The sequence below is a fragment of the Ambystoma mexicanum genome, chromosome 5p, assembly GCF_040938575.1.
Source record: "Ambystoma mexicanum isolate Mex_15411 chromosome 5p, UKY_AmexF1_1, whole genome shotgun sequence".
Taxonomy (NCBI): Eukaryota; Metazoa; Chordata; class Amphibia; order Caudata; family Ambystomatidae; genus Ambystoma; species Ambystoma mexicanum.
Window position 1 is genome coordinate 41451932 of NC_090930.1, and position 72089 is coordinate 41524020.

Consider the following 72089-nt stretch of genomic DNA (forward strand, 5'->3'; position numbering starts at 1 on the left):
GTCTTTTGAAGTTCTCATGTTTTCCCTGTGCCTCTATTGAAGTACTCATACTTTCCTTCTTTGGTCTATTGAAGTACTCACAGCTTCCATACTGAATCTATCGAAGTACTCAAACATTTCTTTTGAAGTCTTTTGAAGTTCTCATGTTTTCCCTGTGTCTTTATTGAAGTACTCAAGACTTCCTTATTGAGTATATGGAATTAGAGAACATAACTGGCTTCATGATGCTCAAGCAGACTTTCATCCCACTAATAATACAGAATCAGTAGTGGCACCAGGTTGCGATGACTTAAAAAGATGGATTGACTCCGGTGGTTCCGGAATATTGATCCTATTGGGTCTGTCCTTGGCATTTGACACCGTCGACCATGACATTCTTTTGGGGCGTCTATATAATATGGGATTCTGTGTTGAGCCCTAGGTATGAACCCTTCCTTGCTTAGCTCTGATCTTTGTTATGGTGTCCTTTTTTTTAGTGCAAGATCACAGGATTTGCTTGTTGAGGTGAAGCCCACACCGCCTTTGTGGTAAGAACCGTGAATACCCTGAGTACCTCGCTATTGGTTAATTTTGTGCAATGGATTTTCCACACCGTTTGTTGTTTAGTGATTATTGATTTTATTGATCATATTGCCTGGACTCCTGGTCCCAGTAGTGGTCAGCCGACACATGTTTCGACCATTTGGTCTTTATCAAGGATATTAGGGATGGAGGAATGCCTCAATTGGGATCCTGGTATGGGAGCGAATGATCAGTTGTGTCTCATTGACATCTGGGCTCTGCATACAGCCCTGGTAATCGGGAATGGCGGTGGCAGTGCTTCCTCACGGGTCACTAATAGCCTTGATAAAGACCCAAGGGTCGAAACGTGTGCCGGCTGACCACTACTGGGACCAAGAGCCCACGCAATATGATCAATAAAATCAATTATCACTAAACAACAAACGGTGTGGAAAATCCATTGTCCAAAATTAACCAATAGCGAGGTATCCAGGGTATTCACGGTTCTTTCTATATGATATGGGCCTGAGGGGACTTCCTTAGAAGTGGGTGAAATCCTTCTTGACCAAGACAAATCATTTGATTTCGCTGTCCCCCTTTTAATATCCTCCAAAATCCACCTCTTTTGGTGGTACGGAGGGCCCATCCTTAAGCCTGCTTCTTTTCAATCTTTATGATAAGGTATGGTGTGGCATTTATAACATGCTGTACACAAGTTTATCTAGGCGCGACAAGACAAGGAGGTGGAATCAAGGGAGGAAAAAATATGAAACCTTTAGCGGACCTTAGCTCCTCCGACAGGCTGCATATTTTATTTGTATGCTGAAGTTACTCAACTTTTTCTCCGTCCATACAGTATCAAACCAGACCCGATGGAAGCTATTAAAGCCTGTATTGAACAAATTGGATCCTGGGTGCCACTAAGCACACTGTTACCTAACTGACACAAAACTTAGGTCCTACTTTATAAACACAATCCTCCACGGTCCTGGGGAGCATCTACCCACTTAACCGTGTGAGAACTGGATAGACTTAACTTTTGGCCTGCATCATTTGTCACCTGGCCTATCCCAGCTTCATCTGTTCAGAACCTTGGAATCTGATTCGACTATCACCTTTCGTTTTCATCCCAGAATTAACAAAGTCACCAGCAACTGCTTTTTCAGTTAAAATCCGTTCAACGGAGCCTCGATTATTTTAGCGATTCCACATCGTTTCATCTCAATTCGTCTTGACTACTGTAACCCTGTATCTCTGGTTCTTCTCGCACACCATGCGTGGTTTGAGGTTATTCCGTGCTGTGGTTATTTTAAAATTTGACGGAGAAGGGGATGCCCCGTCCCCAAAAATTATAGTTATATCTCCTTGTTATATTGCAGGATCATGGTTTTCAGAAATGACATGACTGCCCTCTTGTCTTTCTCTCGTTGCGAGGTTATGGGAAAATGAAACACAGTAAAAAGCTATTTGCAGGTCACAAAACATACAAATGGTAGAGGTGGGGGGATGGCTAGAAAGCAGTGAGTGGAATTTGGGAGTTGGAGGGGTCCAGGGAACGAGTTTGCAACACAAAGCTTTCTGTAGCCTTGGCTACAGCCGCCAACTGAAAGAAAACTGTGTCACAGAAGCAGTGTGTGCTCCAGGGTGAAAGGGAGAGGGTAGGGGAGGCGAGGAGGCTGTCTGAGGAGTGGGGCACTTGGTGATGGCCTGGGGGGCAGGGAACATTTATTTTTTTGATATTCACTGCTATATCCAAGGTTACATTCTTTTAAATATATATATTTTAAAGATATTATAACTAGAGACACTGGCTGTGGCCATGAACATTGACTCAATTGCCATCCAGGTCTCCCATTCATGCAGTAACCAGGACACACTCTGCTTAAGCTTTAAAGTAAGGATGGGGTCAGCCTCCTCAGGCCATGTTTGCTGATAAATGAGTTATATTTACAAGACCATTTAGAGGAATGGGCACGCCTTTTTCTTGCTTTGAAGCTAAGCAGGGTCAGACCTGCTTTGAAGCAGGAGGGTTAGTCCCGGTTACCTACGCTTGACCCAGCTAACCCGTCTAATTACAGACCAATAACGACGGTACCTTTCCTATTAAAAATACTGGACAGAGCAGCCTACCTACAAATACAGGCTTATCTCGAAGCCAACAATCTCCTAGGGCTCAGGCAATCAGGCTTCCGACCAAGACACGGTACGGAAACTGCACTTATTGACCTTACCACTCAGATCCAAACCTTGAAAGACCATGGCAAACTTGCACTCCTTTTATTGCTTGACCTGTCAGCAGCGTTTGATTTGGTTAACCATCAAACACTTTGCCAACACCTGAAATCTGCAGCCCACTTTTCAGATGCAGCCACGGCATGGATCAGCTCCTTCCTGGTGAACAGAACTATGAGGGTCTCCTCTCCCACAGATTCCGCCGAGCCGGCCCAAGTACCTTGTGGTGTCCCGCAAGGCTCATGCGTGTCCCCGACACTTTATAATATATTCACGAAACCCCTTTTCGATATCCTAGACTATCTGGGTGTCACGTATACCAACTACGCGGACGACACCCAGATACTCTTTCCTATCACGGGTGACTACGAAATAGACAGCACGACCCTCAATGAAATCTACTCCGTTATACAAGCATGGATGGCACACCATGGCTTGTGTCTTAATGACGATAAAACCGAGCTGATTATCTTGGGCACTCATGCCAAACTTAAAAACCTCAATCCTTCATTCAAAGCATTTACCATAGATGGCAATCTCATCTCAGTCTCTAATAACACTAAAACTCTTGGTATTTACATCGATGCTACCTTATCCCTCTCTAAACAAACTAACGCAGTAGCGTCATCAGCTGCCTACACCTGCAAGCTTATCACTGCATGCAGACCATTCATCTCCGCACCTAACTGTATCACTCTAGCGAGAGCTCTAGTCCTCTCCAAAATAGACTACTGCAACGCCCTTTACTTGGGCACCAGCCATAAAAATATGAATAAACTACAAGTAGTCCAAAACAATGCAATCAGAGCTGCCCTGAACATCCCCAAAAAAGCACACATATCTGAGACCAGACGTAACCTACGCTGGCTCCCTGTCAAGCACAGAATATCACTGAAAACGCTTGCCCTCACACACAAAGTCAGGGCTAACCTTGCTCCAGCATACCTCACTAACCACTTCACACCACACTCCACCCCGAGACCTCTTAGAGCAGCCCAAACTAACACCTTGACCATACCAAGATTTAAACTCCTCAACTCAGGTGGAGCTAGCTTCCCAGTACAAGCTTCCAAACTATGGAACACCATCCCCCCACATCTACGCGCAGAACCTTCATTCAACCGGTTCAAACATAGCACGAAGTGTTGGCTCCATAACACGGACTCCTGACAGCTTAACTTCTGCACATGCACTTGCTTATTATGCCAGTTCCTACCTGTAACCATTTTGGAACCTGGCCGACCGTACTGTTTTGATTGCACACTTATGTAACTGTAACCTTCCTGTAACTGTAACGTAACTCTGTTTAACTGCTCCCCTGTAACCAGCTCTACCTTACGCGCCCATATGCCCCAGGGCCTGGCTGCGCTTTATAAATAAACTAAATACAAATACAAATACAAATACTGCATGGATGGCCGACAAAATGGACTTCTCAATTATTTACTTTTTAAAAACCGTGCTACTGTCAGTCCTTGTAGGGTTTGCACTCAGATAAATGTGTTTGCCTTTTGCTGAATTGCATATCCCTGCAGTAACTGAGACGATCCCTGCTTAGCTTGAAAGTGAGGAAGGGGTCAGCCCACAAAGGCCATGTTGCTTAAAATAGGGGAACTCCCTTATAAGAACACTTAGACAAACATGTCCTAAGGGGCCTGGATCCTTCTTCTCTTTGAAACTAAGCAGGGTTGGTCCCAGTTACTGCATGGATGGCAGACAGTCCATGGTCCTGAATGCTGTGTGTTTTCTTAGTTTTTTCTCATAACACACAGCATTGACATTTTTATAAAAGAAAAACAATGTAATTAAAAAAACACATTTATGCTGAACACTGCTATCAGAGAATCTAAGTGCCAGGCTATTATGCAAGTCTATGCAAAAAGGATGAGCATACTCGTCTTTGGAACTTAAGGGGTTAAGGAGCTCGAGATGCAGCACTTAACCATTATGCTACATTGATGTTATTGTTTGGATTTTCACATGTTTCATATCTAGCCTTTTATCATTGAACATATTAAATAAATTATCGGCTAAGTTTGAAATGTATGCCTTGTGAAGCACCCAGCCATTGTAACCTATTGGTTAAATGCTGAGTCTCAAACTCTGGCAGAACAGAATTCAAGGCTGTGCATTTTTTATTTAGTTAACAAATTTAATTTAATTAAAAGAAAAGCATTGCAAGTGGGAGCTGGCGAGGTTTGTTGCAGTGCAGCCCTGTGATCTTATTTAGTAGCATAAGGGCATTTCGACGTGGCTGCACTGTCAGCCACGTCGAAACATCCCTTGCACCAAAATAACGTGCCCGAATGCCTTTTGCGCCGAAATGGGCGCTGCAGCGGAATGCCCATGCCAAATTAGCCCGTGGCAAAATGATGATGCCATAAGGGCTGTACCACTTGGAGAACGCTGCTTAACCAAAGTGTGTGCTCCATGACAAATCATTTAATCCCACTGCACATTGCCTAAAAACGTTTTGAGTTCTCAAAGTTTTAAATATCTCATAACCAACGGCATCTGCATTATTTCTTTTTAAACCCTGCTACTGTCAGTCTATGAAGGTTTTGCACTCTGAGATAATTTTTTTGCCTTTTGCTGAATTGCATTCTGTTACTTGTAGTCTCACAGTCAAGATGGGGGTAATAATGCCAAAATTGCACACTTTTTCCCTACATAATTCTATAAGGATGTATATGTTTGAGTGACACTATGGTATGTGTACTTTTAAAGTTAGCTTTATAAAGCAGAGTATTGTTGAAAGCCAGACATGGTGGTGAGGAGGGGAAATGCTGCGAGGGCAAATAAGTCATGAGTATTTGCCTGCCCGCTCCCTCAGGCCACGGTGCCTCATAAATGAAGCAATGTTACAAGAACACTTAGCACAACATGGCGTGAGGGGGCCGGCCCCTTCCTAACTTTTAAGCTAAGCAGTACTGTGCGTATGCTCCTGGGTGCCAGCTTGTGAGGTTCCCTATGGGTGCAGAAAGTTCCTGGGCAATTGGTATTCTTGCAGCCGGTCATTTTTTCTCCATTTCTGTGCTGCTTAAATGTGATTAGTTGGGGTTGTGCCATGTATCACAACAGTCACCAAGAGACTAGCTATACAACAAGGGGCTTGGAGCACGGGACAGGACATTTTGGCATGGCCAGTTAGGTGAAAGCTGTTATAGCGTGACAGTTTTGCTGCAGGTTCTGTTTGGGCACACCCAGTTAGACGCAACTAATTAGATTCAGCCCGTTGGGGCAAGGACCTTTCGGCACAAGGATGTTTTGGTGTGAGAGGTCTCAATTGTTGTGGCATGAACCGGCAGGCACTTTGCATTTTGTACCTCTCGGCGCAAGGATGTTTTGGCACGACAGAGCTCAATGGCCATGAGCAAGCAGGCACTTTGCATTTTGTAATTTGGATTAAATGTGAAAACGATTTATTTACTCCAACACTATAAAACAGGATGGGGCATGCATTACACCGTCTTTGCAGAATTGAACACGTATGAAACATGAAACACATGTATTTGCTGCAACATTATAAACTGCATGTAACTATCCCACACAAACAACTTCACACCATGTACACACACACACATGTTCACATCAAACACGCACACATTGCATGTACACCCTCTCAGATGACATGCACACCCTTACATTGCACAGTCCCCCTTATACTGCCCATATATTCAAAACAAGGACTATACCGTCTCTGGCCTACATTATAAAACAGAAAAAATGAAATTTAAAAAATTAGATTTATGCTGAATGCTGCTACCAGCGAACCCTGGCCGCCTTAATGGGTTCAAGACTGTGCACTTAACTATTATGCTATAATGAAGTTATTGTTTGGATTTTCACAAGTTTCATACCTAGCCTTTTATTATTGAACATATTAAATTATAGGTTAAGCTTGAAATGTATGCCTCATGAAGCACCTAGCCATTGTGGCCTAGTGGTTAACTGCTGGGCCTCTGACACACCAGGCTACAAAGCTGTATGTTTTCTTTTATTTAGCTAATTTAATTTAAGTAAAAGAAAAGCAAAGCAAGTGGGAGGTGGTGAGGTTTATTGCAGTGCAGTCCTGTGATCTTATTTAGCACAAGGGTATTGCAATGTCGAAGGATGCAGACATAATTTCGCACATGCCAGTTATCCCCGCCCCAGTCGTTGCTGTGCATAGGCGTGCATGTATCTTTAGTAGACGCGGCTATAAACATTTTTTTAAAATATATAACTATATCTACATATATATGGGCAAAAGTCTGGGAAATATTTATTTTAAAATAAATGGGCAGTTACTGTAAGATTTTAATAACTATTCATGAAGAGCACATATACATGTAAATACTTTAACAACGCATTTTTTGTAACAACATGTTTATTTGGGGGGCTGTGGTTGTCTAGTTTCTTTTATTTTACTTTCTAGACATAATACAGTGTTATGATTAGCTGAATTGTCTGTATTATTAATGTGAATTATGCATGCAATAACAAAACCCTTGACATTCATGGAAAAAACATTAGTTGCAGGGATGTTAAGGTGTGAACTTAATGCAACAAAACCCCTTAAATTCAGCTAAAGCTACCTTAACTTTGCACCCCCTGTGTGCAGCCTGTCACCACAATGATGACATCACAGATCACATCACTGATGACATCACTAATTACATGTTGTAGGAGAACAGTAATGACATTTCAAATCACATCACTGATGCCATCACTGGTGACAACACTAATTAACAATAACTGGCCATAGGCATGGCCTGTAACCATGGTCAGTGTGCATGGGCAAATATATTTTAACACATGAATGGGTACCAGCCATGGCCTTCAGTTATGGACAGTGGTGACATGTGCACTGTATATTTTAAAACACTAACTGCCCACCAACCATAGATTTTGGCCTTTACCAGTGGTACTGCTTTCAACCGTGTCCACTGTACACTGGTCAGGCACTAGCCATCGACATTAGCACAATACAGGCCAGTGGCCACTATCTTTGGCTGAGAAAGACAGCAGATTACATCATACTTGTGGAATACTCCCGTCCCCTGCACACCTGTGTGTATTGTGATACAATCATAATTTTAGGTTTATATACCTTGTGAATTTTATGAGAGGCATTCAATTATCTATTTTCAAAAAAGGTGTTTGTATATATATATATATATATATATATATATATATATATATATATATATATATATATATATATAAGTATATACAATTAGTTCATGTAATAAGTTAAAATCTTTCTGTGGTTGTACAAGTTCAACATGTATTCATAATTCGTCTAGCACACAGAATATCACCAATGATCTTAATATGGAACCAAATTATTGATACATATAACAAGAAAATGAGTGTTTTTTCACGGTTGCTTTTGCTCTACGCGTTTCGGGGACAAAGCTTTGCTTCATCAGGAGCCATTTATTCAACTTCACTTCACTCACTAACATCTTTCTGTTAATTCCATCTATAGAAAATAGAAAATATTTCTGAATATACATATGCAGCCGGATCTCGCAATCCGACCAGCATTATCACCAAATAACCCTTAAATAAAAAAAAACATTCCAAAGGTAAACAGAAAAACAAAGAAAGCGCTTTCCACACTATAATTAGGCGTGGGGCTCGCATTCGCACACAGTACATCACCCCACGAGCGCTATTCTGGCTCAGCCCCTTATCTGACAGACCCTTAGCGAGACTGGGGGCTCCCCTCTCTAACGACATTTGCTATGTGCAGTCTTTACAGCTTGTTGATTTTTTCACTATATTTACCAAAAATCATGGTCCCCCACCGACTTTGTGCTCAAAAATGCGGTTAGCAAGAAATCTAGCTTTTTTTTCTATTGTTGTGGAAAGTTACACATGTTTCCATTGGTTAAGAGAATCGCACCATTTACACAACTTTCCAAACAAATAGAAGGAAGTGTAATTCTCAAAAACAATGCAAATACTATAACGTTGAACCCCGGTGCAGTGAGCCTCTGTTGCTGAGTATGAAAGGCTTCTACAAATGTTGTTAATAGGATGTAAGCAACTATAGAATGTGCACAATGTAAATCAGCAAATTTAGTGACAAGAAAGCAAACAGTAGCGGACTACAAAGGCACGGGAAGCGCTGTCAATGGGCATACATGTAGGCACATGGACTTTAGCCGTGCGTTCCTTCCATCAATGTTAGCATGTTGCATGGCTGGGCCGTGTCGCTCTTGCAGCTTGGTAGACTTTACCACAGTAAGTACATTTTACCAGAGTTGGTCTATGTTGGTAACTCTACTTCCATTCGTTCCCCTGCCCATATCTGCATATTGCATTTTGTACACGGTCATACAAATGATGCGTTCGGTAAGTTCCAGTAATATATCAATTTGTTTTGATGCTACACTGATATCGGCACTGGCCCTTTGGCAATCACCCATCATACACATGGACAGTTATGCAAACTAGGCAATGACGTTATTCAGCTACTTTTAGAACAGCCAATAGGAACTTTCCTTACTAACCAGTTTGCTACACTGCCTCCCTGCGACCGCACAGTGCACAGCGTACTCACACAGACCACATGTAATGTTATGTTATGTTATGTTATGTTATCTGCACTTGTAAAATGCACAGTCGCGTGACGGCATCATGGCGCTGGAGAGGGAGGGTTGACCAGTCAACAGAGACACATAAAGTAAAGTGCTAGAAAAGAGTGGTCTTAAGCGCTCTTCTAAAGGCGAGATGATTGGGAATTTTCCTCATTGTGGAGGGAAGACTATTCCAGAGGGTGGCCGTGGCACATTACATCACTAAGACGAGCATCCAGGTTCACAGAGAGTTAAAATAACGCTGTGATTCACCAAAAAGCAGAATGCATTTCGAAAACACAATTATCACCGAGCCACCACCTTTCCGGGCTCACTCAAACTTGCTTTTCAGAAATAAATGGCTGTATTTGTATGTTTGCATATGTAACTACATTTTCACAAGGACGCTGCGTGTTTGAACAGTACAGAAACCATAGCAACAAAAGCTTACTATGATTTGTGTATTTTTGCACCAATTAAACAAAGTTGCCATTTTCAAAGTATTATTTTTAACATTTCCTTTCATCGAAGTTCAACTGGCACTTCCGCTCCTTCTGAACTATGCCTCGTCTGACCTCGGGGCCCCTCCTCCAAACCCCACCCCCGCACCGGCCCTTGTGGAATCCCACTCCACATTTCTTCCATTTCCACCACTTCCTAAACCTACTTCACAGTGCTCACCTTTTACGCAACACATGCTCTGAAATACTCCACCATGTTTTCATGCATGTGTTCAATGACTGTGGTTTGTATTTATAATTACGTTTCATCCAATTATCAGTTATACAATAACTTGCTGGCTGCACTACCACTTTTCTGCCTTTATTATTTGTTTTATTTATTTATTATTTATTTATTGTTATTGTTTTGCATAGCACTTTCCACTGCTTCCTACCCCATGCACTTTCACCCTTTTCCTCTCCCATGCACTTCCACGTTCTCAATGGCACTAGGCCTAGTAAAGTCATTGTTTAGTTCTCCCCTACTCCCTTCCCTTCCATTGTCACACTCTAAAACACTTCTGTACGAGGGCAATACAAATAAAATATCAATATCAATTGTTATATTCCAGTACAAAACACTTACTAATATGTACTTTTATTGTCTTATCTCGACAGATATCTTCTACCATACTGCATGTGCCACAGTTTCCAGCTACCATACAACGGACTATTTAACCAACATTAGAAACTCACTATCCGCAGAATTTTCTCCATCACCGTGATATGGGAAAACCGGAATGAGCCAATCTGTCCTTTTGCGGTACCAATAACAAGAAGAAACCTATCAGCATTCCAAATGTAGCAACGTACAGAAGGAAAGACATTCTGCGTCAAATTGCCAAAAAAGAACTCCTTCTCCCACAAAAACCACCATGTGCGTCACTCCAATCATTGACTGCTGCAACATGAAAACACTGAATAAATGTCATTCTTCGTAATCAGTATATCATGCAGACATTGAAAATCAGAATGGATTCACGCGATGTTCCTTAGCTGTCATTTCCATGGGAAAAAGAATATTGTTAATTCTGTGGATTTAATAATATCTTGCAAATGTTCTTTGTTAAATAAAAGCATTTGTAACATTGAAAACTGTTACTGTTTCCTTAAAAAATTCTATATTTCAATACCATTTTTAACAAGAAAACGTACCCTGTGTATAACGATATCTGTGTTTGTATTCCTGGTTCTGCATTAAGTAAGGTTTTGGCGTAAATGCTAACGAGGCACGTTTGGGTATGATGCCCACATACGTAATAAAAACAGGTAGAGCAGATCGGTGGGACTCAGTATATCACCTTCGGGAGCGGCCCATCGCTATTATTACCACAAGGGAATTTGAATTTAGGGCAACACAAAAACTGTTAACATTAGCACAACATCCCTGCACACAATACGTTGTTTTCGCATGTACGAAAGTGAGTAAAAGTAAGGTAAAATGCACAGAAAAACTTATATAATTGATCACAGTATGCTTAACAGGAGATGCTGAGGATCAGGACAATAACATTTTTTAATGCACTTCCCCTTTCTTTTCACACAAAATGCTCCACCGTGGTGTACTTCACAATCATATAAAAACAACACTACGGGACTGTCTCTGTTTCCTACAGCCCCTTCTCCCGGCACTTACCTTGCACTTGCCACCAGCTGACCCTATTATTTATCTTGTATTCTACTAACCATGTACTGTACTTTCCCCTCTCCCCTTGCCCTTGCACTTTTCCCATTCCCCTCTACCCTTGCACTTGCGCGATCTGAATGACACCAAAATCACAGAACACAGAAATCACACACAACCCTTAAAAATAAGTGCAAAAAACGATTCCTGGAAGCACTCATTGACAGTGTAACTCTCCTCAAAAGGAAATTGTTTATATTAATTTTAACCAGAATAAAACCACTAACATAATTAAGCAGTAAACTACAAAAAGTAGTTAAAAACATGCCAATGTCAACAAAGATATCATGCAAACTTCTCTGCAGATGGCCGCATTCACACAACCAACACAGAACCATATTTCAATGAAAATGCATACACACAAGAGCATAGAAACCCAACTGCCATACATAGCAGTGGTCGAGGATATTACATCTACAGACAAAACCATTTTGTCACAAGAAACCCACATTCACAAAAATGTGCCCAACTAACTTACCATCAAATCTCCAATGCACCAAACCAATCTTTTCACTCTACAAATGCCCCTTCCCCTCAATGTGTAATATACCAAAAAGGTACCAGTTCCACTTCAATGGTATTGTCTCACTGTGTTCCAAAATATGAACACTGCCTATACCGTATGTATAATCACTATACACATATTATTGCAATACTTCTTTCCAATAGCCAAATGCCACTACTGTACACATATCATTACAATGCTTATAGCCAGTGGCCAGAATCTTGGGTGCATGGGCGTATGATGCTGTGGTGGTTGTGGCCAGTCCCTTGACTCTTGGGTGCATGGCCTACGGCCTCCGGCCATGCACCCAAGAGTCTAGGGACTGACCACAACCACCACAGCATAATATAGCCATGCACCCAAGAATCTAACCAGTGGCCACAGCCCACACACATAACCCAGGCGCCTGCATATAGTATTGCTGGTTTGGCCACATGACTCTGCAGTAGTTGTGCTACTGCCTACATTCTTCTATGCAGAGCCTATGTGTAACCTACGCAAACATCCTCATATCACCTACATTCCACTCACCTACACTAATGAAGCCTCCCTGCATTCACCAGACAATCCGCCCAGTAGTCCTGTCTGCGGACTACCGCTGTGTCTAAGTACTGCTGCGCCCCTAATGGTCTTCTTCCACCTAAACAAATACATCATAATAACCATCTTTCACTCCCCCACCCTTCCCACCCCTCCTTCAAACACCAAATACTCCAAACCACGTTTCCCAGCCCTGTCCCCCACTGCGATATCCGCGTATATCCGCTAATACAACATGGCAGCGTTTTGGGAAAATTTGATGCACATCACGCTTTCCTCCAGCCAATCAGCGGGCATGTTGTCTGTCCGCGAACATCACGCAGCCCTCTGGGCCAATTAGAGCCTGTTCGCAGAGCGAGCAGGGAAGTGGCTCCAAGGACCAGAGCCAGATATCACTAATTTTTTGGCACCCACATTTTGCCTGTTTTAAAAACAAACGACTGGATGCATTTCCACCAAATTTACAAAAGCACGCTTTTGGGCCCAAGCAGCCACTCCTGCCGCAAATATGATGAAAATACATCCAGCGGTTTGGGCTGTAGGAGTGAGCAATGTTTTTTTCCATTATATCTACAGAAAAAAAGGAATTTGGGACCCCACTATAACTTTGACCCCCCTTCACGAAACCTCACCAAACTTGCCAAAAGAATTCAGAGTGGGCCATATGCTTTATTTGCAAAGATTGGTGAGCAATCGTCCAGGGGGAGCGAAGTTACATGCCGCACAAAAAGTGCTCTTCCTATGGATTTTTGCAACTTAACCATAACTACACAGCCACTACCGCAGGCCGTGTAATATATATTTTATTTTTGTAAGCTACAGCTCATTCAGAATGTGGATGAACGCCTTCTTTTCCATCTAAATAAATGGTTCCATATCTCTTCAGTCGCCAGAGATCTACATTGGCTACCTGTGACAAGTAGCATTGATTTTAAGACATTATGTATGGTCCATAAAGCCCTCCATCATATTGGACCAGCTTTTTCCCACAATCGTTTAGCACGCTATTCAGACAGCTTTGATCGTCTAAGGCTAATTTGCTGGTATTGTCAAAGATCATATATCAATTATGGGGCAGTGCATATTTCGGCTTTCTTGCTCCTAATCTATGGAACATCCTCTCCCCTACCTGCGGGTGATGCCAAACTGCATTGAGTTTTGACACAAACTGAAGACCTTGATATTCCCTAGAAAGGAAGCCTGATCACTGGCTTGGCTGGGGTTCGCCAGCTGGTGTTGTTGTTAGCACCTCAATGCCTACTCCGAGGCAATGAGTTGCGCTTTACACATTTTCCACCATAACATACCATACCATATCCAGTATTCAAGCTTTTCTTACAGAGTCTATTGAAGTTCTCAAGGCTTCATCATTGTGTCTATTGAAGGAGAAAATAATTACTTTTTGAATCTACTGAATTACGCATGCTTTGCTTATTGTGCCTTTTAAGGTAGTAAAGCTTCAATTATTAGTTCTTTTGAAGTACTCCTGCTTTTCTTATTGAGTCAACTGAAATTCACAAGTCTTCCTTATCGGGTCTATTCAAAGACACAGCCTTTCCATATTGTGTATCTTGAAGTATTGATGCGTACCTTATTGAGTTTATCGAAGTGCTCCTTCTTTCCATATTATGTCTATTGAAGTAGTCATGCGTACCTTATTGAGTTTATTGAAGTACTCCTTCTTTCCATATTGAGTCTATTGAAGTTTGAAAGTCTTCCATATTGATTTTAATGAAATACTCATGCTTTCCTTATATGGTCTCTTGAAGTACTCGAACTTTCCTTAGTGAGTGTACTGAAGGACTCAAGCTTTCCTAGTAGCATCTATGGAAGTGTTCAAGCATTCCTTGTTGAGTCTATTGAAGTATGCAAGCCTTACCTATAGTGTTTATTAAAGTACTTAAGCTTTCCTTATAGCATTTATTGAAATACTCAAGCTTTCCTCATAGAGTACACCTATTTGCTCATGCCCTCCTTATTGAGTCTACTGAATGACACCCACTTTCCGTATTGGGTCAATTTAAGTATGCCTGCTTTCCTTATCGAGTCCACTGAGGTTTTCAAGCCTTTCTTATTGAGTTTATTGAGGGGCACATGCTTTCGTTCTTGAGTCTATTGAAGTACTCTGTCTTTCCATATTGTGTCATCTAAAGTTTCCAAGCCTTCGTATTGATCCTATTAAAGTAATAAAGAGTTCCTTATTGTGCCCCATAACCAACCGAGATACTGAATTTTGAACCACATGCAGACGGTGTATAAGAGTTTTGGGTTGTGCAAATAGGTGGCATCAGAGTAATCAAAAATTCCCATTACTGAGGTAGAAACCACGTTCCTCCGAAGAGCGGTCGGGACAAAAGGAATGATTTCCTTAAGCAGTTTCGATTGAAAAGGATCAGCGCTATGAATACTATTGATCTGGGGCTCAGCCAAAAGCAAAGAGGCAATTTTTAAGCCAAGATTTTTCACAGTGCTGTCTGGGACATAGAGAGGGCCCAAAGAAGGAGGCCAAAACTCCATGGACCAAGGGGTTGATTTAGACGGATCCACACCCAGGACCATGACCTCCGTTTTGTCAGCATTGAGTCTGAGGCAGTTCTCCTGCATCCAATCACCATTGTCAAACAATTTGTAAGGTGAGTGGCTGTCAATTCCGGATCATGATCGATATGCAAGATAAGCTACGTATCATCTTTGTAACAGTAAAAACGACAGCCATGCACGTGAATAAGTTTAGCAAGAGGCAGCATATGCATATTAAATAAAAGGAGAGAAATAGCTAAACCATGTGGAACCCCACAGGTGAGGGCAGAAGAAGCAGAGAAAAAAAGGGGGGAGGGGGAGCGTAAGAGATTGCATACAGTCAGAAAGTAAAGACCGAAAATATCCCAAAGCAGTAGCACCAATTCCAATCTCCTCAAGCTGTTGACACAGATTTACATGATCAATAGTGTCAAGTGCTGCAGAGAGGTCCAGCAGAATGAGCACACTCACCCCACCATGATCCAAACTCAAAGTGAGATCATTGATGACAGAAACCAAGACCGTTTCTGTACCCATTGAAGGACAAAAGCCAGATTGAAATGAGTCAAGAATAGTGTGGGATTGAAGAAAGAGCCTAAATTGAGGTGTAACTTTGGCTTCAAGGGTCATCATCAAGAACGTTAACCAGGAGATAGGACGAAGATTTGCTGTAATGTCTGCGTCAAGAGAGACCTTATTCAGCAAAGGAGAAACCACAGACTGTTTTAAAGGTGCAGGAACGACACAAGCCTTGAAAGAATAGTTGATTGCTCTCGTTAGGCCTGGAGTCAATTTGGGTCTGGTAGTTTTTAGCACCCGAAGAGTAATGAGATCCAACAGAGAAGCGTATCTAAGTGTATGAAAGATCTGGAGAACTTGGTCTTCCACTGCCGGAGAAAAACAGCAAAAAGAGTTTTCAGGGTTAGATAAAGGAAGAGGGAGCGGGCAGAGCCGTGTCGGAGTCCAAGATATGCCTGCAAATATTTGTTATCTTTTGAGTGAAGAAGACTGTAAGAGAATCGCAGAATGCCTGTGAGGCAGGCACCTGAATAGAGGCAGATGCGGGCCAGACAACCCCCGAACCACTGCAAAAAGTTCCTTGGGCTGACTTGGTGCAGCGAGAATACAACTAGAAAAATAGGACCTTTTCGCAGCCCTAATGGCCTGATGATCACATTGAGCTGTGATAGCAATATTTGTCTGTTATAATCGGAGTATGCCGAGCGCCATTGGTGCTCAGCATGCTTATATAAATGTTTAACAGAGCGCAAATGCTCAGTGAACCAAGGGGCAGACAGCCTTTGATGTTTGTGACGCGGTGTCATAGGGGTTAGTTCATCAGCTGAAGGCTAAATGCCGAGTACTTTGTATACATGTATGTAGATGTTTTTTGTACAGCGCATCAAGACGCTAGAGAAGATCAGATTGTAAATTTGTAACACCATTTTCATAGTTACCAATGATGAAATAGCTGGGTCAACTTGCCCTCAAGAAAGTAAAAGGGATAATATAGTTATCAGACCAGATAACTGGATGTGCTGAGTGAGTAGCCACAAAGTTTGTGTCAGAAAAGAGGAGATCTAAAGTGTGGTCACGTGAATGGATAGGGCCTGATACCAACTGTGAAAATTGCAAATCAGAAAGACAGGCAAACAAATGTGCAGCATGTAAGTCCATAGGGTCATCGGGCCAGAAATTCAACTCACCCAAAAGAGTCAGCCGAGGGTACTGCAATTGTATATCAGAAACAAAATCAGCAAATTCAATGGGATAAGACGGATCATAGGTCGGGCGATACATGTTTAAAGACTAAGCAGTAGAAGTAGGTGCAAAGGACAACCAATTCAAGATATGCTCCATTTTCAGCTCATGGGGGGTAGTAACAAGCAAGCATGTCAACTGTTCTTTAAGTATGATTGCCAATGCACCTGCAGGGTGAGCTGACCTACGGTCAACATGCAAAACGGGGCATGAATCTGGAATGGCATGATTTAAATCAGTGGAATGGCATGATTTAAATCCGTGGAATGGAATGATTTAAATCCGTGGAATGGCATGGTTTAAATCCGTGGAATTTCATGATTGAAATCAGTGGAATGGCGTGATTTAAATCCGTGGAATGGCATGATTTACATCCGTGGAATGGTGTGATTTAAATCTGTGGAATAGCATGATTTAAATCCATGGAATGGCATGATTTATATCCGTGGAATGGTGTGATTTAAATCCGTGGAATGGCATGATTTATATCCGTGGAATGGTGTGATTTATATCCGTGGAATGGTGTGATTTAAATCTGTGGAATAGCAAGATTTAAATCCGTGGAATGGCATGATTTATATCCGTGGAATGGTGTGATTTAAATCCGTGGAATGGCATGATATAAATTGTGCTAGTCAAGCCGTTTCTATTGAGTCTACTGAAGTATTCAAGCTTAGCTTATTGAGTCTTTCAACTTTTGTTTAATTTTAATTGTATTACGGCTAAGACATGTTCAACCTTAACAATATCATACATAAAACAATATAAAAATGCCAAAAGACAGCAATAAGGAAAACAGATAATAAATGTATTGTACATTCGAATTAAACAATTCCTTCCATACACCCCAAAGGACCAGAGTAAGAAAGAAAAAAAAACACCACTCAATTCCTAAGAACAATAAAAGAGAAAGGGGAAAAAACGGTAATAACAAAAAAGAAACATATATTTGTTCACGCACATGCTAAACAAGTTGCCTAATAGATGTCTCAAGGAGGCACTTTGTCAAAAAAGAATGCCCCAAATTTAGACTGGTAAGAAAACCAGTGACAGCTAAGACCATAGGGGGGGTTCCAGGTGTTTTTTTTTTACAAAAAATATTTTATTCAAGGCATTTTTACTGAAACATTTTTACCAAAGAAACACTGATTTTTTATTGATTTTTTTTATTTTGTGGGGCTCACCCCCCAAATACCCAATTTCCCCATGTTTTTAGCCCTCCCTGCCCCCTCCCCACCTGTTTTAATCCCTTAGACCACCACACATATAAAGAACAATAAATTCGGTATTTTTTCAGTAAAAATATTTTGATAAAAAATGCTTTGAATACAAAATCCTCTGTAAAATCACGGGATATCCCATGGGGGGGTTGCCTCTCCTGCAAGACACATCACCCAAATTTGCTCCGGATTCAAAATACAAGACAAGTTATTGCAAGCGCGTCGAAAGAATGACGTGTGCGACCCTGGAAGGGCAGTAGATGATCAGAAGCTTCGAAGTCTTGTAAGAGTTGGTATTCTCACAGAAGCTTCATACACTACGCTCCTTTGACATCATCTTTCTACCCATAAGAATTCAAATTCCATCTGAACCCCATGAAATCATACATTACTGTAGGTCAAGGCCTCAACTGAAGGTGGGGTGCATGGACTTAAAGCTGTGGAATTTATCAACAGTGCAACAGCAATAGTTTGTTCACTTTACATGGGTCACATATCAAGTCTTCCACCTTGATGTCTGCTGCCAACATTATTTGATGGCAGCAGCTGGGGAGGGCCCTCACAGAAATCAACCCCAATTTAAAGCAGATGGCTAAGGTGGGCACTGCATTAGGAATGCGTAGAACATATCACTATAAGAGCCTTTGCAACTGGTCCAAGAAATATAGTAGCCATAACTGCAGTTTCCAGAGCATAGGTCAGTTTAGGTAGGACTTTGCCCCATAGTATTTTATGAGGGGGAATAATAGAGTGCTTGCAGTATTTCTGGATGGTCAGAGCCCTGGGTTTACCAAGTAGTTGATCCCGAATTCTTTTATACAGTTATGCAATCAACGGGCACCGCAGGTACATCATATCATCCACCACCTCCAGTTTTTCCTGCCCCAGTTTCCAAGCATCGGGAGACTGTACATCGGATTTCCGGATGTGGAGAACCTTTGTCTTAGAGTGGTTAATGATTACCGAGTTCCCTTCTGCATATGAAGTCTTGTGGCTGCAGCATGCATAATAGAAGTACAACATTTTTAATCTGGTCATTTTGGATAATAAAATTATGAATGGTACTTTATCAGAGTTTTGAGTAATGTTAAACTTGGAACCAATAGCTAATAATTCAAGACTTACTACATACTTGTGTTAGTACAAACAATACATATGAAGGCCCACAATACATACTAATCAGAGGCACCTACAAGGAAACTAAAGTAAGGAAGAAAGAAACAACATCACCAGAAAATGTCAATAACATTAAAGTTCATTATCACGTATACAACTGAATTGTGTGTTTGAGGCCTGCTTATTGCCCCATATATGTTCACCATGAGCGGAGACCAAACCCTAAGTAAAGTACCTTTACAACATAGGACAAGGTTAACATCTAGATACATACCACCTTTTGAATTTTAATATTCTGACTGTCAGTGAACAAAACCGCCTGGCCTAGATATGTCAGTGTACAAAATCAAATGGCCCAGATATGTGATGTCATCAATGACACTTGTGATGTCAGTTTTTATGTCCTGGGTGTTAGTCTTGGCAGTGCACGGTGGTGGTGTGAGTTATGTTTGCTTAGCTACCATAAATGGGGAATTTCTAGGGGTTTTCACTTTTACTAGTAACCATAACGTCCCTTTAACAAAGTTTTTTCATTGAATTTCATAGGTTTTATTAGTGCAACTTAGCCATAACGTCCCTATAACAACGCTTTTTCAGTGGATTATATAGGTTTTTATGAATAGAACTTAACCATTACGTTCCTTTAACAACATGTTTTCAGTGAATTTCATGGGTTTTTATCAGTGCATGCTAATTTTCTACGACTTACTAATAGCATACTTACCCCAATATAGCCACATTTTTCTCCAATTTACAAAGTTTCACTTTAAAACTCTGCAATTTCCCACCTTCTAGCATCATTTTGAACACTTCTACACACTTTTTGCAACTTTTTTCACTATTCTGTGTCCGTCAAAGTTTGCGAACGACTGACGTCATTGCAGACTTTCTGGACAATGTCACATGACCACACGCTCGCACGCGGCATGATGATGCATTTGTGAACATGTCCGCTCTTCATTATCAGGTCCGTGCTTTGTGGACAGTTCAGAACTGTATTTCCTGCTGATTGTGGAAAACTGATATTTATCTTAGAAATGGCATCAGCTATTGCCATCCCTCTTCCCCAAGAGCCACCGCACCCACCAGCTGGACGACATACACAATAAAAAACACACGTACTTATACAGACAATGAAGAGGACCACGAAAATGAGGTAGAGGAAGTGCCTGCCTCTAGCACCAAGAAAGAATCATGGGTGTGGCAGTTCTTTACCACTGTTGGGAATCTACCAAAGGCTTAAGCTACCAAAGTGAAATGCACTGAGTGCAACGTTGTACTCAATCGGGGACTACCTGGACAGTACTCCTACGGGACCACCTCCATGCACCGCCACAGCCAATCCAACCACCTCAATGCTCTCAGGAAGGCTGTTCCTTTCTTAGCAAGTAACAGGCTGTCTTCTTCCTCCTCATCTTCCTCAACCAGTTCTATAACCACACACCCTAATTCTGTGGGACACAAAATCCCACCAGGTACATTGCAAGTGATAAAAGAGGCTGTTGATCCATATCTTTTGAAGGAAACGGTCCTCTGTATACACTGCAATACACCACTCTACAGAGGGGAGCAATTTTGAAGTGCTTTTGAAGCTGTAATCAAGGAGCATGAGAAACACTGCCCCCTACCTTGATTTTACAGATGAGCAACATCTTCCACTGTCTACCTGCCGCTCCACATTTGTGGTCGATGCCTCTTCTCTCATTTTGCTCCCCACCTAACTTCATAAACTCGCCTGCAAAAATAAAAATAAATGAAAAAACAACAAGAAAAGGTTCAGTTAGGAGCCACCTTTCACAGTTTCAAGATTGCACTAAAAAAGTAATCTTATAAACTCCATCTACTTAACATTTCTCAATAAACTAGATAGACTCAATAAGATTCTATCACATTAACTTCAAAAGCCCTCGCGGCACTGATTAGGTTATCCCGCCGATAACGCTAACACCACTAGCGTTCAAAATGATCTCCACCTATTTCAATGACGATAGTGGGAAGCATAGCCAAACGTACCATGACATCACCAATGTTATATGTTATCTAATGCAAAACGAGGAACTTATGCACACACAGCTACAACAAATGCAAAACGTATCTTTCTTCTTACAGAAATGATAGAAACATTTTATTTTGAAGAAAACAACAATAGTCGGGACCGCAACAATTACTTTTCCTTTTGGCAAAACGAGAAAAAAAAAACATTCAATTATATCCACAAAACTTGTTTAACTTTTTCCAATATAGTTCATAGCAACTGAACTTTGTATCATTCTAATTTTCAGTTAAACTGTTCCCGGTGTTCTTGTAATGCCAAATCTGATCTTTGATCCCTTAATGCACGTCTTTACATTCTTCACTAAAAATGATCTTCCATGACCAACAAATAATATACACACATACCGCTCCACTACAGAGGAGAAATTAATGCTTTAAAATTGAAATAAAAGCAACACATTCACATCTGCACATTTCTACAACCTATACAATCCCATGTTACACTCACAACCAGCAAAATCATTACCCGCCAAAGAAGGAGACGGTGTCCTCCTACACAATTACTGTAGGAAGTGGAACACGCCCTGATTCACAGGGCTGCACGCTGTCGAAGCGGTCGCGGACAGAGCAGTGAAACTCAAGGGAAAAAGCGTTTTGCATCATACACACAACGTCAAGCCCGACATAACTTCAACATCTCCTCAGCTCACTATCGACAGGGCCAATGCTACAGTAATGACAGATACACAGGATAGCAACAGTGCCCCATTAGCGATAACACAAAATACAGACAGCCCTATGAACCCAAATGAACAAGAACATGTACATCACCCGATGACAAGACGCTCAGAAGCACTTGATCCCTTTAATTGAATAAATAAACTGAATATCTTTTATTAAACAGTACAGAACTGCACAAGAACTACCCACCGGAAGATGTATGATGCGTAGACACGCCAATACAACAGGCATACACCGACTAGGAATACACTGTGTTAACACTGTCTTAGCATAGTCTCTATTTTCCGCACATGCGGGGTCTGCTTTTATGTAAAATGTGTATGTATAAATGTTAGAAGTAGTTTGAAAATTGATTTCGATGTTACGCCCCATTGAAAACCCTGAAGTACTGTCTAGCCAATATATTCATGCGATACAAAGGCCCACACACTTTAGACCAAGACCACCATGTGTCTACTATACTACCTTTATAGAGTACATAGCCCAAACGTACCCACAGCTTCACGACACCCTACCCATACTTAGAAATAGATCAATATGGAAAATCTGGGAAGAGTTATTTGCATGGGCCCTCAATAACTGTTTAGTAAATCGGGTTTGAAGTACTTATAAATATTAACCTAAATAACGCTGTTTTACTGCAATTTTCAGACAGGCAACAATATCATCCCATCAACCCCTGGACTAGGGTGTAAGTAAAGGTAATGCCTACTGTACTAAAATTTGTAGTACAGACAATGTGGATTATGCTGTCTGCCGACTTGGTAGCTGCTATTGTGTGGCAAGTGTACGCAGCTTTGCATGTGTCTGCAACGCCCCATACTAACGTCCCCCCCTACCCAAGCTGCAAGAAGCACTGTCTCAGATGGTACGACCAGCACGGACTGGAATGTAAGGAGAGGTAAGCGTAGTTTTGCTACTGGTGTTAATGGGGTTGACACATATCTCACTGGTACAGCACACATCACAAACAACATGTGGTACAAGCACATGTCAAAAATTGGTAAGGACACAACACGGGACAGCTGCTACGTTTGCTTATTGATCCCATATGCCATGAGCACTTCCAGAACCTTCGTAGCTACGGAAGTATCAGCAACAATGGCACAATGCCTCCTATACCTCGCACTGTTCCAGACGTGAGAGAGATTCCAGAGTAGAAAAGCTACCCTCCGGTGGAGATCAAACGCAAGATACCCGTACGAGGATGGCTTCATCAAGACATTACCTATGTTCCACAACTACTAGCAACATACTCAAGTGCTACGGTATATAACTGATGGACCAGAGAAAGGAGAAACAATGGAAGTGAAGCTGAACTATCTGCCGTGCAAATGGAGCGCCAGAGAGATAGGTGGAGAACCCGGGTGCTAGGAGCGCCCCCAGATGTTGGTGTTTGGAAAATTGTATACCAAAGAAGGATGGGTGGATGGAGTGGTGGGAAGCAAGCCATTAACATTAACAAAGGCTGCAGTGAACAAGGTCCAGGAAGAAAACAACAAATGTTTCAAAGAATGGGCTAAGAGTGCAAGTTTGCTGACATGGCTGGATAAGGAAGATAGACCCCTAACAATCATTCCTCTTACAACACCAACCCTATGTTAACAGCATGATGGGGATATTGAAGTGGGGACAAACGAGGGATGTAGGAGGATAGAGAAGACAGGAGACATGGGATCAGGCACAGCAGTACTGATGGACCATTATTGGGCATGTGGGACAAAAGCATATGATAAACTACCACCTATCTGGGGAGGGATCTGCTCCCTGGCACATGTCAACGTACCCTTGCTAGTAGAGCCTCAAACACATGTCAAAATGGATGACTTCCTGAAATCAGAAACTGCACTTGACGAACTACCACCACCACATCGGCTGTTCAACAGGCCTGCCATTCTCTTCTCTACAATAATACACCCAGAGTTCCAGACATACGAAAATGCAAAATGGCTCCAGATAACACGATGGGAGCTAATGCTGACAATAAACTCAACAGTCAACGGATTCAACGCAATCAAAGAAGAGCTCCAAGCTATACGATTAGTGGCCCTACAGAACAGGTACGTTCTTGACCTGCTCACAGCTATGGAAGGAGGAGTATGCACAAAAATAGGAAGCTCCTGCTGCACGTTCATACCAGCAAACAATGAAGATAATGGGACATTATCAGAAGCAGTGTCACAGTTGGCAAAAATGCACGCTAAAATGGAAGAAGAATCAAAAGGCACGAAGAAAGACAGAAGCTGGTTCTCATACCTCTGGTCATGGATGCCGTCCTGGCTAGCAGATGGTCTAAAAATACTAGCAGGAGGCCTGATCCTGGGGTTGGCCTCTCTACTCGGGATAAAAGCATGCATGGCAAAATCCAAGACATCTGCAGAAGAAATTATCGGGATCAAGCTACTTCTACCTGCAGAGGACGACCAACACGAAGGCATAATATGTATGAAAAGAGAGAGACTACAACAACAACTAATGGAATCAGACATGTAATCACCATCAATGAAACTAGAAAACTCAAGGACTCCCAAAATGTATGTTGGAAAATGGGTCTACTGCAAGACCGGAGGGGGATACATGTATATGTACTAGTTGTTCGAAGATCATGTGAACCACTACAGACATCTAGCAGGAATTACAAAGGTATGGCGCCTGAGAGATGACAAGAGAAGCAATAATTTTGTGGTCGACAAATGAACCAGAGGGGGGACTGAAGAGGGAAAATCCAAATGTCCCTTCCTGGGGGATAGAGGTCACGAAAGGAAGTCACTGTTCTTTTGTTTCCCCACCCACTCCTCAGGTTACTGAGGCCGTGCCATATTTCTATGTTTATAAAAGATTGCTTGAAAAGTAGACAATACAAGCCATCTTTTATAAAGCTTTGCCCCAGGACAAAGATGACTCAGACTTTGTCCGTCATCAAAGCTTTATAAAAGATTAATTGACTTGTGTACTTCTCAAGCCATCTTTTATAAAAACAGAAATACTTCAATGTTTAAAAAAGATTGCTTGGAAAGTACGCAAACCATAAGGTACGCACAAACATATGTAAGCTATATATATGTGTGCGTACATTACTATGGTTTTTGTACTTTTCAATTCATCTTGAAGTACACATACCATAGTAAGGCACACAAAACAATATATAAATAGAAGTATTCATATATTTATGTGTGTAAATATGTAAGATATTTCTATGTATATAAAAGATGGCTTGCATAGTACACAAACCATATTAAGGTACACATACAAATATATAAAAACGTACATATATTTATATATTTGCGTATCTTACTATAATTTGTGTACTTTTCAGGCCACGCCCCTCCTGCAAGCAACGCCCCAATTGAGGGCCCCCCTCAATTTCTTTCCCCACTTAAAGCCCTGACTATACACATATTACTACTGTGGTGGTTGTGCCCAGTGCACATATTCTGTGGGCCATGGCCTGCTACCATGGCCCCCTGAATCTGGCCACTGACCACAGCACAATTAACTTTATAACAAGTACGTACCATACACTGTCAACTAATAAAACTCACCCCCACTCCCATGCAATTGAAATAATGTCCATGGACACCGAAATTGACTGCGGACCTGGCAGCATTTTTAAACCCTTTTTTCACCCATAAAAACTGCTCCACATTACCTTTATTCCACTTCCCTATCATTTAATAAAATATGATATGATATTTTAATTATAGCGAGCCAATACACAAGTGTTTCAAAGAGCAACGAGACAAGGGAGGGGAACAATGGGGGGATAAGACAATGAACCTTCTACACCCTCTTCTAGCCATCAAATAACTCCAAATAAATCCAAATGTATCTGCAAACTATTGCGGTGTTCACGAACAGCCATGGCACCTGCCCTGTCTTTTTCAACCTACAAAAATACCAGTATATTATCTTTTCTCCACTCCCACACCCTTGCCAGCCCCTCTTTTTACCACCAAATGACCCACAATGTATTTTCCATACTTTTTCTCCACTGCGCTATCTGCGGACAGCTGTGACCGTCCGTGGATCCAAAATGGCAGGCGTTTCCAGAAATCGGACTCACCTCACGTTTTGTTTTGACCAATTAGTGGGTGTCAGCACACATGGGGGAGTTCTTTTGCTATCAACCAATGATGTCCCGCGCTTGGTGAGGGTTGTCGACTGTCGGGCAGAGGATTGGAGAGAAACCCCCTTCTCCAAGTGAATATGAGAAGAGATTCGGGTGGTTGGAACCCAACTCCACCTAAGGACAGCGGCAAGTTTAAAGAATGCTCCACACAAAGGAATGGTGAAAAGTTCAAAGTGTAATTGAAGTGCCCTATTCGAGACACGTGTTTCGGCGATAACTCCGCCTTTTTCAATCAGGGCTATATACATTAGATTATACATCACAGTAGCACACAGATTTGCATGTCATAATTGTAACAAAAACAGAAACAGGTAATCAAAAGAAAACATAAAAGCATACCGTATATTGTAACACAGACAAAAAGGGAGGGGGTAAGGGGAGGATTGTTTGCGGTGCGCAGGTAGAATAAAAATAGGGAGGGGAAAAAAAGAGAAGAAAAATGAGAATGAGATCTATTGTCTATTGATGTATTGGTACTAGGCTAGGTATTAGTGTCAAGAGACATACAATACTAGCCTAACAAATGAGAATAAGGGTCTTACCTAATGGATGTCACTTTCACAATTAATCTCATTGGAGATTGTTGGTTGCCCGGGTCATGGGTTAAATCCCACCTGTGGAAGACAACATTCTTTTAGGCTAATGGCGTGCCTAGTTCACAGGAACACTTTTCATTCAGTGGTAATGTGCATTTGGGGGTTCACAGCCTACTAATTCAGAGCTGCACACGCGCATTACGTTCAGGATTAGCCTGCTTTGTACTTATAGTGGGTATTGCTCAAGATTGGTTGTGGTTTGTATTCAGAGAAAGCGTGAGTTACTAATGTTTCATTTTGGTTTACTGCACAAAAACCCAGACTTATTTAAAGTGGAAAAGGTTGCTTTAATGTGACAGGTCAAAGCTTACAAATAACCGCTTACCTGGCTCCCTGGCCTTACAAACTAACAAACTATTTTAACAAACCAATTAATAATTAACACTTTTCATTTCCCCCAACAATTAAATAAATAAATACATCCACTTCCTCCCTGACTAACTCTTGGTCCCTAACGTCTCCTTCCCACTTCTCAAGGCATCCTGTTTTCCCCCTGGGGCCATGCCCCTTCAGGTTCAATACCTGTTCCCCCGAGGTAGCCCATTTGTGCAAACAGCACCACCCCCACCCTTTCCCGCGCCATTCCGCCTTGTGCTTCCCTCCCCCCACATCTAAAGGGGCCATGCCCCCGGCAACCAACAACTTCCCAGACCCATACCTATGACCTGCAGCCAGTCTGACCTGCTATATCAGCAACAGAAATTCTACATCAGCAATTCTCAAACTAGTGCCCCAACCTGTCACACAAAACTACCGAGACAGCACGACCGTAACGAATCATAAAAAACCCTGGGGAAAAACAAGTGAAAAGAAAATAATAATCTCGCCAAACCCAATTAAAGGGGTCCCCCCTCCCCCATGATAACTAAAACCAGATACTTCGCAGAACCCAAAAAGGGGGTGGGAGGGCAGGTCAATCTCAAGCCCAACCATCACCTGATTTCCGAACCTTCCCTGACCCTTAAATACCCCCCGGGGGGCGCACTGCACGCAGGCCAACTCGCTGGCCTGTGCAGCTCCAAAATAACCCTGGGGGAAACGCTTTGCGTACCCCCTGCGGCCCCCCTTAGAATGAAAAGGCACGTATGGCAATGCACTCCCGATATTGTGGATTACCTCCAATAGGTTAACGGCTGTTAACAAAGTGCAAGGTATATACTCTAGAATGCATGCTATGCATTAATAGTTAGTTTCCTAGAAATGCTGCGCTTCATCCAGCAAGTTATGTGTGGTTTAAGAAATCGAAAGTAAAAGTGAAGCGGATGGCACGTTGATGTTACAGATACAAGTAGTTCGTTACGGCTGAAACTATGTGATAATAGATAAATCCCCTCGCGCAATGCTTTAACCACAGTCCTTCTTCACTTCCTATGAATACAGATGCAGCAAGTTGAACGCCATGTTTTGGGAAACATGGTGCTGCGTGTCAGGTCTACATACTTGAAAGTGCCCAATGTTAAATCGTTAGTGTGAAAGGATAGAATTAATCAATGTCCTAATTGTGCTATTAAGAATTGTGAGGCTGTCCTGTGATGATATACTGGCGCGGTGGCCATTCCTGAGGAAATGATTATTACAAATGTTACGAGGTTCGGTCACATGAAGATAAGCTTTTCGAAAAATGTTTTTTTGTAAAAGCACAAAATTAGAATTGCAAAGTCACCATGGTCAAAAAATGTAAATTACCTGAGAATGGTATATGAAAAAGAAGCATACAAAGGTCAAAACGTAAGTATGTTTGAAGTATCTCATGTATGAGGAGTAAATACTGGCACTAGTTGGCTATCGGACGATACAGGGACATGCGCCCCATCGCGCTGAATATGCAATCTGACGCCTCTCGGTGATGCATATGTCACAAGATTCATAAATTACACCAAACATACATGGATGTCAGTATAGTACAAGTGGTCATATTGACTGGAAAGCCTAGTATATTATTAGTCACAGAAAAGCTCCCATCTCGTTATCAGAGTTCAGGCCCACTACGGTGGCTCTGAAGTGGCGGATAGCTTGTGCTTCTTGTAGCCTAAGGCGCAGTTCCGAATCCCCTCCACGTCTGCCACGGCGTATTTTTCTCATCCCAATGAACTTGATGTTGCATTTATCACCCATTTGGTGATGTGTTTGCCAGAGCACCGCCCGCGGCATTGCTGAGTCTTGGCTGCCTATGGAGGAAAGATGTTCTCGTATCCGTATCCTAAGTTCACGAATGGTACTGCCAATGTAAATCTTACCACATAGGCAGATGATTGCATATACCACGAATTTGGATTTACTGTTGATATTGTCTTGAATCCTTGTTTTAATGCCAAAGTTATCTGTGAATTCCGTGATCGGGTCATGTGCGTACTTGCACATTGTACATATCCCACATTTTCTGAAACCCGATACTGTAGTGTACAACCATGTTCTCACTTTGGGTTTGTCTTCTTCCGGCAGCATGGATGGGCTTATATTAGATTTCAGGGTCCGTGCCCGCCGATAGGTGATTGAAGGGTGAACATCAATGTATTTGCCAATGTGTTCATCTAGTTGAAGTAGATACCAGTTCTTCCGTAGAATTTCACGCAAAATTCCATTGTTACTACAGAAGGTAGTGATGAATTTTACTGTGTCACATTTAGCATCAACACTCGGTTTCCTCGGTGTCGGCGTGGATTCTCTGGTTATGTTGTGCGCTTTTGCAGATGCGGCTTTAATGTGCTTGGCCTTGTAACCTCGTGTTCTAAATCTTCTGTAAAGTATTTTGCATTTATTTTCAAAGGTGTCAATCTCAGTGCAGTTTTGGTGAGCCCTGATAAACTCTCCTTTCGGAATGTTGTTCTTCACTGGGCCAAAGTGGCAACTAGTTGCAAAAAGTGTCGAATTGACCTCTGTGTGTTTTCGAAAGGTTCTTGTAAGAAGCTGATTGTCTTGCACATACATTGTTAGGTACAGAAAGCTGACGTGCGTTTTGCTGTTGTCTCCCGTGAAGATGATTCATATTTGCTCTCAACAGAGAGTGGTTCAATTCCTCCGTTGTTCCTTTCCATATTAATAGGACATCATCTACGTAACAAGCCCACATGACAACATTTTCTTTGAATGATGTGTCCGTATAAATGTGTGTATCTTCATACATTCCCATAAAGAGGTTAGCAATGGCCGGGGCATATTTAACTCCCATTGCTACCCCTATTTTTTGTCTGAAGTACTGGTCATTAAACAAAAAAATGTTATTTGTCAGAGTTAGTGATAACATTTCTTTAAGTATTTCCACAAAGTGGTAGTGGGAAGCTGATTCTTCTCTAAAACAGTATTGCAAAGTTTTGATTGCTGCCTCGTTTCTGATCGAGGTGTAAAGCACCTTAACATCCCATGTTGCAAGTAGATATTCTGGTTGCCATATAATTTCATTGAGTCTCCTGATTGTACCTGTAGAGTCTTTGAGGTATGCTTTTAGTTTTGGTACCTTGGGTCTAAGTGCGCACTCCAAATATTCTGAGATTTTTTCTGTTGTCCAACCAATGCCATTAACAATGGGTCTGCCCTCTGGTATGGAATCATAGGTTTTGTGTACTATAGGCAATAAATATATTATGGGGATAGTTGATTGTTTAATCCACATCAATGCTTTTCCTTCCTCAGATAGTACGCCTCTCATGTACCAAGCTTGAATCTGTTCCTCTACTTCCGCCTGCATTGCCTGTAGGGGGTTGGTCGGTAAGAGTTCATAGCAACCTGGAGTTCTAAATGATTATTGCCCATTCTCAGGTAGTCCGATCGGTTCATAAATACAACGTTGCCGCCTTTATCAGCCTCCTTAATAACAATCTGTTTGTTGGTTTTGAGGTTCTTGAGAGCCAATTGTTCTGACGGGTTCAGATTGGTTTTCCAAATTCCATTGTGTTTCTGATTTCTCAATTGGTGACTTATTGTCACCCTCCTCCTGTCTAGGTCATTGGTAACTGCTTTATAAAAAGCATCAATCATGTTTTCAGGGTTCAGCTGTGGGGTGAATTTGGATTTTGGTTTTAATTCATCTTTAATGATACTAATAGGTGTAATGTTTAATTCTTGTAATGTTTGGTGTATCATATACGTTGGTGGTTCTTGGAAGGATCTGATGGCAAAAATATTCTCCAAATTTTCAATGGTGATGTCACTTTTGGTTGGTTTTGGTTCTTATTGTTTGGGATGTGACACTTGTTTTGCGAAATATTTTTTTAGTTTCAATTTGCAAACAAATTTGAAAAGGTCTATATGTACATTGGTCGTGTCATATACAAGTGTAGGCGCAAAGGACGAGCCTTTATTCAGAAGTGAGATATCATCCTTGCGAAGAGGTTGGTTAGAGAGGCTGAGTACCAAGTTAGTTATTTGTTCCGGCACGCTGCTTCTCTGGTGTTTCATCGCGTCTGTCTGCGTTCTTCATTTGTTTTGCCTGGATTGACTGCATTTCCCCCGCCTTCCTCTTTGCCTGGTGTGAAAACTTTCTTGTTGGTTTGAGCCGGTAGTTGAAAACGGACTTGTTTAGAGAAATTTGCATTGCGGGTTCCTTTTTTGTATCTGCATATTTGGTTGAGGAAGCCTTGTTTATGTGTATCTCTGGACTCTTGTTCTGTTGTTTTGTCTTGATCTTTTTCAGGGTCAGACTCAACATCTGAGCTGCCTGATGAGGTATTGGGAATGCTGCCTTTTGAAATAGGTTTATTAAATTGATTGCAGTTGTCCAGAAACGTGTAGACACAGTCGTCACGGTAGTCCCTCTCATCCCATCCTAAGTTTACGAATTTTGATTTCTTCTTGGTAGTCTCGGAGTATTTCATACATTTTTTGAAAGTTACGTTCTTTGGTTGCTTCCAAAGCTTGTGTTTCAGTTATGTCTTTTTTCAACTCTTCGATTAGTTCTGTAGCTCTCTTGTGTTCCCGGGTGGCATGCTCCACCAGTAGTTCTAACATCATTTTGGAACTGTGATTCAGGTTACGTTCCCAGAGATCTGCCCAGTCTTTATCCTAGTCTTTGGTGAGGTCTGGAAATATTAGGACACGTAGCCCTCTCGGGATTTCGTTGTTGGTTAAGTAGTTTTGTAATTATATCATTTCCCAATACTTATCAATTTCCTTTCTGGATGCTCTCTCAAGCTTCACAAATTTGCTGCATCTGTATCATAAGAAGTGAAGAAGGACTGTGGTTGCCAGGTCGCTATAGCAACCACAGCACAACACTAAATGAGGAGCACGGCGTCTGGACAACTGTTTCCGACGCCGACGCTCACGGACAGACTCGTCACTTGCGAGGTAAGCCCTAAGCCCCTCGCAGCATTCCACTACCCATTATAGCCCGAATAGTCCTTACGCACACCGTATCTGTTAGAGTGTTGCACGAGGGGATTTATCTATTATCACATAGTTTTAGCGATAAGAAACTACTTGTATCTGTAACATAAACGTGCCACCCGCTTCTCTTTTACTTTCGATTTCTTAAACCACACATAACTTGCTGGATGAAGCAGAGCATTTCTAGGAAACTAACTATTAATGCATAGCATGCATTCTAGAGTATATACTTTGCACTTTATTAACAACCGTAACCTATTGGAGGTAATCCACAATATCAGGAGTGTATTGCCATACGTGCCTTTTCATTCTGATGAAACGTTAGTAACTCACGCTTTCTCTGAATACAAACCACAACCAATCTTGAGCAATACCCACTATAAGTACAAAGCAGGCTAATCCTGAACGTAATGCGCGTGTGCAGCTCGGAATTAGTAGGTTGTGAACCCCCAAATGCACATTAGCACTGAATAAAAAGTGTTCCTGTGAACTAGGCACGCCATTAGCCTAAAAGAATGTTGTCTTCCACAGGTGGGATTTAACCCATGACCCGGGCAACCAACAATCTCCAATGAGATTCATTGTGAATGTGACATCCATTAGGTAAGACCGTTATTCTCATATGTTGGCTAGTATTGTATGTCTCTTGACACTAATACCTAGCCTAGTACCAATACATCAATAGACAACAGATCTCAATCTCATTTTTCTTCTCTTTTTTCCCCTCCTCCCTATTTTTATTCTACCTGCTCACTGCAAACAATCCTCCTCTTACCCCCTCCCTTTTTGTCTGTGTTACAATATATGGTATGTTTTTATGTTTTCTTTTGATTACCTGTTTCTGTTTTTGTTGCAATTATGACATGCAAATCTGTCTGCTACTGTGATGTATAATCTAATGTATATAGCCCTGAATGAAAAAGGCGGAGTTATCGACGAAACACGTGTCTCGATTAGGGCACTTCAATTACACTTTGAATTTTTCACGATTCCTTTGAGTGGAGCATTCTCTAAACTTGCCGCTGTCCTTAGGTGGAGTTTGGTTCCAACAACCTGAATCTCTTCTCAATTAGTGGGTGTGCCTGATGTCCATGGACACCACGTCCCCCTCTAGGCCAATCAGAGGCCTGACCGCGAACCGTACAAGGATGTGAGTCTGTGGACCATACCGAGATATCACAATTTTGCCTACTATTTGATCGTTATAAAAGAAAAAAACTTGACGGTTGTACACCATATTCACAAAAGCACACTTTCGGGGCCAAGCCCCCGCTCCTGCTGCAAAGTTTGTGAAAATCCGTCCAGCGGTTTGCGCTGTAGGCATGAGCAAAATTCTTTTACCATTGCGTCTATGGGAAAAATAAAAAATGTTGGCCTCCAAGCTCTGCCCTCAGGTGTTGGGCTGGACTCCTGAAATCCTGTGTTTCTCTGCCAGGTGGCGGTGGTGATGTAGCGGACTCATCACTAATTCTCTTAATAAGGTGATGCCGGCATGGTCGGGTGGAGAACCTAGGTCTATTGGTGGGTGATGTGCTTCTGTTTCTTTCATCCTTTCATCACCCATGTGACTGCTTCAAGCATCAAAGAAGCCAAGATCTCATTGGGAACCGACTGCAAGGGCCTTGCCCCTGTCCGGATGAGGGAGGGCAATGACCAGGGGGGTGGTACTGAGGCTGGCACCGGATGGGCAGTGTTCTATGTTGAATGGCAGTGACATGGTGGGTTGTGTGGCCTCAGTAGAGAGTTAGGCTGGACCACTGTCTAATGGCCTATATCAGAATCACACTTCGTTGTTGTTATTGATGAGGGGGGGGGGGCTGCTCTGGCTGGGTGGAGTTTACAGCTCCACAGCCAGGCCTGGACGAGTTTCACGTTTGCTTTTAGGGTTTCCGACACAGCATATATTTGACCCGAGAAAAGATTAATCTAGAAGCAGTTCTGCAAATTAAAGTCAGTCCAGCTGTTGCCCACGAGAGCATCATTTTAAGTGACATGATTTGCATCGGGAAATACTATTTGAGACTGTGCTTAATTTATTAGCGAATTATGATGTTAGCTGTGAAATACTAGCGGGCCGCCAGGGGTAGCGTCGAGATGACCATGTGGTCGGCACAGGGTTTGGGACCGAATGAGTGGGGGACGGCTGCTGTGACTGGTGGAATGCCTGGAGCATGACTGTGGCACGGGGCTGCAGTGCCAGACTCTCCCATGTGCTCTCCTGTCCCTTGTCTGTCTGTCCTGCTGGCCATCATATGACAGGCTGAACATGCTCATGTGTGATGATGCATGTGTGTTTGGAATTCACAGATGCAGGCTGTGCGCAGGTTCGGTGAGGTGGTCACTGTGTGCCTCCTGTGCTCAATTTACTGAAGGGAACTACAGATGAACTTCAGTTAATAAAGCTTTTGACGTGACGTCACTGGCCTTCTGCGGCATGCCGTGAAACCCGCAACAGCCTACTAGCAATAGGCCAGTACTAGTGACTGAAGCTCGTATGATTTCGGACAAATTAATGTTACACATGGCCTTTGCTGTGTCGAAGAGCAAGGACACGGCCCTCTGCTAACCGGGAACAATAGCAATTCTTCCAGAAACCTCCACGTTTGCTACACATAGTTTAGTTTTGGTGCAGTTGGTGTTTTATCACCATCATTAGTCTTACCTCCGGTGGTGTTTTATGGTATTGTAAAAAATAACCTACTCCCAAAAGTTCGACCCAAGTGAATAAAAAATGTATAGGGGTAAGGTGGGGGAGCTGCGGGGGTCACATATGGTGATGTTTTACTGGCACTGTTAGTTTTGGCTACGGTGGCGTTTTATTACCGCCATGAGTTTTGGCTACGGTGGTGCATTGGCCAGCCATCTGTGTTGGCTCTCAGATGTCACTTTGCCACCTAGAGTGGCTACATTCTCGTGACTCACCGGTGGTACCTCGGCACTCTCCAGGGAGGAGATCTGAGTGGCTGGTGGAATTTCCTTTACTGAATTAAAAGGGCCTGCTTTGCCAATGCTGCTTCTACTGCTTCTGTTTACACTGCAATCCCTTCCCATCGCCTTGCTGCTCCCCAGCTGCATTCTATCATAACTCTCTCCCTGTCTCCTGTACTTCCTGCCTCCCTCCTTCCCACTTCCCTCTGTCCCTCCCTGCCTTACCTTTCTCCCCCTCCTTCCCTCCTTCCCTCTTCCCCTCCATCCCTTACCTTTCTCCCCCTCCTTCCCTCCTTCCCTCTTCCCCTCCATCCCTTACCTTTCTTCTGTCCCCCTTACCTTTGTCCTCCCTTACCTTCCTCCCTCCTCCTTCCCTCCTTCCCTCTGTTCCCCCTTTCTCCCCCCTCCTTCCCTATGTCCCTCCCTACCTTACCTCATTCCCTCTGCCCCTCCCTCCCTTACGTTTCTCCCTCCCTCCTTCCCTCATTCCCTCTGTCCCTACCTCCCCTTTATCCCCCTCCTTCCCTCCGCCCATCTTGCCTCTGCCCCTCCCTCCGTTACCTTCCTCCCTCCTCCTTCCCTCTGTCCTCCCTTTCTCCCCCCTCCTTCCCTATGTCCCTCCCTACCTTACCTTTCTCCCCCCTCCTTCGCTCTCCACCTCCTGTACCTTCCCCCCACCTTCCCTCCATTCCACAGCCCTTCCTTCTTGTGCCTTCTCCCTCCCTCCTTCCCTCATTCCCTCTGCCCCTCCCTCCCTTACCTTTCTCCCTCCCTCCTTCCCTCATTCCCTCTGTCCCTACCTCCCCTTTCTCCCCCTCCTTCACTCTGCCCATCTTGACTCTGCCCCTCCCTCTGTTACCTCTTTCCCTCTCTCCGTCCCTCCCTCCTTCCTTCCTTCTGCCCCGCCCTCCTTTCCCTTTCTCCCTCCCCATCTCTCCTTCCCTTGCCCCTCCCTCCCTTACCTTCTCCTCCCTCCATCAGTCTCTCTGCCCCTCCCTTACCTTTCTCACCCTCCTTCCCTCATTCCCTCGTTCCCTCTGCCCCTCCCTTCCTTACCTTTCTCCCTTCCTCCTTTCACCTTCTCTCTGCCCCTCCCTCCCTTACCTTTCTCATCTTTCTTCCCTCTGTCCCTCCCTCCTTTCCTTTCTCCCTCCCTCCTTCTCTCCTTCACTCTGCCGCTCCCTCTGCTTTCTCCCTCTCTCCTTCCCTCTGCCCCGCCCTCCCTTCCTTTTCTCCCTCCCTCCTTCTCTCCTTCACTCTGCCGCTCCCTCCCCTTTCTCCCTCCCTCCTTTCCTCTTTCCCTCTGCCCCGCCCTCCCTTCCCTTTCTCCCCCTCCTTCCCTCTCTCCCTTCCTCTGGCCCTGCCTCACTTACCTCTCTCCCTCCCTCCTTTCCTCTGCCCCTCCCTGCCGTACCTTTCTCCCTCCCTCCATCCCTCCTTCCCTCTGCCCCTCCCTCCCTTACCTTTTCCTCCCTCCATCAGTCTCTCGGGCCCTCCCTCTCTTACCTTTCTCATCCTTCTTCCCGCTGCTCTCCCTCCCTTCTATTTCCCCCTCCCTCCTTCTCTCCTTCACTCTGCCGTTCCCTCCCCTTTCTCCCTCCCTCCTCCCCCTTCCCTCTGCCGCTCCCTTCTTTGCCTTTCTCCCTCCCTCCTGCTCTCTGCCCCTCCCTCCCTTACCTTTCTGATCCTTCTTCCCTCTGCCCCCCCCTCCCTTCCCTTTCCCCCTCCCTCCTTATCTCCTTCACTCTGCCGCTCCCTCCCCTTTCTCCCTCCCTCCTTCTCTCTGCACCTCCCTTCCTTCCCTTCCCCACTCCCTCCTTCCCTCCTTCCCTCTGCCCCTCCCTCCCTTACCTGTCTCCCTCCATCCTTCCCTCTGCCCCTCCCTCCCTCCTTCCCTCCTTCCCTCCTTCCCTCTACCCCTCCCTCCCTTACCTGTCTCCCTCCCTCTGCCCCTCCCTCTGCCCCTCCCTCCCTTACCTGTCTCCCTCCATCCTTCCCTCTGCCCCTCCCTCCCTTCCCTTTCCCCCTCCCTCCTTCTCTCCTTCACTCTGCCGCTCCCTCCCCTTTCCCCCTCCCCCCTCCTTCCCTCCTTCCCTCTGCCCCTCCCTTCCTTACCTGTCTCCTTCCCTCCTTCTCTCTGCCCCTCCCTCCCTTACCTTTCCCATCCTTCTTCCCTCTGCCCCTCCCTCCCTTCCCCTTCCCCCTCCCTCCTTCCCTCCTTCCCTCTGACGCTCCCTCCCCTTTTTTCCTCCCTCCTTCTCTCTGCCCCTCTCTCCCTTCCCTTTCCCACTCCCTCCTTCTCTTCTTCACTCTGCCGCTCCCTCCCCTTTCTCCCTCCCTCCTTCCCTCCTTCCCTCTGCCCCTCCCTCCCTTACCTGTCTCCCTCCCTCCCTCCCTCTGCCCCTCCCTCCCTTACCTGTCTCCCTCCATCCTTCCTTCTGCCCCTCCCTCCCTTACCTGTCTCCCTCCCTCCCTCTGCCCCTCCCTCCCTTACCTGTCTCCCTCCCTCCCTCTGCCCCTCCCTCCCTTACCTGTCTTCCTCCATCCTTCCCTCTGCCCCTCCCTCCCTTACCTGTCTCCCTCCATCCTTCCCTCTGCCCCTCCCTCCCTTACCTATCTCCCTCCCTCCTTCTCTCTGCCCCTCCCTCCCTTACTTGTCTCCCTCCATCCTTCCCTCTGCCCCTCCCTCCCTTACCTCTTCCTCCCTCCATCCTTCCCTCTGCCCCTCCCTCCCTTACCTGTCTCCCTCCCTCCTTCCCTCTGCCCCTCCCTCCCTTACCTGTCTCCCTATATCCTTCCCTCTGCCCCTCCCTCCCTTACCTGTCTCCCTCCCTCCTTCCCTATGCCCCTCCCTCCCTTACCTGTCTCCCTCCATCTTTCCCTCTGCCCCTCCCTCCCTTACCTGTCTCCCTCCATCCTTCCCTCTGCCCCTCCCTCCCTTACCTGTCTCCCTCCATCCTTCCCTCTGCCCCTCCCTCCCTTACCTGTCACCCTCCATCCTTCCCTCTGCCCCTCCCTACCTCCCCTTTCTCCCTCCCTCCTTCCCTCCTTCCCTCTGCCCCTCCCTCCCTTACCTTTCTCCCTCCCTCCTTCCCTTTGCCCCTCCCTCCCTTACCTGTCTCCCTCCCTCCCTCTGCCCCTCCCTCCCTTACCTGTCTCCCTCCATCCTTCCCTCTGCCCCCACCCTCCCTTCCCTTTCCCCCTCCCTCCTTCTCTCCTTCACTCTGCCGCACCCTCCCCTTTCCCCCTCCCCCCCTCCTTCCCTCCTTCCCTCTGCCCCTCCCTTCCTTACCTGTCTCCTTCCCTCCTTCTCTCTGCCCCTCCCTCCCTTACCTTTCTCATCCTTCTTCCCTCTGCCCCTCCCTCCCTTCCCCTTCCCCCTCCCTCCTTCCCTCCTTCCCTCTGCCGCTCCCTCCCCTTTCTTCCTCCCTCCTTCTCTCTGCCCTCTCTCCCTTCCCTTTCCCACTCCCTACTTCTCTTCTTCACTCTGCCGCTCCCTCCCCTTTCTCCCTCCCTCCTTCCCTCCTTCTCTCTGCCCCTCCCTCCCTTACCTTTCTCATCCTTCTTCCCTCTGCCCCTCCCTCCCTTCCCCTTCCCCCTCCCTCCTTCCCTCCTTCCCTCTGCCGCTCCCTCCCCTTTCTTCCTCCCTCCTTCTCTCTGCCCATCTCTCCCTTCCCTTTCCCACTCCCTCCTTCTCTTCTTCACTCTGCCGCTCCCTCCCCTTTCTCCCTCCCTCCTTCCCTCCTTCCCTCTGCCCCTCCCTCCCTTACCTGTCTCCCTCCCTCCCTCCCTCTGCCCCTCCCTCCCTTACCTGTCTCCCTCCATCCTTCCTTCTACCCCTCCATCCCTAACCTGTCTCCCTCCCTCCCTCCCTCCCTCTGCCCCTCCCTCCCTTACCTGTCTCCCTCCCTCCCTCCCTCTGCCCCTCCCTCCCTTACCTGTCTCCCTCCATCCTTCTCTCTGCCCCTCCCTCCCTTACCTGTCTCCCTCCATCCTTCCCTCTGCCCCTCCCTCCCTTACCTATATCCCTCCCTCCTTCTCTCTGCCCCTCCCTCCCTTACCTGTCTCCCTCCATCCTTCCCTCTGCCCCTCCCTCCCTTACCTCTTCCTCCCTCCATCCTTCCCTCTGCCCCTCCCTCCCATACCTGTCTCCCTCCCTCCTTCCCTCTGTCCCTCCCTCCCTTACCTGTCTCCCTATATCCTTCCCTCTGCCCCTCCCTCCCTTACCTGTCTCCCTCCCTCCTTCCCTATGCCCCTCCCTCCCTTACCTGTCTCCCTCCATCTTTCCCTCTGCCCCTCCCTCCCTTACCTGTCTCCCTCCATCCTTCCCTCTGCCCCTCCCTCCCTTACCTGTCTCCCTCCATCCTTCCCTCTGCCCCTCCCTCCCTTACCTGTCTCCCTCCATCCTTCCCTCTGCCCCTCCCTACCTCCCCTTTCTCCCTCCCTCCTTCCCTCCTTCCCTCTGCCCCTCCCTCCCTTACCTTTCTCCCTCCCTCCTTCCCTTTGCCCCTCCCTCCCTTACCTGTCTCCCTCCCTCCCTCTGCCCCTCCCTCCCTTACCTGTCTCCCTCCATCCTTCCCTCTGCCCCCACCCTCCCTTCCCTTTCCCCCTCCCTCCTTCTCTCCTTCACTCTGCCGCACCCTCCCCTTTCCCCCTCCCCCCCTCCTTCCCTCCTTCCCTCTGCCCCTCCCTTCCTTACCTGTCTCCTTCCCTCCTTCTCTCTGCCCCTCCCTCCCTTACCTTTCTCATCCTTCTTCCCTCTGCCCCTCCCTCCCTTCCCCCTCCCTCCTTCCCTCCTTCACTCTGCCGCTCCCTCCCCTTTCTTCCTCCCTCCTTCTCTCTGCCCTCTCTCCCTTCCCTTTCCCACTCCCTCCTTCTCTTCTTCACTCTGCCGCTCCCTCCCCTTTCTCCCTCCCTCCTTCCCTCCTTCTCTCTGCCCCTCCCTCCCTTACCTTTCTCATCCTTCTTCCCTCTGCACCTCCCTCCCTTCCCCTTCCCCCTCCATCCTTCCCTCCTTCCCTCTGCCGCTCCCTCCCCTTTCTTCCTCCCTCCTTCTCTCTGCCCTCTCTCCCTTCCCTTTCCCACTCCCTCCTTCTGTTCTTCACTCTACCGCTCCCTCCCCTTTCTCCCTCCCTCCTTCCCTCCTTCCCTCTGCCCCTCCCTCCCTTACCTGTCTCCCTCCATCCTTCCTTCTGCCCCTCCCTCCCTTACCTGTCTCCCTCCCTCCCTCTGCCCCTCCCTCCCTTACCTGTCTCCCTCCCTCCGCCCCTCCCTCTCTTACCTGTCTCCCTCCATCCTTCCCTCTGCCCCTCCCTCCCTTACCTGTCTCCCTCCATCCTTCCCTCTGCCCCTCCCTCCCTACCTTTCCCACTCCCTCCTTCTCTTCTTCACTCTGCCGCTCCCTCCCCTTTCTCCCTCCCCCTTCCCTCCTTCCCTCTGCCCCTCCCTCCCTTACCTGTCTCCCTCCCTCCTTCCCACTGCCCCTCCCTCCCTTACCTGTCTCCCTCCATCCTTCCCACTGCCCCTCCCTCCCTTACCTTTTCCTCCCTCCATCCTTCCCTCTGGCCCCTCCCTCCCTTACCTGTCTCCCTCCCTCCTTCCCTATGCCCCTCCCTCCCTTACCTGTCTCCCTCCATCTTTCCCTCTGCCCCTCCCTCCCTTACCTGTCTCCCTCCATCCTTCCCTCTGCCCCTCCCTCCCTTACCTGTCTCCCTCCATCCTACCCTCTGCCCCTCCCTCCCTTACCTGTCTCCCTCCATCCTTCCCTCTGCCCCTCCCTCCCTCCCCTTTCTCCCTCCCTCCTTCCCTCCTTCCCTCTGCCCCTCCCTCCCTTACCTTTCTCCCTCCCTCCTTCCCTCTGCCCCTCCCTCCCTTACCTGTCTCCCTCCCTCCTTCCCTCTGCCCCTCCCTCCCTTACCTGTCTCCCTCCATCTTTCCCTCTGCCCCTCCCTCCCTTACCTGTCTCCCTCCATCCTTCCCTCTGCCCCTCCCTCCCTTACCTGTCTCCCTCCATCCTTCCCTATGCCCCTCCCTCCCTTACCTGTCTCCCTCCATCCTACCCTCTGCCCCTCCCTCCCTTACCTGTCTCCCTCCATCCTTCCCTCTGCCCCTCCCTCCCTCCCCTTTCTCCCTCCCTCCTTCCCTCCTTCCCTCTGCCCCTCCCTCCCTTACCTTTCTCCCTCCCTCCTTCCCTCTGCCCCTCCCTCCCTTACCTGTCTCCCTCCATCCTTCCCTCTGCCCGTCCCTCCCTTACCTTTTCCTCCCTCCATCCTTCCCTCTGGCCCCTCCCTCCCTTACCTGTCTCCCTCCCTCCTTCCCTATGCCCCTCCCTCCCTTACCTGTCTCCCTCCATCTTTCCCTCTGCCCCTCCCTCCCTTACCTGTCTCCCTCCATCCTTCCCTCTGCCCCTCCCTCCCTTACCTGTCTCCCTCCATCCTACCCTCTGCCCCTCCCTCCCTTACCTGTCTCCCTCCATCCTTCCCTCTGCCCCTCCCTCCCTCCCCTTTCTCCCTCCCTCCTTCCCTCCTTCCCTCTGCCCCTCCCTCCCTTACCTTTCTCCCTCCCTCCTTCCCTCTGCCCCTCCCTCCCTTACCTGTCTCCCTCCCTCCTTCCCTCTGCCCCTCCCTCCCTTACCTGTCTCCCTCCATCTTTCCCTCTGCCCCTCCCTCCCTTACCTGTCTCCCTCCATCCTTCCCTCTGCCCCTCCCTCCCTTACCTGTCTCCCTCCATCCTTCCCTATGCCCCTCCCTCCCTTACCTGTCTCCCTCCATCCTACCCTCTGCCCCTCCCTCCCTTACCTGTCTCCCTCCATCCTTCCCTCTGCCCCTCCCTCCCTCCCTCCCCTTTCTCCCTCCCTCCTTCCCTCCTTCCCTCTGCCCCTCCCTCCCTTACCTGTCTCCCTCCATCTTTCCCTCTGCCCCTCCCTCCCTTACCTGTCTCCCCCCATCCTTCCCTCTGCCCCTCACTCCCTTACCTGTCTCCCTCCATCCTTCCCTCTGCCCCTCCCTCCCTCCCCTTTCTCCCTCCCTCCTTCCCTCCTTCCCTCTGCCCCTCCCTCCCTTACCTTTCTCCCTCCCTCCTTCCCTCTGCCCCTCCCTCCCTTACCTGTCTCCCTCCTTCTTTCCCTCTGCCCCTCCCTCCCTTACCTGTCTCCCTCCATCCTTCCCTCTGCCCCTCCCTCCCTCCCCTTTCTCCCTCCCTCCTTCCCTCCTTCCCTCTGCCCCTCCCTCCCTTACCTTTCTCCCTCCCTCCTTCCCTCTGCCCCTCCCTCCCTCCCCTTTCTCCCTCCCTCCTTCCCTCCTTCCCTCTGCCCCTCCCTCCCTTACCTTTCTCCCTCCCTCCTTCCCTCTGCCCCTCCCTCCCTTACCTGTCTCCCTCCATCCTACCCTCTGCCCCTCCCTCCCTTACCTGTCTCCCTCCATCCTACCCTCTGCCCCTCCCTCCCCTTTCTCCCTCCCTCCTTCCCTCCTTCCCTCTGCCCCTCCCTCCCTTACCTTTCTCCCTCCCTCCTTCCCTCTGCCCCTCCCTCCCTTACCTGTCTCCCTCCATCCTTCCCTCTGCCCCTCCCTCCCTTTTCTAAGACTCCCTGTTCACGTTGACATGTAGATTGTGTGTATAAACTAATGGAGTCTACACATATATATTTACATACACTCTCCTATCTTCTCTCTGCCTCTCCTCGCGCTCATCATCTCCATCTCCCCTCGCCCCACACACGCCCCCTCCCCTCATTTGCCTCCACCAGTTCTTCATTTTTTTCTCATTCCCTGTTCATTCATGCTTGTCTCTCTCTTCAGGACAAAATAATTATAATGAATTATTTATTGCACAACACATCTCTCTCGCCGTGATAAGGGCCAATTTGCCTGAAATTGAATTTTTTAAACCGGCAGCTCGCCGTAGGGAAGGTGTCAGCTCCCTGCGCTGGTGGGTTTGGGGGGGCCACGTCACGCGGGAGCCCGAATGCCACGCTGCCTCCGAGGCGCGAGCTTTATTCCGTGTTTTTAAGGAATAGAGACACGCAGAGAAAGTGACAACAAAACCCCACTAATGAGATATGACAGGAGCACACCTGGGCGGGTGTATTAAGGCGACACAGGATCAAAAAGGCAGCAACACAGGAGCTGGAGAAGGACAATAACACGAAAGAAGGGAGTGTGGGGACAAGATGGGGAGGGGTAGGGTGGCAATAGGGTGAGAGAGAAGGGAGTTCCCGAAAGGAGATGGGGAGGAAAGGGGGGAGTGTGATAGAGAAAGCAGAAGCAGGAAGACTAGACTGGGAGGGGAAGGTGAGGGAGAGAGTGAGAGAGAAGGGAGTACCAGAAAGGAGATGGGGAGGAAGGGGGGAGTGTGATAGAGAAAGCAGAAGGAGGAAGACTAGATGGAGAGGGGAGAGTGGGAGAGAAGGGCGTTCCAGAAAGCAGATGGGGAGCAAGAGGGGAGTCTGATAGAGAAAGGAAAGCAGAAGGAGGAAGACTAGATGGAGAGGGGGGAGTGGGAGAGAAGGGCGTTCCAGAAAGCAGATGGGGAGGAAGGGGGGAGTGTGATAGAGAAAGCAGAAGGAGGAAGACTAGATGGAGAGCAGAGAGTGGAGGGAGAGAGTGGGAGAGAAGGGCGTTCCAGAAAGCAGATGGGGAGCAAGAGGGGAGTGTGATAGAGAAATAACGTGCAGGAAGATTAGATGGCGATGCTCCTCTAGCCCGCTTGATCTCCACCTTCTCTCCCAACTTCCAGTGTTATGCGGATGACACGCAGCTCTCTTCCATGCTCCCCTCCTCCGCCTCCTCCTCTTCCTCTCTCATCCCTGCCTGTCTGCTATTCAGGCATGGGGCGCTGCTAACAATCTCTGCCTTAATGCCAGTTAGACTGAGATCATCCTCATTGGGACCCCTGCTCCCCCCTTCCCTCCAACTCTCTGTCCACCCTCCATGGGCCCTCTCCCCTCACCCTCCTTTGAGGCAAAAAACCTTGGTGTTATCTTTGACTCCTGTCTCTCCTTCACTCCTCACCCTACGGACCTTGCCAAGAAGGCCCACACTCAGCTGCACCTCCTCGGAAGCATTCTCCCTTTCCTCACCTTCCCCCATAACCTAAATGTCTCCCAAGGTCTGGTTCTCTCCATGCTGGACTACTGCAACAGCCTTTTCCTCAATCTGCCATACTCCTCCCTTCACCCCCTTCAACTAATCCAGAACAGGACTGCATCTCCCCAGCCCAAAACTTGCTCCACTGGCTCCCGGTTGCTGCAAGGATCAACTTCAAGACCCTCAGCATCATCTGCAAGGCTTTCTGGAGATTGGGACCTTGTTCATTCCAACATTCTTCCCATAAACACCTGCCTGCCAGAGAACTTCTGCCGTCTAGCTCCAACTCTCTGCAGATCATACGCTTTTCCAAGCAGAGATTGGGGGGTAGATCTCTCTCCTCTGCAGGTGCCCCCCTCTGAAATGGCCTCCCTGCCCCTGTCAGACTTGGGCGGATCTCCTTAAGATCTGGAAACTTCTCAACGCCTTCCTTCCCCCACCCCCTGATCTGCTATTTCCCCTTCCGACCGCTGGCTGACTTCCTGGTTCCAAACGAGTCATACAGCGGACAAGGACCCCCCCCCTAGTCCAGTCTACTCCTACAATTGGTTCCCTTCTGCCTCCCCCACCCCCCTGCACTTGCCTTCCAAACCTCTCCCCTTGCACTATCCTTGCTGGGCCAGCACACTTCTAGCCCTTCCAGCCCCTTACCTCACACTTAACTCTTGGTCCATCCTTCACCTGTCTTCTCTGCCCTTCCCTGGCTCTCCCACCGGGCTCCCCCTGACACTCACCTTCTCACAGCCACCCTCGCCTTGACCTGCATTAACCCCCCCTCTCCCCTGCAATTCTCGTTACTGCACTTGCACAATCTCAATGTAACAAGTCCTAGTAGGATTGTTACTGTTGTCCTCCCTGTTCCCCCCGCAGTCTTGTTACGCCTGGAAACACTTGTGTATAGGCACATTATAAATAACCAACCATTAAATAAAATAAGGAGGGGGAGAGAGTGTGAGAGAAGGGAGTTCCATAAAGTAGGTGGGGACTTAGAGGGGAGTGTGATAGAGAAAGCAGAAGCAGGAAGACTAGATGGGGAGAGGAAATGGGGAAGAGAGTGTGAGAGAAGTGAGTTTGAGAAAGGAGATGGGGAGGAATACGGGAGTGTGATAGAGAAAGGAGAAGCAGGGGGACTTCACTGAGAGGGGGAGGTGGGGAAGAGAGTGTGGGAGAAGGGAGTTCCAGAAAGGAGATGGGGTGGAAGAGGGTAGTGTGACAGAGAAAGGAGAATCAGAAAGACTAGACTAGGAAGGCAAAGTGGGGGAGAGAATGTGAGAGAAGGGAGTTCAAGAAAGGAAATAGGGAGGAAAAGGGGAGTGTGATAAAGAAAGAAAGAACATGCAGGAAGACTAGATCGGGAGAGGACGTTAGGGAGAGATGGTGTGAGAGAAGAAAGTTCCGGAAATGGAGATGGGGAGAAAGAGGGTAGTGTGATAGAGAAAAGACAAGTAGGGGGTCTAGACTGAGAGGGGAAGGTGGGAGAGACAGTGTGAGAGAAGGGAGTTCCAAAAAGGAGTTGGAAAGGAGTTTCCATTTCCACCAGAACTGTAGAAACCTGTTGTGACAAACCAACATCCGCGGCACCAATGGTCCAGGGATGAATATCGGTTTCTAAACCATCAATCAGCCCCACACCTCTAGTACACCATAAGGGATCTGGACAGATTGGAAACACAGCAAATTATAAATTTTCTTGTCAGGTTTTGGTAATGTCGAGGGAATGGCAGGCTTATCTCCGGAAGATCGTGGATCATTGGTTAGTTGCAACATAGCAAAAATACAATTATTACCCAATGATAAAATGGACTGTCCAGTCAAGGTTGTATAAAATATCTGCTTAATTATTATCAGAACAGACAGTTCAAGCACACTACACAATACAACCCACCCTGTAAAGGAATGCAGAGGACAGGCAGTTTCAAAGAAGGAAACGTGAGGCACTCAGGATATTGATAAGAGGGTAGTCGGTATGGTAAATAATCACAACAGTTCAAGGATACTTGGTTTCAGCACAAAGGGAGAAATTGGTTGGAACATGTCACTAGGGGCCTTGAGAAGGACCAGGGGGACAGAAACACAAGGTATCTTGTGTGTGTAGGTGTTCTTGGTGCTCAACAGGGTGGAGCTAGTTTCTGGGCACTTTGCACCTTCTACGACAGAGTTCAAGGTGGGAGATAGCTGCAGGTATCAGGCAGCAACCAGTTTGGTGAGCGAGGCTGGACCGACGGCTACAGGATGGTCTACACAGCAGCTCATGGTCAGGAATTGTCTCAGTGCTGGTCGGTGGTTCTGAAGCACTGGTTGAGGCATCTCGGACAGCTTTAGCGACTATGACATAACAACAGTCAGCGGTGCAGTTGCTTGCAGCTCGAGTGGCTTGACTGGCTTGAAAATGGCCTAAAAGGTGGATGTCGGTAGATGCTCGTTGATGTACTCCTCCTAGCTCCTTCGTTGGGCTTGTGTCATCTCTAAGGTGGACGGCCCATAGCTGAGGAGAGTGTTGCCTTCACCGGTCATTTCCTTGGTTTTAGGTTCAGAGACTCTCTGGCACTTCCCAACGTAGGAAGCTTGCTGCAGAGCCTAGCAGGGCACTGGTCCTGGAGCTGCTGGAGGGTCCTCTTGATTCAGTATTTCTGGCTGTTCCCTTGTAGATGTTTAGGGAGGGATCCCCATCAAAAATCTCCTGTATGCGTGAGGTCATAACCAGAGTGCTTTGCAGCAGAAAACATGTAATACGAAGTCCCATCCATCTATCTTCCTGTCTGTTGCGGATCAAAAGGGCTCTCTGGTTAATGGAGTTCTCTGTGGATCCCAATCAAAGCTGCAGGTCTCCCTTGAGCTGCGGCGAGACCAGACTTTCTGACTCGTCAAACCACATACTCGTATGTTCTGAAAGGGCTCCCCCTGCAGTGATGACTACTGTAAACTATCAGTCCCAGACATGACATTTCACTGTCAATCGATGCTGAGGATGGGAGCTGGCATCAGGTTGACATAGTGCATATGAAAGGGTTGTTGGGGGTTCCTGTCTCCTTCGTTAGCCGCTTTAGGCAGGCCCCATGTGGGCCTGTTTGAATTACTTTCTGATTAGTATGTGAAGCTGTCACCAGCTACAGGGTCCAACAAATGCACATGGTGGATCCATGGAGCTTTTGTTAGTTAATAGGCTGGCCATGCAAGGGGGAAGGTTTGGCCCTCCGCTTTCTGAGATGGAATGGTGTACTCCACCTGTAAGATCCCAACTAAATATGACAGGAGTCTGCACCTGTAGGCTGTGTCCACCCAAAATACTCAGTATATGCCCCCACACATTTTCCGTAGGTTGATCTAACATCATTCAATTTCATTTACAATTTCAAAAAAGCCCAGGTGAGGGCACACCTATTGTTTGGATGTCCGAATTATGCACACCTGTGAGGAGGAAAATGTGGAAACATCAGATATGCATCTTTTAAAACCACCCTGGCCAACCAGTCTTCTGGCCTCGTATTGTTGAAGTTATTTCCATCTTGAAATCATTATTAAGCTCTCTATATATACCTAAGTGCATAGTCACAGTTTTCAAATGATCTCGGTATTCGCCGTGTACCGTGATTTACAAAATGGCTGTCCAGAACAGTTTACAGCGCACAGGTTGGCACAAATTAAGAATTATTAAATATATAGTTTTACATTGGTGCATGCCCATGGATGCCAATCAAGCAATCGTGGACAGGACCTTGTCAGATCACAAACACAATGCAGGTCTGGGGGCTCTTGTCAAGGAGCCTAAGCAAATAAAAGGACTTTAGTCAGTAAACGTATTTAGAGTTGTGTGGGAAACTCAGGGAACCCCCAAAGAGAGAGAAGAATGAGAAAGGCAAAGATGGGGAGAACAAGAGAGGAACATTTTCTGGGTAAAATTGAAAGGCGATGAGAAGAAGAGAAGGGGAAAAGGGGGGGGTGAAAATGCCGGGAGACAAAGCGCCGAGATTGAGAGGGGGAGAGAGAGAGAGAAAGAGAGAGATAGAGACTGAAAGAGAGAGAAAGGCAGAAAGAGAAAGAGGGAGATAGAGTAGGAGGTGAAACATGGAGTGAGACAATCCAGAGAAAAAGAGGGAGCAGAGGGAGCATTAGAGAAGCATACAGGGGGGAGCTTAGGACGCTTTAGGAATGTGCATATGTAATGGATGGGATCACACAGATTAACTCTGAGTCCAAGAAACCGAACTAGCTCAGGAAGATGGCAAAGTACTGTTTTAGTAACAATTATCTAAAACAGGGAGTTTACAGCAACCATCAACAGACTGAAGACAAAGGCCCATCCTCCTCCCTGGTGGAAGCTGTGGATAAGGCATGCAGAGACTGGAGACGGGAGACAAAAAGGCAGAGACAGGAACCTGGACTGATTTCCAACATCCTCTTTATTCAGATATCAGAAATAACAGCACTGGGCTCTTAACATCAGCCCCTTTTATACTTTTTGCAGTTGGCACAGTTATCCATTTCATGAAGCAGTTCATTCTTACTGGGTTAGACAATCAAAGACAAGTCCGTTCCCCTTCCAGGGTTGGTTGACTGAACTGACACTCACCAGATCCCCATGCCAATGCTACGCATGCAAGCTAATTAAATTTGTGTGAGATGCTCTTGACCTTTAATATGAATCCCTTGATGCCTTGAGACAGAACATCCTTGACATCATACTCGAGGTAATTTTGGCAGGCAATAGCATGCTTTCTTGCCAAGAAATCTAAATATGGGCATCAGCTGTCCTGGGCTGCCCTTGAGCTCAATACAATGGTTCCTAGTTGAACAGCTGCCTGTTCTAATTGCAACCTACCTTGAACACTACCTGGCTGCACTGGCTCATCAATGACAACATTACTGCCAGGAAGTTTGAACCAAATGTTCCAGAAATGTCCTTCTTCCATGAACTCTTAAAGAACTTATATGAGAGAATGATTTCATTATTTCAAGATGACTAGGTGAAATTCAACCATTTTGTATTTCTAGCAAACATTTTAGGATCTGTCTGTCTTTGTCTCAATCAAAATGGCTGACCAATATGTTTTTAATCGGAACTCAATTTCTGTTCACTTGTCAGCCTAGATTTTTGGTATTCATAATGTATGTGTACACTTGAGAGACCCTCCGCTGCGTAAGGCGTTCTGACCCCAAAAAATATATGTCGCCCTTAAATGTGCTTTTTGGCCTGAAAACACTATGATTCTGATTTTCGCAATATTGGAACTATTGATCAGCCTGACAAGTTATCACATTCAGTTTGAAGGGGGGGGGGGTGTAGCAAATCTAGCTCCTCCTCTACAGTTCCCCCTTCTGGCTTGTATTTAGACACCTACTTAATGCAGAGCCACTACACCCAATGTCCACACTCTCCCATATTCAGTGTACCTACACATCTCTGCCCTAATCACCCGCCTCTGTGAGGTGCTTTCTTTCATTATAGGAGGTAACCTAAAAACATTTCTGCAAAGTGAGTACTAACATATTATAATCTCCTAGTCTAAACATGTATGTATCCCTAAATAATACCTTTGTTTGGTTTTATCTGAGTCCCACCTCTAGTACCCAGTTCATTTTAAACTAACTATATACCTCAGGTAATTTACAGCCACTGTGAGAATCGAGAGAAAATATTTTTTTTAGGAATCCCACAAGCCCATTTTCACACATTGTTCACATGTGGCTTTTACTGCACACCTTTCCATCACTCACACGCCACAACAACATTTTTCCATGTTCTCTCATTGTCTTCCCCATATATATTTTTCAATGTTCATTTTCTTTTCATTGGTATATCTTCCACTGACACGTCCTCACCCCGACTCATCTTGGTTTAGCATCCATGGACTGTCTTTGTCCAGTTGAATTTGTCCTTTTTAGGGCTGCTTTGCAGCAAGTCTCTCAGGCCTTTTTAAATGTCTAGGCCAGGAGTCCATTGTCTTTTTCTAACTATTTGAACTTTCAATTAATTTTATCAAAGAACAATTGATCGGAAAAGCAATTTATTACTTTTTCTGGGGATAAAAGGATGCGGGAGTTTTTTGCAGGAACATATCTTTCCAAACAAATGTGATTATAACTTGAACATCTGGCTGGGCTCCTGGATAATTTCTCTCTGCTCATAGTGTTGAATGCTGTCAATCTCCTGACGTATACAGGTCTCTCCTGTCCACCTGTAATATAAACTGAGTGAGTCTCCTTTGAAACATAATTATGTCTCTATCGCTAGGGCTTTCTCTTTAACCCCCAACCCTTACAAACTTACTTGTGTGTCTTTTTCCAACACTCCTGCCTTCTAAACAATCTCCAACACAATTCCTTTGGTTCCTAATATATCATAATAGCTGCTTCTCTCTTTCTCTGCATACATTTTTACTTATTCTCAAATTCATGCTGTCTGTCGCCGTGACTTGGCTTGTATACAATAAACATATTCACTTGTGTTTTAATATTGCCTTTATTTTCTCATGGGTTTATTTTCTTTAAGAAATACATATCCTTTCAAATGATACATTTTCCCCTTAAAGTCGACATTCTCAGACCAGGGGGTCAAAAATAACAAATGACAAACAAACAACATGAAAGATTCAGAAAAACACATTTAAAAGGGTGTCTTCTTCTGTTGTCCCTCTCCTTCTGTCTTCTTGGTTCCATAGCTGAGGAAGATCATGTTGGTGTGCCTTCTTGCTCTCTGTAGAAAACCTAAATAGAGGCACAGTCATGTGTGCATGAGTTTTTTGTGTTTTTTAAATGCATTGTCTATAGTTCATTGATCCCTCATACTTCCATAAAATCACATGTACCTGTGTGCATGCATGTACATGCATGCTTTCCTGTGTGCATGCATCTGCATACGCATGCCCTTCCGTGTGCCTGCATGCTTTCCTATGTGCATGCATTTGTGTGCATGCTTTCCTATGTGCATGCATCTGTGTATGCATGCCTTTCCATGTCTACTAAGGTTCTTTCCCGCTACTTCCAGCGACCTAACTATAGGCTCTCTTTGTCTGGATCGTTGGTGCAAATAAAATAAATCATGAACTAGTATAGCACTCCGGCCTGTACTTGGCCTCTTCCTACTTAGCTGAACGTTCTTCTTTACGTCTTTGGAAGTCTTCCCTTTGCTAACGTAGGACCACGGTCATCTTCTTGCCTTGTTGTGTTTTCATCCTGTTTGAGACATAATAAACAAATTTTGCTTCGCGTTGCATGCCGCTTAATTGCCTGCTGCTTAACCTACACTAATCTATCCAACCCCTGTTATTTGGCATCCAGCACTGTTCCTACTAAGTGCCTACAAGTTTTAACATAAGAAACACATTGTTTGCCTATTCTAAACATTTCCTTTACTTCCGCCAAATCTACCTTTTTTGGAATTTTGCCAATTGTCACATTTTCAAAACGAAATTACTCCACCTTTTATTTGAAGTCTTCTATGTCCTGTGTTGTCAGAGGTGAACATGCTTGCATATAGATGCTACTCTATGCTCACACCTGTTTTCACCTATCTTGGGGAAAAAGGCTACATAATTGAAAAGATTGTATCTCTTACTTCTAATAATGATCAACAGTGTCACGACCATAGCCCCTGGCCTTGGAACTCGGGGTCTATGGCCCTCGTCACAGTGTTCCTGCAAGGCCCCAAGGGCCCAATCATGCCCCCCTCGGCTCTCCTGGAGCCAGTCCTGGCGCCTTTGGCGCCAGGCTCATATGGCAGGTGGAGTTTCTATTGGGGAATGGACCAACCTGGCTGCCCCCACAAGGTTCGGCGTGGAACTGCACCATGCAGTCTAGCATCTAGGGCGTGGTCCACCCTGGAGGCACCTGGGATACCTGCTGGCTATTTAAGCCATGCCCGATCTGAGGCACGCGCTTCATGTTGTTCTGCACTCGCAGCGTGACGTTCACCGAGACCTGCTCGCAGCATCCTTGGCCTGCATCTACAAGGAGAGAAGAAGAAGAACACCATTATTCCTCCTTACCTGTTCAACAACCAGTTCCTCAATCGCTCCGGAGTCTTCCCAGGAGCTCGTCCTCACCCGCAAGCAACATCCTAGGGTGGAGAAAAAAGAAGGGGACAATTAGTAAGCATTTGTCTTCTGATTCCGTCAACTTTCAGACTCACGCTTACCTACAGAAACTCTCCTGGAATTCGACAACGGTCCGGACATCTTCCACGCTACATTCCGTTTCCATCTGGCCGCATTCTACCAGGAACTTCTCTGCGACTTACAAGGAAGAATAGGACAGGTTAGCCTGATTCAAAAGACGCTCATAGTGCTGCGCTTTGCGCATTCCTTACCTTCTCGAGCACCTCCCTCTCCATCAGCTCGACGTCTTTATCGTCTCTTCTACATCTACGAGAGAAGGAGGAGGTTACCAGGGCAACTACTAATATGGTCACATACTCTTTAAGAACTAAAGACTTACCTCCAGAGCAGAGTTGCAGCAGGACTGAATAACAAATGACAAACAAACAACATGACAGATTCAGAAAAAACATTTAAAAGGGTGTCTTCTTCTGTTGTCCCGCTCCTTCTGTCTTCTTGGTTCCATAGCTGAGGAAGATCATGTTGGTGCGCCTTCTTGCTCTCTGTAGAAAACCTAAATAGAGGGACAGTCATGTGTGCATGAGTTTTTTGTGTTTTTTGAATGCATTGTCTATAGTTCATTGATCCCTTATACTTCCATAAAATCACATGTACCTGTGTGCATGCGTGTACATGCATGCTTTCCTGTGTGCATGCATCTGCATATGCATGCCCTTCTGTGTGCATGCATCTCTCCTGGAAACTCTCCTGGAATTCGACAACGGTCCGGACATCTTCCACGCTACATTCCGTTTCCATCTGGCCACATTCTACCAGGAACTTCTCGGCGACTTGCAAGGGAGAATAGGACAGGTTAGCCTGATTCAAAAGACGCTCATAGCGCTGCGCTTTGCGCATTCCTTACCTTCTCGAGCACCGCCCTCTCCATCAGCTCAACGTCTTCATGGTCCCTTCTACATCTACGAGAGAGGTTACCAGAGCAACTACTAATACGGTCACATACTCTTTAAGAACTAAAGACTTACCTCCAGAGCAGAGTCGCAGCAGGACTGGACTCCCGGGCCACGCCAGTAAATTAACTTGGCCATAAGGTGCCCAGCCATGACGCTCCCCTGTACAGAACAGCAGGATGGAGAGTGCACCTTATCGAAATACAAGGTGAGGAAGGCTCTAAGGGGATCGCTAGGGGGGCACTTGGGAGGCGGGTCCCAAGAGAAGGAGGTTTTGTGGCTAAAACTGAACTCCTGTCTTCCAGAATAGACCCACGGCGGCGCAAGTCCCTTGGGGAAGGTGAACACAACTCAGAAGCGTTCCAGCTGAGTCAGGTGACATTCCTGTGGATACAAGGTGAGCGTTACAAACAGTGTGTCCACACACTCCAATGTGAACCAGTACTCACCTCTTTCTTCTCTCCCTGTTCACTAATACTTTTCCTTTATCGTATCATAATGTCTCTTCCCTTGCTAAGACCATATAGACATCCCTCCCGTGTTCAAGAAAGGTCAATAATCTCCATCTATAAAATATAATTCAATACCATATTATACCTTTAAATAATATTGTTTTACTTGCTCTTATATGTTCTTTGAATCAGTTCTGTACAAAGATCTCTTGTATGATTAACTCAATCTTGGTCCATTCTTAGTCAGTCACAGCAAATAATATTCAATGGTGTTTTTTATTTTTCCAAATCCAATTTTTTTTATTTATTTATGCTTCTTACTGCTTTAATATCCAATCTTTCATTCATCCAATCAATTCTTCATTCATTCATTAATTCATATTTTTTGTATTTTTTGGGGGGCTTCTTGCTTTTTTCATCAAACTTTTTAATTTTTGGGGTTTCTCACTCCTGTGATGTTTAAGGTTAATCAGTTATTTTAATCTTTCCCCCCATTCATTTTACTGGACCCATACCTTGAGGACCCGCAGTCCACAGCACACTTGGTACTCTCTCCAAGCCTTCCTGAAATTATATTAAATCCTACTACATTGTTGCCATATGCTACACAATTTTCCTTTTTCTCTTTTTCAGTGTGTGATGCTTTTCAAGAAACACCACTTCATCCTTGGCTAAGCCCTATCTAGACATGTCGTCATCAATGACGTCAATCAACATAGATCCTTCCATGAGACCCATTACTGTCCTCCATGGTCCACTCTCATTGTCCATTACCTTAAACATGGCAATTTTTCTCTGCGCTATGGCTGTTTTAAATTTCATGGGGGTTATGTGTCCCCCTCTTCATCCATAGGTATCCGTTATGTGTCCACCCTCTTCATCCATAGGTATCCGTGGTCTGAAACTAAATTCATCAAATAGTCTCACCACTTTTCTCCACTCGGCCACATGGCCATGTGTAATACTATGCTCATCTCATAACACAAAAACCCATGTTTATCCGGTTTAAGTACCTCACAGAGATACTTGCCCTTTATAAATTCATCCACGCTCAAACGATGAATCCAAAAAGTGGAACACACTATCCCTTGATCCACTAAACAAAATCATCACGCTAAGCTTTTTCATCCAATCCCTTCTCAAAACATTGACTAGTGCCTATCACAAATAGGATCTACGTGAAATGACCGAATCCAAAAGTCTGAGTCCCAAAAGTCTGTTTTTATTTTTGTTTTAATTTTATTCCCCATTTGTTCACATATATATATATATGTGGGGGAGACCCCCCACATTCTCCCCACCTTACCCCTATATATTGTTATTGACTTTGCCCCTCCATATATATATATATATATATATATATATATATATATATATATATATATATATATATATATATAAATAGGGATCCGACTTTTGGGCTTCAGACTTTTTTCCCTCAGTAATTTCTTACAATACCCACAAATATTACATAAATCCGTCATGATACACTCTCCTTCAGAGACTGATAATTCATCACTAAGAAAGAAAATTCCATTTATAGTCTTCAAAAGAACCCTCAATCTTCTGACATTTCCAGGTATTAAAAACACCTTTCCTTCTTCACTGCATGGACATGCAGTCCCAGTGTTTACCAACAGAGCTAAAATGTTTCCTCTCCCCTGCCATATTAACTCTTGCCACATCTTGGGGACTAGTGCCACTAACAAGTCTGAGCACATCAAGCTGCTCTGTCTGCTGCCTTACTGTGGGTGCATGCATACCTCTGTGCTTGTAAAATTATTTATTTTTAACATAATGGCACCTCCTATCCTGGGGGTCACTACCTGTTCTAAGTTTGCACATCACTAAGTCTGCCTAAGGCTCACTACACTTACCCCTGCAGTGAATCATTTTGTGATTTTTCTAGCTGCTGTACCCGTTGCACTCTCAGCACTCATGTCTAATACACTGACTGATAATGGGCAAACCCTTCCTTAACTCGTGAGCTATATATTGGGAGGTTCTGTCCCCCTCTTACTAAAATGACACCTTTTAGGTTGATCTGGCCATGCCAGGGATTCTGGTGTCTGCGATATAGGTAGGTGCAGATCTGACCATCTCACTTGCTTTGTCTGTCTGAGAACCCGCCTTGGGACCACATGCACCAGCGCCCTGATCCCCTTGAAAGGTTTCCCCTTCTCGGTTTGACATATCTTGTCCCAAACTAGTGTGGCTATCAACTTTCTTGTCTCTGTTTAAAGTCAACCTGTCCAAAGACAAGGATCTAGCTCAAGGCTGAACAGGCCCACTGAGATTTGGCCATCCTGCATATCCTTGGCTTTTAAATGTGTGCACGCTGTGCTCTGTCAGCCCGTATATTTTAATGTAAGGAGGAGCTCTTCTGACTAGCCACTCTGTTTATCAAATCTTCTTCATACATTCTGGTTTATCATTCTGCATATTCTAAAACTTGTCTTGGTTTTCCTACAACCCATCTCTTTCTCCATTCACACTCCCTTGCCTTTTGGAACACAAACTCGTTGCTCTGTGAATTACTTGGCACTGATTATTTGCCTGTGAAATATCCACTAGCTTACCGTATTCCCAAATCCTCCTCTATTTATCAGAATATGCCTTGAAGAGACGGAATTTCTTCTGAATTACCATTTCGTCCTTGAGTTTTCCTAGCATTGCTTTTCTTGCTATGTTTATTCCGGCAGCAGCCTTAAGAAATATGCGATAGTCACTGCATTCTGTTCTATGACCTTGCCTTCTACTCTCTCTTGCTTCCCAAGTATCTCTATACCCACTTCAAACAGTCCCTGCTATAAAATGTGGTAAAATATAATTACTGTTTTCACCCTTGATTTCGTGCTGCAAGAATCTCAGTGTTCTTAAATATAAACACGCACACCTCTGCCCTTTATATTTCTTCAAAAAGGACCAAGTATCCTCTTATTTTGTGTCAACTAGTATTCTAAATGTAAAACAAAAAAGCATCCTGTGTGTGTGTGTGTATAGATACATGCGTGCATGAGTGTGTATGTTTTTTGAGTACATTGTTTATATTTCATTGATTGCTCATACTTCCATGAAATCCCATGTACCTGTGTGCATGCATGTATGTGCATGCCTTCCTGTGTGCATGCATCTGCGTATGCATGCCCTTCCATGTGCATGCATCTGCCTGCATGATTGCCTATTTGCATGCATCTGCATGCATGCTTTCATATGTGCATGCATCTGTGTATGCATGCCTTTCCATGTGCATGCATCTGCATGCTTGCTTTCCTATGTGTATGCATCTACGTGCATGTGTTCTTATGTGCATACATCTGTGTATGCATGCATTTCCTTGTGAATGCATCTACCGGCATTCTTTCCTATGTGCATGCATCTGTATATGCATGCATTTCCTTGTGAATGCATCTACGTGCATGCTTTCCTATGTGCATGCATCTGTATATGCATTCCTTTCCATGTCAGTGCGCCTTGCGAGCACTTCCTTCATGGCTCACTGCTTCATTAAACTAAATACATTTTTTCCCATTTTTACATGCATTCCAAATTGTTTCAATAAAGTGTTTTTTATTTCATGTATCCTTGTCATTCCCCATAGATATTCACTGTGCCTAGTTACATAACATCCACTAATGTATTAGTCTGCTTTTTATTGCAATTCACACTCATAATTATATTTTTTGATCTCAGTGACACTTCTGACCCTGGATACATTTTTTTAAATTTAATCTCTAAATGTCTCCATCCTTCAGAGACATGATTTATAGTAAGAGAAACATGGGTCTACTACGTGGCACCTCTCCAATGTGCTCTGAATTTTTGTCGCAACTCAGTCAGCAGTCGCGTGGATGGATGAAAATAGATACAGGGATGAGGTGTATCGAAACTAAGAGACAGAGTATGCCTTTACTCCCTCTTATCCTCCAGAGCAGAGAACATTTCCAAGGCCGAGTTCAAAGCCTTAATTGACTGGCCGTAAGCAGGAGTGAAGATAGATGTCAGGCTAATTGGTGGGCAGCTATGGTTATGACCAGCCCACCAGCACCTGCATGCCAGCCTGTGTGATGCTTGCATGTGTGGAATATTACAGAGGGGTGCAAGGGTGCCAACCAATTGTAGAGGTCCACGAAATAGAGAGCCCTATCGTTTGTATAACCAATGGGACGTCCTGTATTTGATGACATTCATAGAAACATGCCCTAGAGGAGGGCTTAGATACCCCACCTGACAGTAGAGACCCAGTCACCTTCCCTGGCAAGTATGGAACATTTAACTAGATGTTCCCTGTAAGCCATTCACTCTCCCAAGTAGGTTTTTGTAGTTTGCCACTTAGGTTGACGTCAATGATGACAATATTTTAGTATGTAAGCTACATTTTTTATGAAATGTGTTGAGTGAGAAGATTGAGTGAGTTTGTTGATGTTTGCTGTAACTCCCTGTTTTAGATAATTGATATTAAAACAGACGTGTATTGCCAACTTCCTGAGTCAGTCTGTTTACTGATGTTTGAGTATATTCTGCATCTCCATCCATCTCAAAGTATTGCTACCTCGTCTTAAAGGGCTTTTGTTGGGCACTCAAGTTCAGTTGGTTCAAGGCTTGTATTTCTGTATGGTAGTTAATTGATAGTTTGTATCTTGCCTTTGTGTCTTGGGTGTCAATCCAATCCTTCCACTGAATTTTCTTCTTCATCAGTAAGGGATAGCTCTTTAAGATTTCCAATGTACATCCCAACGCTTCTAGCCACTGCATGCATTTGAGTAGTAGTGCCCTTATGCACTCTGTAGGGGGTGTCGGCCATGCAGTGGGTGCCGCGCACATATAAGCACTGTTCTTCCATAGGAGCTCTGCTGCCATGCAGTAGGTGCTGCACCCATATGAACACTGTTCTCCATACATTGGGTGCCGTACACATATGAGCACTGTTCTTCCATAGGAGCTCTGCTGCCATGCAGTGGGTGCTGCACCACCCATATGAGCAGGGTTCTTCCATAGGAGCTTTGCTGCCATGCGGTGGGTGCTGCACACATATGAACACTGTTCTCCGTGCAGTATTTGTTGCACCCATATGAGCACTGTTCTCCATGCAGTATTTGCTGCACCATATGAGCACTGTTCTCCATGCAGTATTTGCTGCATCCATATGAGCACTGTTCTCCATGCAGTATTTGCTGCACCCATATGAGCACTGTTCTCCATGCAGTGGGTGCCGTACACATATGAGCACGGTTCTTCCATAGGAGCTCTGTTGCCATGCGGTGGGTGCTGCACACATATGAGCACTGTTCTCCGTGCAGTATTTGCTGCACCCATATGAGCACTGTTCTCCATGCAGTATTTGCTGCACCATATGAGCACTGTTCTCCATGCAGTATTTGCTGCATCCATATGAGCACTGTTCTCCATGCAGTATTTGCTGCACCCATATGAGCACTGTTCTCCATGCAGTGGGTGCTGCACACATATGAGCACTGTTCTTCCATAGGAGCTCTGCTGCCATGCAGTGGGTGCGGCACCACCCATATGAGCACTGTTCTCCATGCAGTATTTGCTGCACCCATATGAGCACTGTTCTCCATGCAGTGGGTGCTGCACCCATATGAGCACTGTTCTTCCATATGAGCTCTGCTGCCATGCAGTAGGTGCTGCACCCATATGAACACTGATCTCCATACAGTGGGTGCCGTACACATATGAACACTGTTCTTCCATAGGAGCGGTGCTGCCATGCAGTGGGTGCTGCACCACCCATATGAGCACTGTTCTCCGTGCAGTATTTGCTGCAACCATATGAGCACTGTTCTCCATGCAGTGGGTGCCGCACACATATGAGTATTGTTCTCCATACAGTGGGTGCTGCACCCATATGAGCACGGTTCTTCCATAGGAGCTCTGTTGCCATGCAGTGGGTGCTGCAGCACCCATATGAGCACTGTTCTTCCATAGGAGCTCTGCTGCCATGCAGTGGGTGCTGCACCACCCATATGAGCACTGTTCTCCGTGCAGTATTTGCTGCAACCATATGAGCACTGTTCTCCATGCAGTGGGTGCCGCACACATATGAGCATTGTTCTTCATACAGTGGGTGCTGCACCCATATGAGCACGGTTCTTCCATAGGAGCTCTGTTGCCATGCAGTGGGTGCTGCAGCACCCATATGAACACTGTTCTTCCATAGGAGCTTTGCTGCCATGCAGTGGGTGGCGCACCCATATGAGCACTGTTCTTCCATAGGAGCCCTTCTGCCATGCAGTGGGTGCTGCACCAGCCATATGAGCACTGTTCTTCCATAGGAGCTCTGCTGCCATGCAGTGGGTGGCGCACCCATATGAGCACTGTTCTCCGTGCAGTATTTGCTGCAACCATATGAGCACTGTTCTCCATGCAGTGGGTGCTGCACCACCCATATGAGCACTGTTCTTCCATAGGAGCTCTGCTGCCATGCAGTGGGTGGCGCCCCCATATGAGCACTGTTCTCCGTGCAGTATTTGCTGCAACCATATGAGCACTGTTCTCCATGCAGTGGGTGCCGCACACATATGAGCACTGTTCTTCCATAGGAGCCCTTCTGCCATGCAGTGGGTGCTGCACCACCCATATGAGCACTGTTCTTCCATAGGAGCTCTGTTGCCATGCAGTGGGTGCCCTACACATATGAGCACTGTTCTTCCATAGGAGCTCTGCTGCCATGCAGTGGGTGCTGCACCACCCATATGAGCACTGTTCTCCGTGCAGTATTTGCTGCACCCATATGAGCACTGTTCTCCATGCAGTGGGTGCCGCACACATATGAGCACTGTTCTTCCATAGGAGCTCTGCTGCCATGCAGTAGGTGCTGCACCCATATGAGCACGGTTCTTCCATAGGAGCTCTGTTGCCATGCAGTGGGTGCTGCACCACCCATATGAGCACTGTTCTCCGTGCAGTATTTGCTGCACCATATGAGCACTGTTCTCCATGCAGTATTTGCTGCATCCATATGAGCACTGTTCTCCATGCAGTATTTGCTGCACCCATATGAGCACTGTTCTCCATGCAGTGGGTGCCGTACACATATGAGCACGGTTCTTCCATAGGAGCTCTGTTGCCATGCGGTGGGTGCTGCACACATATGAGCACTGTTCTCCGTGCAGTATTTGCTGCACCCATATGAGCACTGTTCTCCATGCAGTATTTGCTGCACCATATGAGCACTGTTCTCCATGCAGTATTTGCTGCATCCATATGAGCACTGTTCTCCATGCAGTATTTGCTGCACCGATATGAGCACTGTTCTCCATGCAGTGGGTGCTGCACACATATGAGCACTGTTCTTCCATAGGAGCTCTGCTGCCATGCAGTAGGTGCTGCACCCATATGAGCACGGTTCTTCCATAGGAGCTCTGTTGCCATGCAGTGGGTGCTGCACCACCCATATGAGCACTGTTCTCCATGCAGTATTTGCTGCACCATATGAGCACTGTTCTCCATGCAGTATTTGCTGCATCCATATGAGCACTGTTCTCCATGCAGTATTTGCTGCACCCATATGAGCACTGTTCTCCATGCAGTGGGTGCCGTACACATATGAGCACGGTTCTTCCATAGGAGCTCTGTTGCCATGCGGTGGGTGCTGCACACATATGAGCACTGTTCTCCGTGCAGTATTTGCTGCACCCATATGAGCACTGTTCTCCATGCAGTATTTGCTGCACCATATGAGCACTGTTCTCCATGCAGTATTTGCTGCATCCATATGAGCACTGTTCTCCATGCAGTATTTGCTGCACCCATATGAGCACTGTTCTCCATGCAGTGGGTGCTGCACCCATATGAGCACTGTTCTTCCATAGGAGCTCTGCTGCCATGCAGTAGGTGCTGCACCCATATGAACACTGTTCTCCATACAGTGGGTGCCGTACACATATGAACACTGTTCTTCCACAGGAGCGGTGCTGCACCACCCATATGAGCACTGTTCTTCCATAGGAGCTCTGCTGCCATGCAGTGGGTGCTGCACCACCCATATGAGCACTGTTCTCCGTGCAGTATTTGCTGCAACCATATGAGCACTGTTCTCCATGCAGTGGGTGCCGCACACATATGAGCATTGTTCTTCCATAGGAGCTCTGCTGCCATGCAGTGGGTGCTGCACCCATATGAACACTGTTCTCCATACAGTGGGTGCTGCACCCATATGAGCACGGTTCTTCCATAGGAGCTCTGTTGCCATGCAGTGGGTGCTGCAGCACCCATATGAACACTGTTCTTCCATAGGAGCTTTGCTGCCATGCAGTGGGTGGCGCACCCATATGAGCACTGTTCTCCGTGCAGTATTTGCTGCAACCATATGAGCACTGTTCTCCATGCAGTGGGTGCTGCACCACCCATATGAGCACTGTTCTTCCATAGGAGCTCTGCTACCATGCAGTGGGTGCTGCACCCATATGAACACTGTTCTCCATACAGTGGGTGCTGCACCCATATGAGCACGGTTCTTCCATAGGAGCTCTGTTGCCATGCAGTGGGTGCTGCAGCACCCATATGAACACTGTTCTTCCATAGGAGCTTTGCTGCCATGCAGTGGGTGGCGCACCCATATGAGCACTGTTCTCCGTGCAGTATTTGCTGCAACCATATGAGCACTGTTCTCCATGCAGTGGGTGCTGCACCACCCATATGAGCACTGTTCTTCCATAGGAGCTCTGTTGCCATGCAGTGGGTGCCCTACACATATGAGCACTGTTCTTCCATAGGAGCTCTGCTGCCATGCAGTGGGTGCTGCACCACCCATATGAGCACTGTTCTCCGTGCAGTATTTGCTGCACGCATATGAGCACTGTTCTCCATGCAGTGGGTGCCGCACACATATGAGCACTGTTCTTCCATAGGAGCTCTGCTGCCATGCAGTAGGTGCTGCACCCATATGAGCACGGTTCTTCCATAGGAGCTCTGTTGCCATGCAGTGGGTGCTGCACCACCCATATGAGCACTGTTCTCCGTGCAGTATTTGCTGCACCATATGAGCACTGTTCTCTATGCAGTCTTTGCTGCATCCATATGAGCACTGTTCTCCATGCAGTATTTGCTGCACCCATATGAGCACTGTTCTCCATGCAGTGGGTGCCGTACACATATGAGCACGGTTCTTCCATAGGAGCTCTGTTGCCATGCGGTGGGTGCTGCACACATATGAGCACTGTTCTCCGTGCAGTATTTGCTGCACCCATATGAGCACTGTTCTCCATGCAGTATTTGCTGCACCATATGAGCACTGTTCTCCATGCAGTATTTGCTGCATCCATATGAGCACTGTTCTCCATGCAGTATTTGCTGCACCGATATGAGCACTGTTCTCCATGCAGTGGGTGCTGCACACATATGAGCACTGTTCTTCCATAGGAGCTCTGCTGCCATGCAGTAGGTGCTGCACCCATATGAGCACGGTTCTTCCATAGGAGCTCTGTTGCCATGCAGTGGGTGCTGCACCACCCATATGAGCACTGTTCTCCGTGCAGTATTTGCTGCACCATATGAGCACTGTTCTCCATGCAGTATTTGCTGCATCCATATGAGCACTGTTCTCCATGCAGTATTTGCTGCACCCATATGAGCACTGTTCTCCATGCAGTGGGTGCCGTACACATATGAGCACGGTTCTTCCATAGGAGCTCTGTTGCCATGCGGTGGGTGCTGCACACATATGAGCACTGTTCTCCGTGCAGTATTTGCTGCACCCATATGAGCACTGTTCTCCATGCAGTATTTGCTGCACCATATGAGCACTGTTCTCCATGCAGTATTTGCTGCATCCATATGAGCACTGTTCTCCATGCAGTATTTGCTGCACCCATATGAGCACTGTTCTCCATGCAGTGGGTGCTGCACCCATATGAGCACTGTTCTTCCATAGGAGCTCTGCTGCCATGCAGTAGGTGCTGCACCCATATGAACACTGTTCTCCATACAGTGGGTGCCGTACACATATGAACACTGTTCTTCCACAGGAGCGGTGCTGCACCACCCATATGAGCACTGTTCTTCCATAGGAGCTCTGCTGCCATGCAGTGGGTGCTGCACCACCCATATGAGCACTGTTCTCCGTGCAGTATTTGCTGCAACCATATGAGCACTGTTCTCCATGCAGTGGGTGCCGCACACATATGAGCATTGTTCTTCCATAGGAGCTCTGCTGCCATGCAGTGGGTGCTGCACCCATATGAACACTGTTCTCCATACAGTGGGTGCTGCACCCATATGAGCACGGTTCTTCCATAGGAGCTCTGTTGCCATGCAGTGGGTGCTGCAGCACCCATATGAACACTGTTCTTCCATAGGAGCTTTGCTGCCATGCAGTGGGTGGCGCACCCATATGAGCACTGTTCTCCGTGCAGTATTTGCTGCAACCATATGAGCACTGTTCTCCATGCAGTGGGTGCTGCACCACCCATATGAGCACTGTTCTTCCATAGGAGCTCTGCTGCCATGCAGTGGGTGGCGCACACATATGAGCACTGTTCTCCGTGCAGTATTTGCTGCACCCATATGAGCACTGTTCTCCATGCAGTGGGTGCCGCACACATATGAGCACTGTTCTTCCATAGGAGCTCTGCTGCCATGCAGTAGGTGCTGCACCCATATGAGCACGGTTCTTCCATAGGAGCTCTGCTGCCATGCAGTAGGTGCTGCACCCATATGAGCACGGTTCTTCCATAGGAGCTCTGTTGCCATGCAGTGGGTGCTACACCACCCATATGAACACTGTTCTTCCATAGGAGCTCTGCTGCCATGCAGTGGGTGGCGCACCCATATGAGCACGGCTCTTCCATAGGAGCTCTGTTGCCATGCAGTGGGTGCTGCACCCATTTCAGCACTGTTCTCCATGCAGTGGGTGCCGCAAACACATGATATGATATGATATGATATGATATGGTATTTGTAACGCGCCTATACACAGGTGTTTCAAGGCGCGACGAGGCAGGGAGGGGAGGGACAAGGGGAGACAGAAAACGATCCTACTAGGCCAGGTGTCATTCAGATTGCGCAAGTGCAGGGGTGGGGGAGGGGGAAAAGTGCAGGGGGAAGGGGAGGGGGGGAAGTGCAGTACAAGGTAAGTGGCGTAAAGTAATAAATAAATAAATAGGGCCAGCTGGTGGCAAGTGCGAGGTAAGTGCAGAGCAAGTGCAGGGGAAGGGGGGGGCTATAGGGATACAGAGACAGTCCCGCAGTGCAAAGGGGTTCCAGGGCATCAGTGCAAGTGGAGAGTGGCTGGGCCCAGGACTGAGGCCGTTAAGAGTGGTCCAGTTGCAGGATCAGTGCAGTTTCAGTGAACAATTAATTAGCTGTTCAGCAGGGGAGAGGGAGAGAGAAAGCAGAAGCAAAGAGGAAGGTTTTGAGGTGCTTCCGGAACCGGAGATGGTTCTCCTCAAGTTTCAGGGAGGCAGGAAGGCTGTTCCAGAGGGAGGCCCCTGCCGCGGAGAGAGATCTACCCCCAGCTCGATGCTTCGAGAAGCGGCTAACCCTGAGGGAATTGGAGGCGGATGAGCGAAGGGCTCGGGAAGGAAGATATTTGGGAAGAGAGAGTTGAAGGTATTTAGGACCCAGGCCCCAGAAGGCCTTGTGGACAATGTAGAGGGTTTTGAACTTTATCCTCGCAGCCACTGGGAGCCAGTGTAGAGATTTCAGTCCTGGAGAGATACGGTTCCTGGGCTTGAGGCCAAGGACAAGTCTCGCAGTTCTGTTCTGGATGAGTTGCAGAGGGCGGAGAGTGGAGGCAGGCAGGTTAAGATAGAGGCCGTTACAGTAGTCCAGCTTCGAGAGAACCAGGGCTCGGGAGACAGTGAGCTTCTGGGGGAAGGAGAGGAAGGGAAGAATACCTCTGAGGAGGTGCAGCTGGTAGTGTGACCTCTTGGCGACGACAGAAATATGAGGAGAGAAGGAGAGTGTGGAGTCGAAGATGACCCCAAGGTTTTTTGCCTTGCCGGTAGGAGCAGGGAGGGGGCCAAGGGAGGCAGGCCAGAGAGCAACAGGGAAGGAGGGAGTGGGAGTACCGATGAGTAGAATCTCAGTCTTACTGGCATTAAGGCAGAGGTCATTGGCGGCACACCATTCTTGGATAGCAGACAGACAGTCAGAGATGAGGGAAGGAGAGGGGGAGGCTGAGGGTAGCCTGAAAATGAGCTGGGTATCGTCCGCATAGCACTGGAAATTAGGGCAGAGAGCGGCGATGCGGTGGGCAAGGAGTGCCAGATACTGGTTGAACAGCCAGGGAGAGAGATTAGATCCCTGGGGGACACCACAGGTGGAGAAAAAGATGTCGGAGAGGAAGGACCCCAGTTGGACCTGGGAGGGTCGATTTGTAAGGAAAGAGGTCAGCCACGCCAGAGCCTGACCAGTGATACCCAGGTTGCACTGTTCTTCCATAGGAGTTCTGCTGCCATGCAGTTAACCCCTTCTGAGCGTTCATTGTGAATGGGAGCTATGCTGCAATGCAATAGGCACCTAAACCCTCTGAGCACTGGTTTTGAATCAGTGCTCTGCTCCCATGCAGTGGGTGTTGTACCCCTCTGCGTGCTGAATGTGAATATCTCTGCTGCCATGCAGTTGGCGCCTGACCTATCTGTGCACTGGTTTTGAGTGGGAGCTCTGCTGTCATGCAGTTGGTGCCTGACCCCACTGAGCACTGATTGTGAATGGGCGCTCTGCTGCCATGCAGTTGGTGCCTGACCCCACTGAGCACTGATTGTGAATGGGCGCTCTGCTGCCATGCAGTTGGTGCCTGACCCCACTGAGCCCCGATTGTGAGTGGGAGCTCTGCTGCCATGCAGTTGGTGCCTGGCCCCACTGAGCACTGATTGTGAATGGGCGCTCTGCTGCCATGCAGTTGGTGCCTGACCCCACTGAGCACTGATTGTGAATGGGCGCTCTGCTGCCATGCAGTTGGTGCCTGACCCCACTGAGCACTGATTGTGAATGGGCGCTCTGCTGCCATGCAGTTGGTGCCTGACCCCACTCAGCAGTGATTTTGAAAAGAGAGCCTGCATATGTCACCACTCAATAGAAATATACACTTGTATATACTTTTAGGACCTTTCTATTAAGGCCAGGGCTGCCTGCTCCTGGTGCCTTATTCTCCACAGTCCCCTTTGCTGATTTTCCCCAACATGTGCCTCTTTTACAGCATTTGTGTAGTTTCTAGTGACTCACTCACGACCATTGATGCTGGTTTCGGAGAGGACCTCAGGAACGCGACCCCCACCCAATAAATGTGTTATCATTTTATCTGCACCCCAATAGGCTGGGTTCTATGCAGGAGGGGGTTTCAGGTGGTGGTCATGAGGCTGGACTGCAGCAGGCAGAGTGCCATGGGGTGCCAACATCAGGCCCGTAGACAGCCACTCACGCCCGGCCTTTTATTTGTATCTGTACCTGTATGTTTTGAGTGTTATCTTGCAATGATTTACAGGGTGCCGCTTCAAAGCACCTGGGAGAGACAAGACTGAGTATTGGCTACAATACATAGGTGTGGTTCCTCGTCATTGCATCGAATTCCTACCATCGACATGCCATTCCATCCAAAAAAAATCCTCTAATCCCCTTTTTTGTAACCTTTAAAACCCTTTATAATTAAACAAAACTATTTACCTTTAAAAAAAAATGCTTTCAATGCTTTTTTTCACTGCAATTTTTTCGATGGCAAGTCATTCAATGGTTTTGCATTCGATGCAATGACCAGATACCCATATTTGCACGATCCATCACCCCTGCGGTCTGCTCCAGGACACTCAGCAGCAGTGATCTGGACTCACAGTTGGGTTGCATAGTGCGGGTGCTGCTTTTGCTAAGGTGCCATTGGTTAAGCTGATTCTGGTGCCTGCGGGTTATCCATTTTACAGCACACATACCTCAGCCAGGCAATGGAAGAAGTCAGGGACCCTTTGGGAGGGCCAGGGCAGTCAAGTCTGAAGTTACCAGGTAACAGCAAACCGTGGCCATGGGCAGGAGTGGGAGTCATGACATCAGGCGGAGGGAAGGCCATTGGCTTTATTTATTTATTTATTTATGTATTTAGTGGTAATGTGTTAGGCGCTTATACAATTTGCAACAACTGTTTCAAAGCGCCCACAGGGCAACAGGGCGGGGTAAGGGAGGGGTAAGGGAGGGCAGACAATGAACAACAAGATCAGCAATTGAATGAATAGCAGAAACAAATAATTAAAATAACAAGGATTGGAGACAAACCTACTGTGCCTTGAGAGTGTTCAGAACGTGCAAGTGCAGAGGGAGGGGGGGGTAAGGGATAGGTGCTGTGGTGCTCGGGGTGCAGAGAAGAACGCGAGTGCAACCTCCCGTGGGGAGGGTGTGCCTAAGCGAGTGTAGTAAGTAACAGCGGCTCGGATGAGAGATGTGGGGGGTCAGGGCCCCGAGGACACATAAGGGCCACGCTCATCCGTCAGGCTAGTGAGGGATTAGCAGAGAAGAGAGGCTGTACTCAGCCATATCGGAGCTAGAGCTTCTGTTCATGGAGCCAGCTGTCACGTTCCTTTTTCACCTCTTGAGAGTATACTCTGTTTTCTGGTTTGAGGGGAGGTGGTTCCAGACTTTTGGACCGGATACCGAGAGGGAACTCCCACCTGTGTTTCGGTCTTTTGGTCCTGGGTGTAGTTAGTCTGTTAACCTGTGAAGATCTTCACGGTTTTGTACGTACATGTTTCCCTGTGTAAGAGAGCAAGTATTTAGGAACACTATGATGGGGGATTTGAGAACGATGCATTGGTTTTGCGTGTTATTCCACTTGCAACTGCGAGTCAGTGGAGGTTTTTCAAGCCTGGTAGGAAATGGTCCTAGGGTTCGAGCCCCTATCTAAGTCTAGCTGGCTTATGTTACAGGAGCTGCAGTTGGATGTGTTGGTTTTTCTCTTCTTTAGTCCTAGAGAGGCAACCGCAATAGTCTAAGCGAGAGAGCACAGGGGCTCTGTTATGACTGTGTCATGTCCAAGTAGGGGACAATTCTCCTAAGGATGTGGAACGGGAGGTGTCATTCTCGGCTAAAACGGGGAACAGGAGGGGTGCAAGGTTTCCTCAACTAGTAAACGTACACCTCCCATTCAGACACCCCAGCTGTCAACCAGAATGAACCAAACAAACAGAAAAAAATGTTGCCTGGCTTCCCAGGTCAGCCATTTCCCTCAAAGTAAAATAAAATGACAATGGCTGCAGCAGCCAGAAAAGAGCACATCAGACGCAATTCCCTAAGGAAGGAACCTACGAGGCCTTAAAGCTAGCAACTAAAAATACCAGCTGGCCTCACCAAGGCATTATCGCTGCCAGGTCATGATATTTTTATCTGTTTCCTTTCTTATATGCCTCTCATTTCGCAAATGTGGCATTCTTCCTACTTTAAGAAAATGCAAAGATTGCCCCAGGATATCTTCCGGGCACTTTAAAGATTCAGGTGGGGGAGGACTGTTGCCCCCATCGATGTTTTAAAAGCTTCCCCTCAAGTTGATGAGATGGGCCTTGACAGGCACACTTTGGGATCCCTCAGTGCATCCAGGGAAGTGCATTAAGGGGCTACTTCCCAGTACTCAGTGAGGCGTTGGGCCGGCTCTCTAAGGAGGACGCGTAAAGAGCAAGAGCGCCCGCTCCGGAGGCAGTTTACGAGGAGATTATCCCCTCAGCACCTGTGCGAATGAAGCTGTCTGTTAATAAACTTTTAAAAAACGGTACTTTCCAAAAGACAGCCATGTGATGCTAAAGATGGCCGCCCCTTAGGTCACATGACTGGGTCTTGATGGACGCAGCTGAGTAAGCTGTCCTTTAAAGATCACAGGTGTGTTGTTTTCCTTCAAGGCATTCTACAGAGCAAGTGAGTGACGAACAGGTCCATTCTAGACAGTCGATTAGTCCAATGTTTGTGTTGAAGATCCATTGGCACCCTTGATTAGCTTGAGAGCTGAGCGTGTGATCCAACCACCAACAGAGAATCTCGCCTTCATGTGTGGCACCAATGGAATTGTAAACATGTACATGCTCATCAACCTTGAAATGGTTCAGTCCCCAGTTCGAAATAACAATTTTAACTTAAAAGATTTGCCACTTTTTGGCAAATGTAAGCCGATACATCTTCTGATTTGCCATGGGCTGGTCGTCAAGAGATACCCAGTTCATGGGCAATTGTGATAACAAGGTCACAACGAAGGGAGTTTCAACTCAGAAACTGGTCAATGGTGCCTAGATGAGCAACAGTGGGAGAGGATTTGTCGATGACAAACAGCTGGTCATGTTCTCGACCTGATCTTGGAGTGCGCTTGCGGCGGACATCCCCATGCAGATTTTAGCCACTGCTGCTGGGCGTGTCTGCTGCTGCCCTCCGCTTCTCATTGGTTCTACATGCCACTAGAAGCCGCCCTTGTCCTGTAGGTAGCAGGGTCCTGTATGGTGTAAGAGAGGAAGCAGGCTTGGGAGTTCCAAGCAGTGGTAATGGGGGATCCATTCCAGATGCCTCGGAGCCCTGCAAGCGGAGCGCGGGCAGCTGCATAACACTAAGGGAGGAGCCCACCTGCTAAATGTCGTTTTGGGACCCCTGCGATTGGCATCACACAGCAACATAAGGTTTGAGTAGAGCGGTCGGAGAGGACTCTTAGTGGAGACCCCTGAACTGCATCTGCTGAAGGGTTGTATGGTATGCCCCAGCCAGAAACCAACGCAAGTGTCATGAGAAGTGGCTGCGAGCCGCCAAAGCGGTAGCCTGGTTTCCCACATGTGAGCCTCCGGACACTTTGACGGACAGGCATGCTACAGAAAGAGGGGCCCGAACTGTGTGGCAAACAGATGTGATTATTTCTGCTTCCTTCTCAGGGCATCCTCAGAAGGAAGCCTACAAGGGGAAGGGTAGCAGTGGGGTGCTACCCGGTGTTGGTGAAACAGGATAGGCTTTTCACGTTGAAATGGCACTGCATGTTACTTTTCCAGCCGCAGCTGTGGCTGGCGATACATTGGCGCTGATCAAGCACATGGTAGATTTGTATGCATTGTACTGAAAGATGACGTATGAACATGACAAGCTGGCAATTCTTTTGATTAGAGCCCCCATAACAAGTAAAGATGAGGGGGGAGGCCCCTGGCATTGGATACAGACATATACCTGAGATTGAGAAGTGTGGGTGGTAAGGATGGCGCAACAATGCCATGCCTATTCCTTGCCTGATGAAAAGGATGGTTCAGAAAAGCCTCCTAGTGCCAAGTGTGGCTCTTACAGTTTGTGGTTTCCACCAAAAGGTTGACCGACAGAGGGTGAGAAAACCTGCTGACCAGCAGACCTCCCCCAGCAGCTGTGGCATCACATGTGGGGGCAGACTAGAGGCACACAAGATTGTAAAGAAACCTTAAAGAGCAACCAACGCTGGGACAAATTCAGGCACAGTCCATGAGTGCCTGGCATGACTCCACCTGAGCCGCGCTGGCTCTCAGAAGAGCCAGCTGGAATCTAGCCATGCGTTTTAAGCCTGGATTCAGCAGTTGGCAAATGAATGCTTTGGCCACTTCTTCATCGCCCTCCCACCCAGCACTGCCCGGTGTGGAGGTGTAGCTACTGTTGGCTCTGCTGGTGGCAGCCCTCCCCCACCCCGCCATTCCTCCCTTTCACTAATCCAAGCAGCAGAACTCATGCTCAGTATAATGAAAAGTGATGTGCAAAGCTAGCATCGCCAACCACCTCGGGCTGGACGTACTCCCCCCTCCCCATCTAGGGTTTGGGGAACTGAAAGGGAGTCCTCCCATTTAGTCGCGTATTGATATTTTATTTCTATCTCGCTCGTACACAAGTGTGCCATCATACACTTATCGCTTAACAAGTTTCTTTAAGGGCTTACATATTAGTTTGGTAGGTCTAATATAATATGCGTACTTATCCAGAAAGCAGAGTATTTTTTTTGAAAACCAAGCTAAACATGTAACCTAAACAGAATTGGGAAGATATGTAGTAAAGTGTCTACATTTCAGACAGGCTTCAAGCCCCAGCTTCATCGCTTAATTAAAGTGTGTGGTCCTGGGCACATCTTTGTATCTCCCTGTTCCTTATGTTAGAAAATGAGTAGTCTGTAGAAGTGATTTGGTTCATACTTTATTCTTTTAGCAAAGCCTCACTTGGTGGCTCCACACATTCTCTTAGGATGTCTGTGCCTTGGGCCTGTGCACAGCCAGGAACACACAGACATCCTTACCGGTGTCTCCACACATGATTCTCTTAGGATGTCTGTGCCTTGGACCTGTGCACAGCCAGACACACACAGACATCCTTACCGGTGGCTGCACACATGATTCTCTTAGGATGTCTGTGCCTTGGGCCTGTGCACAGCCAGACACACACAGACACCCTTACCGGTGGCTCCACACATGATTCTCTTAGGATGTCATTGCCTTGGGCCTGTGCACAGCCAGGAACACACAGACACACTTACCGGTGGCTCCACACATGATTCTCTTAGGATGTCTGTGCCTTGGGCCTGTGCACAGCCAGACACACACAGACATCCTTACCGGTGGCTGCACACATGATTCTCTTAGGATGTCTGTGCCTTGGGCCTGTGCACAGCCAGGCACACACAGACACCCTTACCGGTGGCTCCACACATGATTCTCTTAGAATGTCTGTGCCTTGGGCCTGTGCACAGCCAGGCACACACAAACATCCTTACCCTAAGAACCAG